A 69481-nucleotide genomic window follows, 5' to 3' on the forward strand; every position below is an offset into this window, starting at 1 on the left:
AGAGAGAATTTCAGGACAGCCAGTGGTTTTGTTTGTTTGTTTGTTTTGTTTTATTTTTTGAGACAGCATTTCTCTGTAGCTTTGGAGCCTGTCATAGAACTAGCTCTTGTAGACCAGGCTGGCCTCGAACTCACAGAGACCTGCTTGCCTCTGTCTCCCGAGCGCTGGGATTAAAGACGTGTGCCACCACTACTAGGCTTCACATATAAGTCTTAAACAAAAAGTTCATAGCTGGCCTCACCTGGCCCCAGCATGCTCCAGCAGGCCAGGAGTCTGATTATAAAATAAATCCAAGGTCTGCCCAGGCTACAGAGTGAATTATGGCCAGCCTGGGCAACTGTCTTAGTCACTGTTCTATTGCTATGAAGAGACAGCATGAATGACTCAAGAATGTGTTTAACTGGGGGTCTGCTTACAGTTTCAGAGCCCATTATTGTTGTGGCAGGGAGCATGGTAGGATGCATGGGGGAGGGAAGGAGGGAGGGAGGGAGGGAGGGAGGGAGGGAGGGAAAGGGAGAGAGGCTAGACCCTGGCTTTTGAAACTTCAAAGTCTACCCTCAGGGGCACACTTCCTTTAGCAAGACCACACCTCCTAGTCATTCTAATCCTTTCAAAGAATTCTACTTCCTGGCATTCAAACATATGAGCCTATGGAAGCCATTCTTACTCAAACATCACAGCACTTAGATCTGTCTCCAAATAAAACAGTGGTCTGGGAAGGTGGCTCAGTAGTAGAGTGGTTGAGAATCAAGGCTCAATCCCCAAACAAAGAAACATCCACAAAAGTCAGGAATGGGTCCCTTGACTAGTTTAGTAGAGTACTTGCCTGCCATGCATAAGGCCCTGGTTTCCTATGCATACATAACATCCACAAATAGAGAAACATGGTATATAAATACAAGCATATTTTAGATGTATACATTGCTTGCATGGACCCCAGGGAAGCCTCCCTCTCTATGTAGAATGGAGTGGCCGTAAATCTCTGATCCTCTTTCCTCTATGTTCTACATGTGTGTTTACATATATGCTACATAGAAATGCAGATAAGTGAACACATGACAAGACATACATACACAGAAATGCACATGTGTATAACACATGCACATACATAGACACTAATACAGAGTCATCTGCACATAATACACACATACACATATAGAAAGAACTACATTTAATCAACAGAGTGGCCAATTGGATAAGGAGATCGATTAAAAAGCGGCATTATACACAAAGGCACATACAAACATCACATAAATGCACAGAAATGTGTAACAGAGCTGTGGGTGTTGCTCAGTGGATAGAGTTTGTTCACTGGCCCTGCACGACCTGGGTATGGTGGTGTACTCGTAATCCCAGCACACCTGAGGTAGAGACAGGAGAAAGATCAGAAATTCAAGGCCATCCTCGGCTACATAGCAAGTTTGATTCAGGTTGGGTTACATGAGCTCCTTTCTCAAATAAAATAAACAAACAGGGCTGAAGGGACAGCTTAGTGATCATGAGGGCACACTGTTCTTACAGAGAACCTGCGTTCAGTTCGCCACCCACATATTCGGTAACAATAACTGCCCGTAGCTTCAACTCAGGGGATTGGATACCCAGTTCTGGCCTCCGAAGACGCCTCCATGCCTGTACACATATCTACAGTATATGTAATTCATTAACATGTAACTAAAAATAAATCTTAAAGCCGGACATGGTGACACATACCTTTAATCCCACCTCGTGGGAGGCAAAGGCAGGCAGAGGCAGGCAGATCTCTGTGAGGTCAAGTCTAGCCTAGTCTACATGGTGAGTTCTCAGAAAGCCAGAGCTACATACTGAGTGACATTCTCAAAGCAAACAAACAGAAATCTTTTATTTATTTATTTATTTATTTTAATTATTTATTAAAGATTTCTGCCTCCTCCCTGCCACCGCCTTCCATTTCCTTCCCCCTCCCCCGGTCAAGTCCCCCTCCCTTGTCAGCCCAAAGAGCAGGGCATGCCCTTTGGGAAGTCCAAGGACCACCCACCTCCATCCAGGTCTAGTAAGGTGAGCATCCAAACTGCCTAGGCTCCCACAAAGCCAGTATGTGCAGTAGGATCAAAACCCATTGCCATTGTTCTTGAGTTCTCAGTAGTCCTCACTGTCCGCTATGTTCAGCGAGTCCGGTTTTATCCCAGGCTTTTTCAGACCCAGGCCAGCTGGCCTTGGTGAGTTCCCAATAGACCATCCCCATTGTCTCAGTGTGTGGGTGCACCCCTCGTGGTCCTGAGTTCCTTGCTCGTGCTCTCTCTCCTTCTGCTCCTGATTTGGACCTTGAGATTTCAGTCTGGTGCTCCAATGTGGGTCTCTGTAACAAACAGAAATCTTAAAATAAATTACAAATCCAAAACAATGAAATACTTACACAGAGTCATACATGAAAAAACCCTATACATGTTTATGTTTCCCTGCACACGTACATAGAGATAACTATATCCATACGCATATAAATACATTACTAATATACTCATATATATGTACCGCACACATAGTATATGGAAAGAGCTACATGTACAAAGAAGTAGACAACACGATGGCCAAGTGCACACATACAGACACACACACAAAACACAAAGAGAGATGGATACAGACTGGGGGTACGTGCTCTCCCAAGCCCAAGTGCACACATACAGACACACACACAAAACACAAAGAGAGATGGATACAGACTGGGGGTACGTGCTCTCCCAAGTGTTCTAAACCACTTGAAGGCATGTCGTACAAAGAATGTGTGCTTCTGCCCTTTGACCTTTGCTAACAACAGGACCGTTCTTAATATGATTATCCTACGGTCAGCAGATGCAGGAAGTGTAGCCCTGACCTAGTCCTGCTATCTAATCTACAGTCCATATTCCATTTTCATCCGTGGTCCAGTCATGAGAAGCCCATCGTCCAAAGCACGAGTCAGATGTTTGGTCCTGCCCTTTGTGCCTCCATTGTCCGTTAAGTGTTGATGGTTTTGGCAGATGCACACCAGTTGTTTGGAGAACAGCTGTTGCTGTACTTATTTTTGATGGCTCTTCCCTTGCATGTTTCCGTGATTAATTTTTGGAAATGATACCACATCCTTCTCAGTGGCTGATATTAGGAGGCGTATGATGACCCTTTGCTCCTATGGACACCTTAAGAATGAACCTTTTATTTTTTCAATATAAAAGTTATGTGTATAGGCTGGGTGGCGGTGGCACATGCTTTTAATCCCAGCACTCGGAGGCAGAGGCGGGAGGATCTCTGTGAGTTCAAGACCAGCCTGGTCTACAAGAGCTAGTTCCAGGGCAGGCTCCAAAAGCTACAGAGAAACCCTGTCTCGAAAAACCAAAACAAACAAACAAACAAAACCCCAACAACAACAACAACAACAAAACTAGCCCACCTGGAAGGTTCCTGGAGAAGAGACCTCCAAGACCGTTGTGCTCCTGAGCGATAGATGAAGGAACTGAGGGAAACAGGTGAACCAGATGCTGTATAACCTTTTGCTGTGAATTGAAAAGTTTCCTCTTGAGGACTAGAGAGATGAATCATTGGTTAAGAGCACTGACTGCTCTTCCAGAGGACCCAGGTTTAATTCCCAGCACCCACATGGCAGCTCACAGCTGTCTGTAACTCTAGTGCCAGGAGATCCAATACAGTCATCTGGCATGGGTGGGCACCTGGCACGCATATGGTACACAGACATACATATAAAATAAATTAAAATTTTAAAAGATTTATTGAAGCTATTGTTTTATTTATTTCATGTCTATAGGTGGTTTAATTTGAATTTTTGAGATAGGATCTCACTGGATCTTAGCTGACCTGAAACTAGCTAAGTAGCTCAGGCTGGCCTTGAATACTGGGACTAAAGCATACCTTACCATGTCTATTATATGGGTGTTTGCCTGCACACATGTATGTGCACCGTGTGCATGCTTTGTGACCACTGAGTCAAGAAGGTGTCAGATCCTAGGACTGAGTTATAAATGGTTGTGAGCTGCTGTGTAGCTGAGGGTAGAACACAGGTCCTCTGGAAGAATAGTCAGTGTCATTAATCACAGAACCCTTAATCCAGGACCCCCTTCAAAGTATTTTTGGTTTTTTTTTTTTTGTTTTTGTTTTTGAGACAGAGTTTCCCAGTAACTTTGGAGCCTGTCCTGGAACTAGCTCTTGTAGACCAGGCTGGCCTTGAACTCCCAGAGATCCGCCTGCCTCTGCCTCCCGAGTGCTGGGATTAAAGGCGTGCACCACCACCGCCTGGCCAAAGTATTTTTTATGTGTAAACACTTTCATTTTAAAGATAGGAAGAAAAATTTAAGAACAGCTTTACTGAAGCATAATATCTATGCCATAACCCGTGGGTGTTTCTAGCTTAGATTTTAGTAAGTGTTGATGCAGTATTCCTTCTGAAATCATCATCATAATTAAGATAATAGATAGATCAGCCACACCCAAAAGTTTTTTTTTGTTGTTGTTGTTGCTTGGGAACCTGCTCCGCCACTGTCTCCTCCCTCTCTGTACTTCAAATGATTGTGTCTCTGTCTCTGTAGTTTGCACTTTCTAGAATGTTCTAGAGGTGAAATCAGGATATGTTCTGGTTTTGGCTTGCTTTTTTCACTCAGCATGATTGTTCTGTGATTCATTCTCGTTGGGAGGTGCATCAATATTTCACTTTTTAAAGCTGCTGATACTGGCCGGGCGGTGGTGGCGCACGCCTTTAATCCCAGCACTCGGGAGGCAGAGGCAGGCGGATCTCTGTGAGTTCGAGACCAGCCTGGTCTACAAGAGCTAGTTCCAGGAGAGGCTCCAAAACCACAGAGAAACCCTGTCTCGAAAAACCAAAAAAAAAAAAAAAAAAAAAAAAAAGCTGCTGATACTGAAAAACAGTTTTGTTTTGTTTTTTGGGGACAGAGTTTCTCTGTGTAGCCCTGGCTGACCTGGGACTCCCTCTGTAGACCAAGCTGGCCCCAGACTCAGAAGTTTGTCTGGAGTTAACTGTAACTGGATTTGTAACTGGATACAGGAAGGCAGTAAGTGCTCAGCAGGTGAAGCAGCTTGTCAGGGCTGTATCTCAGAGTCGGTGGAGAGAGTGACTGGGGATGTGCTGCCACATCTGTAATTCTAGCACTCTGTGGACCAGCAGAGATCCTCCTGCTTCTGCCTCCCGAGTGCTGGGATTAAAAGTGTGCGCCACCACCGCCCGACAGAATTGGTTTTCTTTATCCAACAAGTGGGACCTGGACAATGAAGTCAAAGGGGGTCAGGCCTGGTGACAAGTGCCCTACGCTCTGCCATGATTATCTGCCTCAGTTCCTGCCACGGCTTGTTGAGAGGCTGTGACCTGTAAGGCAAATAAACCCTTTCCTATGTAAGTTACTTTTGGTAGTTTTTTTTATTTATCTATTTATTTATTTATTCATTTATTTATTATGTGTACAATGTTCTGTCTGTATGCCTGCAGGCCAGAAGAGGGCACCAGACCCCATTACAGGTGGTTGTGAGCCACCATGTGGTTGCTGGGAATTGAACTCAGGACCTTTGGAAGAGCAGGCAATGCTCTTAACCTCTGAGCCATCTCTCCAGCCCCACTTTTGGTAATGTTTATCGCAGCAACAAATACCAATCTAGTATGCCCTTTGAGCCATTTTGCTGGCCCACTCTTTTTGTTTGTTTGGGCTTGTTTTGTTTTGGAGACAGGTTTTCTCTGTGTAGCCCTGGCTGTCCCGGAACTCCCTTTGTAGACCAGGCTGGCCTTGAACTCACAGAGTGCTGGGATTAAAGGCGTGCCCCACCACTGCCCTACTTATTTTTTTTTCTTTTGACACAGACTCTCACCACGTGTTTTAGGCTAACCTTGAATTCCAGATCTCCCTGCCTCTGACTTCCAAACGCTGGAATCTCAAACAATGAATAGCCTCTCAATCAAGTCACTAACTTGTGCATATACAGTTATACCTATTCTACCTGTAGGGAAATCTTCAAACTGTCAGGCTGGGTCAAAGGAGACACATGTTTATGGCTCAGGAAGATGATGGCAAACCACTGTCCGTGGGAACCAGGCTATCATATGCCAACACTGATTGTTCATGTGTTCCCCCTGCTACTGTCCACAAGCTATTTCACTAACTTTTGATCATTTGCCAATCTGATAGGTAGAAAATGACATCTCACACAGTTTTCATTTTCATCCAAATGCAAATTATCTTTCCAAATACTTAATAGTCACTTTGTGTGTCCTTCTTACAGTTTTTTCCGTTTCCCCAAAAACAATGTGGCTCAGTGGATGAAGGCTCTTGCTGCCAGTTTGATCATGTGACCCACATGGTAGAAGGGAAGGACTGACTTCCACACGTGCGCCACAGTGCGTGCTCGCTCATTCTCTCTCTCAAGCTCACATGCACGTGCATACACACATACACACACAAAATAAATACAATAATTCTCTTAAAAAGGTTTAATCACTGGCTCTGTGGCCAGTGGATAGCACTCTGGACTACTAAACAACAAAAACATATTTAAGAACATTAAGTTGGAATACAGAAATAATACAAGAACTCAAGTAGCTTCTCTTCGGGCAGTGGTGGTGCACGCTGTTAATCCCAGCACTCGGGAGGCAGAGGCAGGCGGATCTCTGAGTTTGAGGCCAGCATGGTCTACAAGAGCTAGTTCCAGGACAGGCTCCAAAGCTACCAAAGCTACTGAGAAACCCTGTCTCAAACAAACAACAAACAAAGAAACAAACAAAATCCTAAAAAACAGAAAACAAACAAAAAAGACTTCCCATTCGTTCTTTAAAAAGTATTTTTAATTTTTGTGTGTATATGTATGTATATCTGAGTATTCAGGAGTCCACAGGAGTCAGAAGAGGCCATCAGATCAGTGGGTGCTGAGAACCGGGAAGTCTGGTCCTCTGCACAGTGTCAAATGTTCTTAGCTGTTTTTCTAGCCCAAAATAACATAATAACTTGTATACTTTTATTATGTTTTATTTATTTATTGTGTGTGCAGGGTGGGTGGGCATGTGTGTGGCAGTCAGAAGACAACCTGTAGCAATTCTCTCCTTTCACTATGTGGGTCTCTGGACTTGAAAGCAGAGTGTTCAGGCTTGGTAGCCTGCATCTTCTCACGCTGAGCCCTCTCACAGAAACAACAGGGTGCCTTGCAATCCAGACTGGTCCCAGACTCTCTATTCAGCCAAGGATGACTTCGGAGTTTTTTAATTCTCTCTGTGAGTGAGTTATTTCAGAAGTTCAGAAAATGTTTTTACGGAAGTGAAGCAAAGCTGCTGCCTGGGATTTTTACTGTGTTTCTCCTTGGAGGAAAACTTCCTGCCGGTGTTAGGCGGGTCCAAGGTTCTCGAGTTTTTTTTTTTTCCTTAAATATTTATTTATTATGTATACAATATTCTGTCTGTGTGTACGTCTGCAGGTCAGAAGAGGGCACCAGACCTTATTACAGATGGTTGTGAGCCACCATGTGGTTGCTGGGAATTGAACTCAGGACCTTTGGAAGAGCAGGCTCTTAACCACGGAGCCATCTCTCCAGCCCAGGTTCTCGAGGTTTTAACCCAGGTTCTAGCACCCTCTGCTGGCTCATCTGTGAGCAGCCCTTGCTAACTCCAAGAGGAAGGACAGCTAAATGCCCGCTTCAGTCATAAATGCCCAAGGTACTTGGGCAACATGCACGATTAACATGTCCAGAGACTCTGTCAAATAACCAGGGGGTTATGTAAGTGATGAATGTTAAGTTTTTCCTCCCTTACTTTTTTCTTTTCAGATTATTTTATTAATAAATTAACAAATCGAGTATGCACGTGTGTAGGGTGTGTGCATGCGTAGTCAGAGGAGAACTTGTGGAGGCCAGTTCTCACCTTCTGTTGTGTGGGTGCGTGGATTGGAGTTGGGTCCTCAGGCTTGATGGTGATGTGTCCTTACGCACTGAGGGGAGGGGTATTAACCATTTTAAATAGAGTGCCCAGAAATGGTCTCAATGAGAAGAGCAGGGAAGTAAGGAAGTGAAAAGCCAGCCAAGTGGGTTATCTGGTGTAATAACATTCCAGAAAGAGGGAATCGCCAGTGCAAAGGTCCTGAGGCAGGCATGTGTATGTCATTGAGTAATCAGGAAAGAGACCCAGAGGAGTGAGCGGTCGAGAGGGAAAAAGTTACCGGGCAAGATGTTTCAGTGGGTAAAGGCCCTGGCCACCAAGCCTGTGGCCATGGGCTCGATCCGTGGGCCCTGCACAATGGAAGGAGAGAACTGACTTTGGAAGGCCCTCTGTCCTTCATGTGTGTACCCTAGCCCTTGAATCCACAAACACACACAGACTTGCACGCATTAAATTAATAAAGAAAATAAGTTAAACTTTTTAAACTATCTTTTAAAAAATTTATTTATAATGAATATGGTGTTTCGCCTTCACGCCTGCCTGCAGGCCAGAGAAGGGCACCAGGTTCCATTACAGATGGTTATGAGCCACCATGTGCTTGCTGGGAATTGTACTCGGAACCTCTGGAAGAGCAGCTGGTGCTCTTCTGATCCAACTCACCAGCCCAAGTACGTTTCTTTTAAAGAGTGGGGGTGGGGAGACAAAGCAGGAAGACAACAGGGCAGATCCTTAAAAGTCTCTGGAAAAGGACTTGATCTTTCTATTTGTTCTTTTCAAACCAGGGTTTCTCTGTGTAGCTCTTTACTCTCCTCCTCCACAAACTCAGAGATCCGCCTGCCACTGCTTCCCTAGTGCTGGGATTAAAGGGTGCGCGCCACACCCAGCGATGAGACACGACCTTTAATTCATGTTAAGTCCTGTATAGGTCTCTAAGCAAAGAGGTAACAATACCTTGGCTAACAATACCCTAGCCTCCTTCTAACTGGTCTGTGGGCTCACACATAGAATTAAAATGATGAGAGATGAGGACTTCCTTAGCCCAGGCTGGACCAGGATGGAAAACACAATAGTGGTGAGACGTGGCTGGGTTCTGGATACATTTTGAAAATGAAGCATGTATTATTTCCGTATTCATTGGAATAAGAAGTTCGATAATGGTTAGGGCTCTAGCTCAGTTGGTAGTGTGCTTGCTTAGCAAGCATGGAGTCCAGGGTTCCTTCTCCAGCCCCAGATAACCAGATACACACACACACACACACACACACACACACACACACACACACTCAAGATCATCTTTGGTTACTAAAGAGTTCCAGGCTGGTTTGTCTCAAAAACAAACACCAGCCGGGTGGTGGTAGCACACGCCTTTAATCCCAGCACTCTGGAGGCAGAGGCAGGCAGATCTCTGTGAGTTCAAGGCCAATCTGGGCTTCAAAGTGAGTTCCAGGACAGGCTCCAAAGCTACACAGAGAAACCCTGTCTCAAGAAACCAAAAAACAAAGACGCGAACAAACAAAACCCTGAAAAAACCACCATTTGAAATTTGAACAGTGAGAAGGAAAGAGGAGACTTCAGGTGATCTTGCCTTGATGCTGATGGCCTGGATATCAAGGACAGGGTAGCCATTAACTGAGACATTGCCCATTTTAATATTTTATTCTTTTTGAGACAGATCCTCTCTATAGCCCTGGAAATCCTAGACCAGGCTGTTTTTGAACACAGAGATCTCTTTCTGCCTCTTCCTCCCGAGTGCTGGGACTAAAGCTATGACTATGACTGGCTACCCTTTTAATGTTTTAAATTAAATTGCAAAACAACAGGTCCTCTGCTCCTTATAACATTGTTTTTTTTCTAGCTGGTTGTAGTGGCACACACCTTCAGTCCTAATTGCAGCACTTGGGAGGCAGAGGCAGGCGGATCTCTGTCTACAGAGTGAGCTCAGGACAGCTAGAACTGCATACCGAGACGCTGGGCCATCCAGGGCCACTTATGACATTTTCATGTCGCATCTCTCGGTCTCCCTTTGGTTTGGGATATTCCTGCTTCCTTCTCCCCTGCTAAGGACGGAGCCTAGAGTCTGACACGCACTCGGTCTACCTGCCTTCGCTCGGTCTCCCTTTGGTTTGGGACATTCCTGCTTCCTTCTCCCCTGCTAAGGACGGAGCCTGGAGTCTGACACGCACTCCGTCTACCTGCCTTCTCCTTCCTTTATCTTTTATCACACGGAAAATTTTTCTTATTTTTCTATTATATGATTGTGTGTGTGAGCGTGGGTACTTGCACACTATTGTAAGCATGAGGAAATCAGAGGACAGCCTTCTAGAGTCAGCTCCCTCCCTCCCCACGTGGGTCCTGGAGATCTCCTCTGGTCTGTAGGCTTGTGCAGCAAGTCTTCGTGTACTTGCCTTTGCTCACTGAATCAGTGGCCTCCTTTCTCTTTCTTTCTTTGAGACAGGGTTTCTCTGTAGCTTTAGAGCCTGTCCTGGAACTAGTTCTTGTAGACCAGGCTGACCTCAAACTCACAGAGATCCGCCTGCCTCTGCCTCCCCAGTGCTGGGATTAAAGGTGTGCGCCACTACTGCCTGGCCTGTTTTTCTTTTTGAGAAAAGGTCTCCTATAGCCCTCCCATTTCCCTATGTATCTGAGAATAATATTGAACTGATCATCTTTTGTTTTTAAATTACATTTTAATGTGTCTTGAGAAATGGCTCAGCAATCAGGAGCACTGGCTATTCTTTCAGAAGACGTGTGATCCATTTCCAGCTCCCACAAGGTGACTCACAACCCTCTGTAACTCCAGTTCCAGGGGACTGAACCCCATTTTTTGGACAGCTTGGGCACTATGCACATACGCACATACAAAGCACATGTACACATGCAGGCAAAACCCATCACATAAATGTTTTAATTACATATTTATTGATTTGAGCGCATGTGTGTGCCTGTGTTTGAGCTGCGTGCATGCCACAGTGCATGTGTGGACGTAAGAGAACAACTTGAGGAAGTTTTCCTTTTCTCTATTTGAGTCCTGGAGTTTGAACGCAGGTTGTTTCTCCTTGGTGAGGCATCTCACCTGCCTTCCTGCTTTTGGAGCTGAAGTTTTAATAAAGTTTGAAATGAAGGACTATTACCCCCTAGTGGTTATATGGGGAATAGCCTAACTCGTTTTTTTTTCCTAACTCAGTTTTTTTTTGTGTGTGTGTTTCATATCCGTATCTTCCCCCAACCCAACCCCGTCAATCTTGTTATGCAACAGGCGAGACTATGACTTCTGATCCTCTTCCTCCAAGTGCTGAGATGACACCCACATGTGTTTGAAAGCCCTAGACACTTCTTTGTAAGGTGTTTTTTTAAAAAATTATTATTATTTGCAGTTAGGATCATGTGACAAATCTTCACAAATGCCACGATAGTGTGGTTAGTTTCTGTGTTTTACTAATGAGTGTTGCTGCTTCCCTGCATGTGTGCACCATAAGCGTGTACTGGTGTCCAAGAAGGCTGGAGAGGGCATTGGACCCCCTGGAACTGGAATTACAGATAGGTGTGAGCTGCCATGTGGGTGCTGGGAACTGGACAGTGCTCTAACCACTGAGCTAAAGCTCCGGCTCTCCAGCCCACTGGTCGCTTTATCTACAGCCACTTTGTGAAAGGAGATGTCTGTTAGGTGACAGTTTGTAGTTGATGTCAATCTTAAGGGCTCACACAGGAAGGCTATATAAGGGTTCCGTTTCTTCTGGAATCTTCACCCACTTGCTTCACTGTGGGGTCTTTCCTGAAGCAATTACTCAGAACTGGCTTTGTTTGTTGATTGGTTTATAGCTAGGTAGAATCTCTCATTCTAAAACCCTATGATTGGGGGGAGGGGCTGGAGAGATGGCTCAGTGGTTAAGAGCACTGGCTGCTCTTCCAGAGGTCCTGAGTTCCATTCCCAGCAACCACATGGTGGTTCATAAACTGCCTGTAACTCCAGTTTTAGGGTATCTGGCATCCTCACACAGACATGCATGCAGGCAAAACATGAGTGCACATGAAATAATAATAAATAATTTGTATTTTTTTTTTAAAAAAATCATGATAGTTTGGAATTCATCATGTAGCCCAGGTTTGCTTCAAACTCATGATGATCCTCCTGAGTCCTGGATTCCAGGAACCACTGTATCTGGCCAATCGATTGCCTTTAATAGTTTGCTCCTTCCTTCCTTCCTTCCTTCCTTCCTTCCTTCCTTCTTTCCTTCCTTTCTTTCTGTCTTCTTTCCTTCTTTTTTTTCCTTTTTTCTTTTCTTTTCTTTCTTTTTTTTTTATTGAGACAAGATTTCTCTGTGTGACAGTCCTGGCTGTCATGGAACTCACTTTGTAGACCAGGCTGGTCTCAAACTCACAGAAATTCTCCTGCCTCTGCCTCCCAAGTGCTTGCACTACCACCATCCAACTCATTTCCTTGTTTCTTTATTTGGTGTGTCTGTGTGCGTTTGCACAGGCGCGAGTGTGTCGTGAGTGCTTGTGCATGCCTGTGAAGACCAGAGGACAGCCTTGGACGTTGTTCCTCAGGTGTCATTGCTCCTTTTGACTCAGGGTCTCCCAGCGGCCTGAAGCTGGCCAAGATGGCTGACCAGAGAGCCCCAGAGAACTCCCTGTGTCTCTTTTCTCAGTGCTGGGACTGCAACCACTTGCCACCATATCCATTTAGAAAAAAAGAGCTTTGAAGAATGGAACTCAGGTCCTGCATCACTCTGGTACTCCTCTTCCATTATGTGGATTTCAGGGGTCAAACTCAAGTCGCCAGGCTTGACAGCAAATGCCCTCATCCACTGAGCCATCTTGACATTCCAGTATTTTTCTCTTCAGCATTTACTTTTTTCTTTTTTTCTTTTTTGTTTTTTTGAGACAGGGTTTCTCTGTAGTTGAAGCCTGTCCTGGAACTCGCTCTTGTAGACCAGGCTGGCCTCGAACTCAGAGAGATTTGCCTGCCTCTGCCTTCCGAGCGCTGGGATTAAAGGTGTGTGCCACCATCGCCCGGCTTCTCTTAAGCACTTACTATTAAACCTATAATAAAACTCCTGTCTGAAGCCATCCTGCTGTATGTAAAATTTCATTCTTTGAATTCATGAGACAAGAACCTGGCTGCCACTAATTCAGTGGAAATTTTGTGTGATCATGAAAGTCCATCACCCTAACTCCTGACTGAAAGTGCACAGGGGCTAGGAATTTCTCTCAAACTCAAGGACATCTTACTTTCCCAAATCATTAAGATATGAGAAACCCTTCTGTGCAATAACTGACCTTGCTCAAAGCCAGGGAGGGCAGCAGGGGGCAGTGGGGATGACACATGTGTTAGGAATGATGTGTGCCTCCATCCCCATAGGTAGGAGAGGGATAAATTCCAGAACTCTCTGGGGGAGGAAAACAGCTAAGTGTGGGCCACCTGCCTTTACCTAGGGAGGAGAGGGGTGCAGGATAAAGTAAAGGCTGAACTGGTGGCCATGTCCTTTGAAAGCCCCATCTGTGAGGTCGGGCGGTGGTGGCGCACACCTTTAATACTTGCACTCGGGAGGCAGAGGCAGGCAGATCTCTGTGAGTTCGAGGCCAGCCTGGTCTACAAGAGCTAGTTCCAGGACAGGCTCCAAAGCTACAGAGAAACCCTGTCTCGAAAAACCAAAAACAAACAAAAAGAAAAAAGAAAGCCCCACCTGCATCCGCAGCCCAGAGTCTGGGGTGTTTATCTTGAGAGTCAGTCACAGCCCCCATAGGGCTGCTGCATCCCTGACATGGTAGAGAACACTCTGGCATACATCTAGAGGTCCTTGAAATGGCAAAGGAGCCCAAAGTGGCTTCCAAGGGCTTCATGTGCACTCCGGAGTGGTTGAAGTTGGCTTCTCCCCACCCCTGCCCTGCTTCTCTCTGGAGACTCTATTGTTGATCTGAGATAGCTTGGGACAGAATAGGGTCACATTTTCTACCATGGACATGAAGGGTGTTAGCAGTGGGGTATATGGGAGGGGTTGTGACCTCTAAGATTATTGCAGTTTTCTCAAAAGGCTGCTTTTTCAGTTTTTAAATTAGACTTAATAATTTTATTTTGTATTTTTTTGTGCATGTTTGTGTGGGCACCACATGCATAGTTGGTACTTGAAGAGGTCAAAAGAGGGTATGGGATCCTCTGGAACTAGAGTTACAGATGGTAATGAACTACCATGTGGGTGTTTGGAACAGGAACCTGGTCCCCTACAAGAGCAGCAGGGGCACTTAACAGTCATCCTTCTGATCCCCCTCTTTATCAGCTTCTTTTTTTAAAAAAAAAGTTTTAATTAAGATTCTTTCTCTCTCTCTCTCTCTCTCTCTCTCTCTCCACGCTCGCTCTGTGTGTGTGTTCACATGTGTGCATGTACGTGTAAGAGAGTGCATGTTGAGTGGGCACATACTCAGCACATGCATGGAGGTAAGAGAACAGCCTGTCATACAGCCAGCTCTTTCCTTTCACTGTGACGGTTCTGGGGACCAAATGCAGGTCTTCTGATCAGGCAGTAAGTGCCCTACCCCTGAGCCACCATCTTGTAGGTTTGTGCCCTGTCTCTCTCTCTCTCTCTCTCTCTCTCTCTCTCTCTCTCTCTCTCTCTCTCTCTGACATGGTCTCTGTGTAGGCCCGTCTGTCTGTCCTGGAACTCTTACCCTTTCCCAAGACGTGTATTTCATCACTGTGTAGCCAAGGATGACCTAGAACTCCCATTCTCCTGCCTCTACTCTCCAATGCTGGGATGGAAGGCATGTGCCGCTGTTGTAGTAATAAGAGCGGCGGGCTGTGTCCCCGGCACTCGGCTGCCCCCACGGCTAGCTTTACCTGAAATAATTACACGGAAACTGTATTCTTTTAAACACCGCTTGGCCCATTTCTATCTAGCCTCTTCTAGGCTAGCTCTCGCACCTGGACTAGCCATTTCTAATAATCTGCTGTAGTCCACGAGCTGGCTTACCAGGAATGATCTTAACCTGTGTCTGCCTGGAGTGGGAGAATCATGGCAACTCCTTGACTCAGTTTCTTTCTCCCAGCATTCTGTTCTGTTTACTCCGCCTACCTATGTTTTAACCTATGAGGGCCAGCCAAGCAGTTTCTTTTTTTTTTTTTTTTTTTTTTTTTTTTTTTGGTTTTTCGAGACAGGGTTTCTCTGTGGTTTTGGAGCCTGTCCTGGAACTAGCTCTTGTAGACCAGGCTGGTCTCGAACTCACAGAGATCCGCCTGCCTCTGCCTCCTGAGTGCTGGGATTAAAGGCGTGCGCCACCACCGCCTGGCTCAAGCAGTTTCTTTATTACTTAACCAATGAAATCAACAGATTGATATATGACACTCCCACATCATGCCGCCATACTAGGAGTAAAGCCAGGGCTCTGTGCATGTGAACCAGCACTGTACCAGTTGGGGTCCATCCTTAGCTTCCCACTTTCACACAAAGGTCCTTGTTCATGTTCTGTTTCCCGATAATCGGGTCGGCTGGGATCTTTCTCGTTCTTACATAGTGGGGCATCAAACCCAGGACCTTTTCCATGCCAGGCACATGGCATTCCATCTAGGCTATGTCTCTGGCCATTTTAAAATATTTTTTCATAACTCTATACATAAGTGCTCCACATCATTTTACCTGTCCCTCCCCCTAAACTCCCTTCATGCCCTCTCCCAAATTCATGGTGTTTTCTTTAATTATTATTGAAATGTATATACTTATGCACTTAGAATATATATATATATTCTAATTTATAGATATATAAAACCTACTAAGTTATTAGCATTGTTTGTAAGTATATGTGTCCATGGCTGCTTGCTTGGGATTAGACATCTTGTTAGGATGCTCATCCCCTTGAGAAAACGGACTCTCCCTCTTTTAGCAGTCCTTGGCCACTCACAGCTCTTCATCTTGCAGGGGACCCGTAGAATTTCCTCCGTCTATATTGGCATGTCAACTGGTGTCACTATGCTTGTCCTGGAAGGACTGGCTCACACAGCATCTGGAGGTAGGTGCTATGTAAGGTGGTAAGGCAGAGGAGCAACTGACAGTCCTACTCCTCTGTAAATGTCATGAAATACAACGACTGTACCGGCAAAGATATCTTGGTAAGTTTGAGGCCTGGCTGGGTCGTCTGAGACCCAATGACAGAACAAAAGAAACAGGTGGTGGGTGGGGCTGGGGAGGAGATGGAGAGAGAGAATACATATGACAACAAAACAACACACATACACATGCCTACAAACAGACTGTTTAAGAACATGTCTGTTAAGTTTTACTTTTGTTTGCTGTCAGTTTGAGACAAGGTCTCACGTTGTCCCAGACTAGCTTCTAACTCATTGTGTTTGTTGCCCATGATGAATCTGATGCTGCCATCCCAGCATCCAGCAGGTGGAGACAGAAGGATCGGGAGTTTAAGATGTGATGCTAGTCTGGGCTACATGAGATCTTATCCCAGAAACAAAACAAGGGCAGGGTGGACAAGGCGACTTAGCAGGTTAAGGTCCTAGCTTGGTAGCTTGATTTTCTGAGTTCGGTTCCTGGAACCTACATGGTGGAAAGAGAGAAGCAATGGTTCTAAGTTGTCCTCTGATCTCCACGGGCGCGCCTTGGCGTGCGTGTGTGTCCTGCTTCTATTAGATAAACGTGAGACAAACAAATGAAACCCAATACCAGTTCTAAACCTTAAATAAACAAACAAAAATTAAACAACAAAACAATCAAAACCAAACATCTACAAACTAAAACACCTTCAAATCACATCACTGGTCACCTGGGGCGTATGGGGTCTGCTGAGTTTGGGATATCTTATTATTGAGGATGTGGCTATAATGGTAGCTGCTTTATAGCTAGGTATCTTGGCCTGAGATCGTGTATAATGGCTTTCTTTTGGGCCACCAACCAGCTTCCAAATTACGACACAGAGACTTCTTATTTTATTTTATTTTATTTTTGGTTTTTCGAGATAGGATTTCTCTATAGCTTTGGAGCCTGAACTGGAACTATCTCTTTTTTTTTAAATTAATTTTTTATTATGTATACAATAGTCTGTCTGCGTGTATGCCTGAAGGCCAGAAGAGGGCACCAGACCTCACTACAGATGGCTGTGAGCCACCATGTGGCTGCCGGGAATTGAACTCAAGACCCTTGGAAGAGCAGGCAATGCTCTTAACCGCTAAGCCATCTCTCCAGCCCTGGAACTATCTCTTGTAGACCAAGTTGGCCTCAAACTCACAGAGATCCGCCTACCTCTGCCTCCTGAGTGCTGGGATTAAAGGAGTGCACCACCATGCCCGTAAACTTATTTTTTTATAATTAAATTTTTTCATTCATTTTACATCCGACCACAGTTTCCCTTTCCTTCTCCCCCCCTGTTTCTTCCCCCTCCTCCCTTTGCCCACCTTCCCCGTTTCTGTTCAGAGAGGGGCAGGCCTCCCACGGTGTCCACAGAGCACGGCATATCGAGTTGAGGTAGGACTAAGCTCCTGACATGGAGACTTCTTATTAATTATGAATGCCCGGCCTTATCTTATGCTTGTCCCACTAGTTCTTATAACTTAAATTACCCTGTTTCTCTTCACCCATGTTTTGTATTTTTTACCCTTTCTTTCACTCTGTGCGCCCTGCTTTGTGGCTGGCAGGTGGCTGCTGGCCCTGGCATGTCTCTCTTTCTCCTGCATTCTCTTCTCACACTCCCCCTCTCGCCTAGACCCCTCCTCCTACTGATTCTTTCTGCCCACCAGTCCCAACTATCCCTCTACTGCCTAGCTATTGGCTGTTCAGTTTTTTTTATTGGACCAATCAGGTATCTTAGGCAGGCAAGGTGAAACAGCAAGACATCTTAACATAATTAAAGAAATGTAGCATAAGCTAATATAACAGACCACTAGTTAAAGTAATATTCCACAACATAAACAAATGTAACACATATTTACATAGTTAAAGTAGTATTCCATAAAAATGGTGGCACATGTCTTCAATCCCAGCTCTTGGGAGGCAGAGGCAGGCAGATCTTCATAAGTTTGAGGCCAGCCTGGTCAATATGGCAAGTTCTAGGACAGCAGGTATGCTGTATTGTAAGATCTTGTTTCAAAAACAATAATAAAAACAACAAAAAATATAGCTATGCTTTTTCCATAACAGAAAACAGAGACAAATCTGCGGTGGGAGGACAGAGAGACAGCAAGCGTCCTCCTCGTCGCTCCTATCTTGTTTTTTGAGACAGTGTCTGTTGTTGAACCAGGCACCTGCTGATTTGGCTAAGCTTGTTTCCAGGAATCCTCCTGTTTCTGCTCCCTAGTGTTTGGACTGTAAATGTGTCTCACCCAATGCTCGTGTGGGATCCAAATTCAGGTCCTTGAGCTTGCAGAACAAGCACTTTTCAAGAGAACCATCTCCCAAGCCCCCACACTGGAGATTTCTTACAATCAGCATGGTTCCAGTTCTGGTTAGTTTGTTCTTGGTTCTGGGAGAGCTGCCTTGCGCAATGTAGAATGTCATTTCTGAACCTCTGGGTTCTGCTCAAAAAATGGCCAAAATACACTGTGGCGGTTTGAATGAGGCCACTAGATCTGCGGGCTTAGTTCCCAGTTGGCGTCCTGTCTGGGAAGGATTTGGTGTGTGGCCTTGCTGGAGGAGGTGTATCACCGTGGGAGGGGTGTATCACCGTGGGAGGGGTGTATCACTGTGGGAGGGGGAGCTTTGAGGTCTCACAAGCCCTGATCAGTCCTAGTGTCTCTCTGTTTCTCGCCATGATTGCCTGTTTCCCACCATGATGATCATGGACTAACCATCTGATACTGTAAGCAAGCCCCCAATTAAATACTTGTTTTAAATAATAAAGAATTGCCTTGGTCGTGTGTTAACTGAGGTTTCTGTCCTGCCTGGTTCCCACAGTCGCTAAGTCCCAAAGAAATCACACAGAAGTCTATATTAATCATAACCTGATTGGCCCATTAGCTCGGGCTTCTTATTATCTCTTATAACTTACATTAGCCCATTATTCTTATCTGTGTTAGCTACATGGCTCAGTACCTTTTTCAGCAGCGTAGTAACATCTTGCTTCTTCTGTGTCTGGGCAGGACTGCAGAGGAGCTTCTCTCTTTCCAGAATTCTCCTGTTCTCATTGACCCGCCTCTACTTCCTGCCTGGCTACTGGCCAATCAGCATTTATTTAAAACATAACTGACAGAATATAGACAGTTGTCCCGCCCCAGTCGTGGTGTCCCTTTGTAACAACAGAACAGTGCCTGAGACACACTTCCCTAAGTCACAACACTCAAAGCTACTTTTAGGCCCTCCCAAGCCTTCGGCAGGAGAATCATCACACATTTTAAGTCATAGTGAGACCATGTCTCTAAAACAGCCACAGAAAAATGCTTCCTGGACTGGGGATTGGCTCACTGTGTTCTACCATTTGTGGAGCACAGGTGAAGCTTGTGATTCCCTTCCCCACCACTAAGGGAGTTACACATTTGTCTTTCTGATCTGGTTCTCTCTGTCTCTCTCGTGCATCATTCCAATTTACAGTTACACATTTTTGGTTTTGACTTCGGAGATTGAACCAGGCTTTGTACGTGTTAGACACATGCTCTACTTATTATGCAATAAAAATATTTTTACAACTCCAAAATTTCCATGGCAAACTGGGCATGTTTCTTCAGCCAATCAACCAATGAAAACAGAGCAAGCATTTTATAAACGGAAAAAATTAGGGTTTGGGAATATAGCCAGGCATGGCGGCATGTGGTTGTAGCCTTAGCCTTGGGTAAGAAATAGGGTGACAGAGACAGGTGGGCCTGAAGATCATTAGCCAAACTGGTGAGCTTCTCAAAAACATAACAATGGGGGCTGGAGAGATGGCTCAGTGGTTAAGAGCATTGCCTGCCCTTCCAAAGGTCCTGAGTTCAATTCCCAGCAACCACATGGTGGCTCACAACCATCTGTAATGAGGTCTGGCGCCCTCTTCTGGCCTGTAGGCATACAGACAGAACATTGTATACTAAATAAATAAATATTAATAAAAAAAAAACATAACAATGGAGGGAGAGCCCTCGGAGTAAAAGAAGACCTGACACCACCCCAGCTTCTACATGGACTATCACCTCCACGCACATGTTCACACTACAAACATACAAACAACACACACATACACAATATTGTATAAATATGTTACTGCACAATCTGACTGTTATAGCTTCTGTAATGAAAAGGAAGAGACTGGGAAAGATCGAAGGATCTACCTATCTATCTATCTATCATCTATCTATCATCAATCTATCATCTATCTATCTACCTATCTATCATCTATCTATCATCAATCTATCATCTATCATCTATCTACCTATCTATCTATCATCTATCTATCTATCATCTATCTATTAGATAGATTGATGATAGATAGATGATAGATAGATAGGTAGATAGATGATAGATAGATAGATAGGTAGATAGATGATAGATAGATAGATGATAGATAGATAGGTAGATAGATGATAGATTGATGATAGATGATAGATAGATGATAGATAAGATAGGTAGATAGATGATAGATTGATGATAGATGATAGATAGATAGATGATAGATAGATAGATGATAGGTAGATGATAGATAGATAGGTAGATAGATGATAGATTGATGATAGATGATAGATAGATAGATGATAGATAGATGATAGATAAATAGATAGATGATAGATAGATGATAGATAAATAGATAGATGATAGACAGATAGATAGATGATAGATAGATGATAGATGATAGATAGATGATAAATAGATAGATGATAGATAGATAGATGATAGATAAATAGATAGATGATAGATAGATAGATAGATAGATAGACAGATAGATAGATGCACCTGGAAGTAGGGAAAGGTATGGCATGTAGAGAATAGTTCTAGAAAGTGGCACACTATGTTCAAAGGTTCTGCGTGGGTCTTAGGACTTCATATCCTAGTCGCATTTAAATTTGTCGCATAAATTCCACAGAAATAGTTTGTTTAGATTCCTCCTATAGACCCCGGTGTGCTGTGAATGAAACCCCACCTTCTTAAGTCCTGGACCAGGCAGGATTCTGCTGTGGCTGGGGCACCTCTGCTCTTATCTTGGCAGATCACTACTGTAGGCCCCGCCCCCTGGCGCGTCCCCACCTCCGCCCCCGCCCAGACGACCCACTCTGCCATACTATTGGGTAGTTCTGTCAAATTCGAGTTCTGGTTGGCTGAAATGGCCATCAGTTAGGGGTGAAAGCCTTGATAACCCGGCCCGAGCTTCGAAGGGGCGGGCTCGGGTGCTGTGCGGACGCGGCCGGGGCTGCGGATTCAGGTAACGTCCAAACTTGCCGGGATCCCTATGGGGGTCCTAGAGGGGAAATTCAGGACACAAGTGTCTGGGGGGAGGGAGGGGACGCGGTTCACTCAGCCCCTTCTATGGGCTCTGTGCTCTGCGATGGGGTGGGCGCCCCGTCCTGTAATGGTGATTCTTCGGACACTGGGAGCCCCAGGTAGATGAAAGCCTAGCCCGGGAGGGGAGCGCTATATTGAGCAGATCGCTGCCACGTAGCCATCCAGGACCCAACGGGGGAGCTTGTGCTCACCGGAATCTCCCAGATGCCTAAGGGACCCTTCCCCAGAGTTGGTTTGAGGACTTGGGACTGGCTTGTTCGGGATGTGCTTCTTGCAGGGGGGTGGAGGGGGCGGGTGATACGGAAACGGTGTTGGAGGGAGGCACGGATGGCCCCCCGGACCCATAGACAATAGTAGCGGATGGAACCGCCCAGCGGCTTTTCCTGTAGGAAACTGCCCTGTCTTTTCTAATCTGACCTGGTTGTGTATGTTTGGGGAGGGGTGTGTGTGATGAACCAAGGATCCCTGTTCTACCATGATCTACCCGCACCCCACGTCATGAATCTGAGAATCCAGGCCCAACATTAACCGGGTGCCATCATCAGAGTCTTAGATCAGGAAGACATACCCTCTTCAGGACCTCGGGTGCGCACTGCGTGCTCTCCCAACCTTCAGGTTTCCTGATAAGAGCTCTGTATTTCGAAATAGCTCCAGGGGCGGGTGTGGGGGCGTGTGGCGGGGCGCGTGGCTTTGGCTCTGATGTCCTAATGAGGGGGTCCTCAGGCAGGGGATCTGGATTTAGCTTTGACAGCCAGGCGGTGTGGGAGAGAAGAGGGCAGCTACACGCCCCACTCCGGGAGGCACTGGCTGTGGAGCAGTCTAGGTGGGGGCTAGCACCAGCGCACTCGCTATTCCCCAATCAAGGACTGTGCTGCGCTGACTGGAGCTTGCTGGGAGGGTGAGCAGTAAGTGGCTCAGGTTCCCTGCCATTTCTGGGAAGGGGAAGGGAATCTTTCCAAAAGTGCCTATAACCCCAGTTTCAGGAGAGGTCAAGGTGGGAGGATTGAAAGGTAAGTCCTGCCTGGGAACTACAGAGTGAACTCAGGGCAACTTAGTAGAGAGTCTTAGGGATCAGCAAGATGGATTGGCCAGTCATGGTGCTTGATGTCATCCCTAGCATTCCTGAGTTGTGTCCGTGGGATCTATTTGGTGACAGGAGAGAAGTAACTCCACAGAACTGCCATCTAACCTCCACTCTCACCCCGTGACATATCTGCACCCACTCACCTCCCACAAAAAATAAATAAAGTGTAATTAAAGAGAAAAGGGCTGGTGTGGCTCAGTGGGAGACAACTCACTTAGCATGCTTGAACCTTAAATTTCATTCTCAGCATGGGAAGGAGGGACTGGGGGACCGGGAGAGACTGGGGGCCTGGGAGGGATGGAGAAAGGAAAAACAGGCATTCCTTTGGGTGTGGCCATGCATGCCTGAAATCCTGGCATGTGGGAGGCTGAAGCAGGAAAATTTGAGTCGGAATGAATAGATAAACAGGCCCCCAGCATGGTGTGGTGAATGCCTGAAATCGCCAGTACTCCAGAAGCAGAGGCAGGAGAATTTCTGTTAGTTTGAGGCCATCCTGGTTTACATAGCAAGTTTCAGGTGAGCTAGCACTGTATAGTAAGATCCTGTCTTAAATAAATATATAAAATAAGATAAAATAAACAAAAAGCAAACAGAACAATATTCAGCAATGACAGGACAAATTCTGTAAGTTCAGGGCCAGCCTGGTCTGGCTACATAGACCTTGTTTCAAACACAAAACAGAACAAAAAAGTCCAAAACCCTAGCAACCACAAAACCCGCAAGCTTCCAAAACAAGCAAACAAGACATAGAACGAAATAAAATGGGTTGGTGAGATGACAGTTGCCTGTAAGTTTGAGTTCAGGCCTCGGTACCCACATGGTCAAGAGCACTGACTCACAGTTGCTCTCCAGCCTTCATATGTGTGTTGAGGTATACGTGTGCCCTCCCCCACCCCCAGAAAACAGTCAAGTGTAGTCGCTAATACAGAGATCTGAACAAGCTACACGGATTCAACCCTGCATGCCCATGCATGCCTTTTGGGATACAGCTTATAGCTTCATTGCTCTGACCTCTGTTTCTCCATCTGTACGGTGGGGAGGGATTAGCGATAACCTCAGGACCAACTGTAGAAGGCGCAGGCAGATGTGCATAGACTACTGAGGGAAAAAGAGGAAAGAAATGAGGCTGTGGCTATGGTTCAGTCACTTGAGTGTTTGCTTAGCATGCACAAAGCCGTGTGCTCCATCTCCAGGACTGCTCAACCAGGCGTGGTGAAGCACATTCTAGCACTCAGGAGGCCGAGGTAGGAGGGTCGAGTTCACAGTCACCCTTAGCAAACACAGGAGGCTTCTGGAGACCCTGTCTCAAAAACCAAACAAAACCAAACAAAAAACCAGTGGTGCTGGAGCAATGGCTCTGTAGTTAAGAGCTAGTACTACTCTTGCAGTTTGATTGCTACTGAGCATCTATGTTGGTCAGCTCACAGTTTGACTTCAGCTTCAGGGGATCTATAACTTTTGGCCTCCATGGACAAATACTCACACACGGACACACAGACAAACATTTTTAAAAGTCTTAAAAAAAACCCAAATTGCAAACAATCAGCAATAATCCTACTGTTGTGTACCGCCCTACTAATATCCACCCAGCCCTCAGTGCAGCCCCTGGGCCTGGCTGTTCCAGCTGGCCTGGGTCTTAGAAATGACCTGCAGCTGTTTTCTGATTTGGATATGGCCTGGTCACTGGAGGAGGGGCCGGCTGTACAGAATCACACTCCAACTGTGTGAAAGGCAGTTCCAGACCCCTGAGCACTGCTCCAGGCTTTTTCCAAAAACCGGTTCTTCCCTGGCAATTTCCTGAAAACAAAGCCACGAGAGGCACTGGCTGTCCTCCACGGCGACCTGCCAGCCTGCCCCTTGCAGCCGGTGTGAGGGGACAGGAAGCAGCTGCTTGGGGTGGGGAGGAGGACTTCAGAGCCTCAGATTGGGGGGAGGATGGGGACAGGGGGCTCAGAGAGCAAAAGGGGATGCTTGAAGTACTGGACAGGGGGATGTGTTAGGCATGCCGATGGGTGCTGAACAGTTAGTAATGTCTGGCACACAGTGGCCATGCGGAATACCAGAAGCTGAGAAGAGTGGCTGGATTCTTGGTTGGAGCAAAGGGGTGGTGAGCCAGAAGGTGGCTTGGATCTACCTACTGGAAGGCTTCCAAGTCAACAGCTTGACTGGCAATACAACTAAGGGGTCCCCACAAAGTGGACAGAGCCTAATCCGAAACGTTTTTTTTCCCCCCACAGGCAATGGACTTAATTGCTTTGTTAAATGTTTTCTTGCCTTTTTGTTTGTTTGCAAGGACAGGGTTTCTTTGTGTGGCTTGGCTGTCCCGAAACTAGCTCTGTAGACCAGGCTGGCCTTGAACTCAAAGAGATCTGCCTGGCTGCTCTGTAAAACATGAACAATAATATATGTTGCAGAATTCTTTTGGGATTAATCAGGGAGAGTATACATCAGGCAGTCAATTTGAGCCACTTTCTGGCTCCGTGGAGGCTTTTCATAAGCGTTCTCTTAAGTTCCATTATCCCATCATTCTGTTCTCTCTCTCTCTCTCTCTGTGTGTGTGTGTGTGTGTGTGTGTGTGAGAGAGAGAGAGAGAGAGAGAGAGAGACAGAGACAGACAGAGAGACACTGAGGATTGAGCTCAGGTCCTCATGCATGCTAGACCAGTGCAGTGTCTTGAAGCCACACCCTTCCCTAAACTGTTTTTTTTTTTTTCAAGACTCTAGTTGTTCTGAAATTCACAGATATCCTTTTTTTTTTTTTTTTTTTTTCCCGAGACAGGGTTTCTCTGTAGCTTTGGTGCCTATCCCGGAACTAGCTCTTGTAGACCAGGCTGGTCTCAAACTCCCAGAGATCCGCCTGCCTCTGCCTTCCGAGTGTTGGGATTAAAGGCGTGTGCCACCACCGCCTGGCTACAGATATCCTCTTGCTCTGGCTTCTGAGTGTTGGGATTTTCTTTTCTTTTCTTCCTTGTTGCTCCCTTCCTTAAAATTTTATTTTATGTCTAGGAGTGTTTGCCTGTATTTACATAGTTCATGTATGTGCTGATGCCTGATGAGGCGAGAAGAGGGCATTGCATTGACTGGAACTGGAGTTATAGGAAGTTAGGAGCTGGGCTGGAGAGATGGCTCAGCGGTTAAGAGCACTGCCTGCTCTTCCAAAGGTCCTGAATTCAATTCCCAGCAACCACATGGTGGCTCACAACCATCTGTAATGAGGTCTGGTGCTCTCTTCTAGCCTTCAGGCATACACACAGACAGAATATTGTATACATAATAAATAAATAAATATTTTTTTTTTAAAAAAGGAAGTTGGGAGCTACCATGTGAGTGCTGGAACCAAACTTGGGTCCCCTAGAAGAGTAGCAATCACTCTGAACTCTTTAGCCCCTTTCTATCTTCCTTTATCCATGTTTTGTTATATGTATAAATACCTGAGTGTACATATGTGAACCATGAGTATATACATGTCCTCAGTGGCCACTGTTGGATCCCCTGGAACTGGAACTACAGGTGGTTGTGAGCTCTCCAGTGCTGGGAACTGAACATGGTTCAGTTGGAAGAATAGCAAGTGGTCCGAACAGCTGAACCATCTCTCCAACCCACTTTTCTGAGATAGGGTCTCATGCATTCCAGTCTGGCCTCAAGTTCTCTGTAACTGAGGATGATCTGAACTCCAGATCCTTCTGCTTCTCCCTCCGAAGTGCTCCGGTGACAGGCATGCACCATGAGTCAGTAACCAGGGCTTCAAGCACGCTAGACAAGCATTCTACCAAGTGAACTATATCTCCAGCCCAGGATTCATTCATTCATGTTTTTGGTGGTGCTGTGATCCAATTCATGTCCTTGTGTATGCTAGGCAAGTGCTATACACCACTGAGCCAAACCCCGGCTTCTAGACCCTCACCTACTAACCTCCATTGTCACCCGAAGAATCACACTCTCTGGACTCCTTGTCTTCTTAGGGGTTTGTGTTTCCATTATAAAGCCCCACAAGCCAAGAACGGAGCCTTGGAGCACTGTACTGGGCACATTCCTTCCTCGGTTGCATCATTGAGCTATCTAGACTTACACTTTCTGTCCATCATTTATTGAAGGGGTTTGCAAGGAACCTTGCTTAACATTCCAATGCCCACTTACATCTTATCATTTCTCTAAGAAAAATGTAAGAAATGAGTGTGTGTTACTGGGGACTGAACCTACTACCTGGAGAACGCTAGGTGAGCACTGGCCATTGAGCTACACCCTCAGTTCTGTCTTCACTGTTTGAGACAGCATCTGTCTAAACGACAGACAGCATCTGTCTAGGACATTGACCTTGTACGTGTTTTTTTTTTTTTTATTTTTTTTCCCTTTAAAGACAGGTCACACTATGTAGTTCTGGCTGTCCTGGAACTCACTTTGCAGACCAGGCTGGCCTTGAACTCACGAGATCCACCTGCTGAGTGCTGGGATTAAAGATGTGCGCCATTGTGCGTTATGCTTGGCTTGTACTTGTGATCCTCTATTCCAGCTTTCTAAAGCGCTAGATTTTAAGCCTGAAATACTTCCGCTTTTTTTTTTTTTCAAGATAAAGTTTCTCTGTAGCTTTGGTGCCTGTCCTGAACTCGCACTGTAGACCAGGCTGGCCTCAAACTCACAGAGATCCGCCTGCCTCTGTCTCCCGAGTGCTGGGATTAAAGGCGTGTGCCACCACTACCTGGCTAACTTCCACTTTCTTACTTTTCTCTGTTTGATGTCTTTCTTGTTTCCGCCTTCCTAGACTTGCAACTTGGGTGTTCCTACTTTGTTCACTTCAAATTTCAGCTACACATGGTGGCACAGACTTGTCATTCCAGAACTTGGGAGGCAGAGGCAGGATTATGATTTTGAGGTCAGCTTTAGCAAAAGCAGTAGAGCATCTACGTGGCCTGCACCAGGTCTTGGGCTCCGTCAGTGGCACTGACATTTCCAAGGGTCTTGAAGGGAGGAGGAGAGCCTGGGAGTGGGTGCGGTGGAAGTCTTGGGTCTGTGTGCTCAAAGTTTCAATGGTGTTGGAGCGAACACAGATTCAAACCAAGGGACAAGGCTGGATTTCCACCCTTACTTCTCTGGGGGACATTTTTCAGGCTGTCTGGTGGCTACTCCAGGAAACATGGCCAAGTTTGTCCTGAATCAGAACCCGCCTGGTGAGTGTACAGAATGATCCCAGATCCCCACTGGGTGCTTTTGTGTATATATGGACATGGTCAGCAGTTCCCTTTTATTATTAACACCGTGGCCACACGGCCTTTCCCAGAATCCTATTAGCCAATGTCATGACTTTATTTAAAACCCACTCATGACATGCCCCATTTATAATGCCCACCCCCATGGTGGTCTAGTCTAGAGGACCCTCTGCCCCTCCCGCCCTCTTTTTGCCATCCTGGAGTCACCTGACTTCCATCCAACTGTCACTCTTCAGCACCCCCTCCCTCGAGTGTCTTCCATGGGCCATTTTTCTTCTTGGAATCTTCTGTCCTTGCAGCTGCTTCCTCCTTGTTATGAAGGGCTCACTCTTTTAAGTGCCTGTCACAGGAACTCTTTCCTGACATAAGAGCCAAAGTTGGCTCCTGCAGTGGTTCTGTATTTCATAGTGTATTATCGTCTTGAAACTCATTTGAAATGATTGTCTATTTACGGCTAACAAGAGGGCCCGGATATTGTCTTCTTTACTATCCCAAGTTTATAAGTTTTGGCACCTAGTGGGTGTGCTCAATATACATGACTGCATGCCCATCCGAGTGCAGATGTGCCTGCAAGCCTCGGGGGTGCTCAAAGGCAACTGTACAGGTGCCTCACTGGGGCAAGGGGGCAGGGAACACATTTGTTCACTCTCTTGGGGTGCTTTTCAGTTTGACCCCTCTTCCCTTTCCCTGTCCTCAGACCTGGGCGGCTCTCGCCTGTACCCAGGCTCCACTGGGAGTGCTCGCAGCCCTAGCTCTCCCTACTCGGTGGAGACACCCTATGGCTTCCACCTGGACTTGGACTTCCTCAAGTATGTGGAAGAACTCGAGCGCGGTCCTGCCTCCCGCCGAACTCCAGGCCCCCCGCACACACGCCGCCCACAGGCCCCCCGAACTGGCCTTGCGGGGGCGCGGAGCCCAGGCGCCTGGACCTCCAGCGAATCCCTGGCCAGTGACGACGGCGGGGCGTCGGGCGCACTCTCTCCTGGGGCGTTCTCGGGGCTCCTGCTACCTCCGCTGTCACCCCGCTCCTTCTCGCGCAATCCGCGTGTGGAGCACACGCTCCTGGAGACCAGCCGACGACTGGAGCAGGCACAGGCACGGGAGCGCGCGCTCAGCCCGGCCCGTGCGGTCACGCGTAGCCCGCGTGGGTCGGGCCGCAGCAGCCCCGCCCCCAACCCCGCCCTTGCCTCACCCGGCCCCGCCCAGCTGCAGCTGGTGAGGGAGCAGATGGCCGCGGCTCTCCGGCGCCTGCGCGAGCTGGAGGACCAGGCACGCGCTCTGCCCGAGCTGCAGGAGCAGGTGCGCGTGCTGCGCGCCGAGAAGGCGCGGCTACTGGCCGGGCGCGTGCAGCCGGAGCAAGAAGTGGAGGCCGAGGCGCGCCCAGACAAGCTCTCCCAGCTCCGGCGCCTGACCGAACGTCTGGCCACCTCAGATCGCGGAGTCCGCTCCAGGGCCAGCCCCCGGGCTGACGATCCCGACGGGTTGGCTGCCAGGCGCAGCGAAGGCGCTCTGCAGGTCCTCGACCCGGTGTCTAGGATACCCGATGGGGAACCCCAGACTCGGGAGGCGAGCACCGAAGTCGTGCCCGAGACCCGAGAGGCGGATGCCCAGGCAGTTCCTGAGACAGGGGAGGCTGGAGTGGAGGTGGTCCCTGACACTGTTGAGGTGGACACGTGGGTGACCGAGGAGCTGCTGGGGCTACCTGAGGCTGCAGAGCGTGAGCTGGAGCTGCTCCATACCAGCTTGGAGCATCAGCGCGGGGTGAGCGAACTCTTGCGGGGTCGATTGAGGGAGCTGGAGGGGGCCTACGAGGCTGCAGTGGCCAGGCCTCAATCTCGAGAGGTGGCCACCCAGACCCAGTTGGGTTGCACTGAGAAGACCACGCAGACTGAGCTCTCAGTGGAGAACCAGCCCAGACCAATGGCTGGAGACAAGGAGTTGGCCCCTGCTGGTGAGTTTCCTTTGACTCCTGGTTGAGCCCTGGACTGCCAGGTCGCTGAAGTCAAACTCAGTGGTGCCCTTATGTGATTCCCTGCCAGGCATCCTCAAATCCATCATGAAGAAAAAAGACGGTACTCCAGGTGCCCAGTCCAGTCAGGGACCCAAGAGCCTGCAGTTCGTTGGGGTCCTCAATGGAGAGTGAGCGCAAACCCTTTCCCAGGATAGCAGCCACAGGGACACAGGCTCATCCCAGCTCTGCCCCTCTGCTCACAGCCCTCTTGAATGATTCAGCGGGCTCAGCAGATGCCTCCCATCCTGTTCCCAGGTATGAGAGCTCCTCCAGCGAGGATGCCAGTGACAGTGAGAATGAAGATGGCGTTGCTGAACTCCCCAGGAGTAGCTCTTCTGGGTCAGGCGATGAAAGTGGGGGTTCTGACTCTGGAACTCCTGGCCGCCACAAGGACCAAGACGCAGAACCTGAGGCACAGCTAGAGCCGAAAGCAGGGTCAGAAGGGAGGTGAGCCTTCTTCGAAGGTCTGCATTGCAGAGACCCTCTCCTGGTCACCGTAGTCCAGGATCCTGAGTCTAGACTGGCCTCCCTGGCAGGTGTGAACTGAGCCCGCGTTTGAGGGAGGCATGCATTGCTCTGAATCGACAGCTCATCAGGCCTCGTGGAGTTGCCAGGGATGGCGTGAGTGTGGGCCCTACCTCTCCTCCCTGACATCCTTCATGAGGAGTATAGGGTTTCCTAGAGCTCTTGCCTAGATACTTACCTTCTAGGACAGCTCTGACCTTTTCTTGGACTGCCCACCACAGCCCTAAGTAAAGATCAGAGCTCCGGACCTATTCCACGAAACTTAAAAGAGCAAGTGGGTACCACTGCTACACTCAAGTAGTCCTCTATTTCCCCAGAATGTAACCTTTTTGAGTCTAGGAACCTCACTGACTATATTTCCTTCTTGAAGAGGGTGTGGTCCAACCCCTCTCTACTTAGAAAGCATTGGTCTTGTTTTGCTTGCCAAGGTCACCACAGGGGTCTGTCTCTCACACACACACCCTTCTTTGCCCCTGCCCTACCAGAGTGCAGCACGCCTTGTGGCCCAGGAATGGTTTCGAGTGTCCAGCCAAAAGTGCTCTCAGGCTGAACCTGTGGCAGGGGTGCTTCGAGGGGTGAAGAGCCTGGGGCCTGAGCTGCTGGCTCATGTGGTGAACCTGGCTGATGGCAATGGAAACACAGCCCTGCATTACAGCGTGTCTCACAGGAATTTGGCCATTTCCAGCCTGCTACTGGATACAGGTCAGGGAATTTGTGAAGAGGGCCGGGGTGGGTGAAGGCTAGTGTTGTTGATGGGCACAGAAAAATGCTGAGTGGCTACATTGCTGTTCACTTGGCCAGAAGCCAACATTAGGTGTTTTCTGAAAAAACTTCCCATTGAACCTGAAGCTGTCTAGCAAATCCCACCTGTTTCCATCTCCCCAGCCTTGGGGGTTACAGACATGTGCCACAGTGCTCAGCTTTATGAGGGTACTGGGGATATTTAGTGCTCTAACCCCTCTGAACACCCAGACCTAAGTTTTTGTTGTATGACCCCTGGCTGGCCTCAAATTTGTGCCTTTGCCTTGGTCTCCTCACTTTATCTTCTTCAGCTGTCAACTCCCCTACCCCCGAAAAAAATGGCACCCAGGTTCGAGATCAGAGATTTCAACTTAGCACCCCCTCCCAGGGTATACTGTATTCCTCAATCTCCAGGTCTGGAACTTTTTTCTTGAGACAGGGTTTATGTAGCTCTGGCTGGCCTGAACTCACCAAAGGTTCACCTGTTTCTGCTAGGATTAAAGACATGCGCCACCATGCCTGACTGCTTCCTGAGTTCTTGGGTCCCACTGTTTATCCCCAAGGTGGGGGGGGGAAGTTACTCACTGCTTAGGTTTCTGACTATCACTTGCCTCATCTCACCCCCCATGGTAGCAAACACACACCTGAAGAGGTGTGACTGCTCTGGTTGCTCAGTTGTCGTCTCGTTTCACCTTCACATCAGTGAGACAGGGTTTCTCTGTAGCTTTGGAGCCTGTCCTGGAACTAGCTCTTGTAGACCAGGCTGGCCTCACATTCATAGAGATCCTCCTGCCTCTGCCTCCCCAGTGCTGGGATTAAAGGTGCGCACCACCACCCCCTTAGCCAGTGAATTAAAAAAAAAAATCTGATTTTTGAGACAAGGCACAGCGTGTAGGGCTGGGTCTCTGTAGCTCAGCTGGTAGTTCTGCCCAGCAGTCTCAGTGCTCCAGAGGTGGAAGCCTAGGCTATGAGATGCTCACCCACCATCTGTGATGCAGGGGACCAAACTGCCCCATCTCCCCAACCAATCAGCATCTGATGCTTGAAGTGACAGACCTCTCTTCTTCGTAGGAGCCTGTGATGTCAATCATCAGAATAGAGCCGGCTATTCTGCACTCATGTTGGCTGCCCTCACTTCTCTAGGGCAAGAGGAGGAAGACATGGCTGTGGTCAAGAGACTTTTCAGCATGGGTGATGTCAATGCCAAGGCTAGTCAGGTGCATACAACACTTCCACTTACAATGGGTGGATAAAATGGTGTTACTTCCTACCTTCAAACCTCTTTCCCTTGTTTTCCAGACTGGGCAGACAGCCCTCATGCTAGCCATCAGCCACGGCCATCAGGACATGGTAGCTGCCTTGCTGGAATGTGGGGCTGATGTCAACGTACAAGATGCTGATGGCGCTACAGCACTGATGTGTGCCAGCGAGTACGGGCGCCTTGATACAGTTCAGCTGTTGTTGGCCCAGCCAGGCTGTGACCTAACCATCTTAGACAATGTAAGCCACCAATGAGGGCCTGAGTAGTGGTGCTGTGTTCCACTATAGACCAGGGAGTTAATATCATATATTTCCCAGGAGGGAACAAGTGCCCTGGCCATTGCACTGGAGGCTGAACAGGATGAGGTGGCTGCACTGCTCCATGCTCACCTGACATCAAACCATGGCTTTCAGGTAAGTGTGGTCCCCAAGAAATACAGATGCCAATGATGTTCAGAAGCTTTTCCTAAAGAACAAAGACTGAGAACCTCTGCCTGCATTGTACCAAAGCTCCGACTGTTTGATGTTCAACAAAACTGAGGCACACACAACTTTAGGTTAGGACCACACACATGAAAGGGATAGCCTAGCTTCCTGTTTTGGGAAAAGGAGCCCTTTGCTGTAGGGAGAAGAGGCTTGGTGACAAGGAAGTGTGCCTAGAACACACCCTATGGGTAGAGCATCGGACAGCAAGTGCTGGGTCATCCCTGGCATTTTTATGACTACTTACCTAGCTGGGCCCACCCCACTCTTACCCTGACATAAAATGGGATGTTTCCTGTTTTTACATCCTTTACCCCCCTTCCCCATGACTGAAACTCCTGTCTACAGAACCTCTTTCTTTGCTCTAGGGCCAGCCTCCCCCAGCTAAGGGATGCAGTGACAAATGAACCAACCTCTTTTGAGCAGCTGCTACCCTCTACCTGGACGTAGGAGACACTTTCCTCTTATGTCTGAGCTTCTGAATCACAGGAGGGTACCTTGTGCAGATGCCGGAGTGATGATACAGCTCTCTACCCACTCCATAAAACATCGTTCACAATAAAGCATTTCTACTGAACTTGTACTTTGTGTGGGTGACAGTCTACCCCATCTGCAAGGCACCTATGATAGGGGCTTTCAGAGTGCACAAAGAGTGAATGGTCCAAAGACACTGCCCTGAAAAAACACATTCAGAAGGATTCCAAGTTCTATACCAGCCTAGGTACAAGAGGGGGAATAAATTAAAAAAAACAAAAAAAAAACCTAACAGGACAACCCAGACAAGAGTTAAAACAATACAAATGTTTTATTTAATAGTCGCAGGTCATCATGGGCCAAGTGGTGTATACTCAGGACCCTGTAAACAGACCCAAGCATTAGACAGAGAACCTTTCCTGACACCTCCCAGCAAGGAGCAGTCATTCCCAAGGGTTGCCATGTACCCACCAGCAGGAAGGTCAGTCAGCGCAACCTCCGAGCCTCTCTTTCTGACTCCAATAGGGTGAGCACGTCTCCCTCTCGAACGGGACCTTTGACATTTCGGATGATGGAACGGCTGGTGTCATCCATGAATTCCACACGGACCTATGGACCCAATCAGAAGAGTTAGGTGCTGCTAGTTACTAGTGGGGTGGAAAGGTGATAAGGGCAGGTGAGATGGCTCAGCAGTCATGAGCATTTGTCACCTTTCCAGAGGACCTGGCTTCATTCCCCAGCACCCACACAGCTGGCTCCCCAGTTCCAGGGGAGTCTGACCCGCCCATCTCTGAACTCTATCCCCCACCACCAAGAGCCTGGGACATTAAAGGGCTTACATTGGAACCTAAGGAAACAAGCTGCACATCCAGGGTGTTGAAGGTCTGCGAGCTCCTGGGTAACCCAGAGCACAAAAGGGGCGTGCCTTTTTTCTTCTCCAAAGTGGGGGCTGTTAAATTTCTGACTGACCTTGAACGCCTGCCTCCGTCTCAGCTGCTAGGACGAGAGGTGGGCATCTCACTCTGTAAGCCTTGGCTAGTCTTTAGCTCAGTCTGTCTTTTTGCTGAGATAACACAGCCCCTTCCCACCTCCAGTGTTTAGGATTATATCTTTGGGCCTGCCACTTAGACTATGTCGGGCTGGCCCAGAAATAGGTACCTCAGTCTCTTCAGGACTAGGATGGGAATCCTGGATATAAACCAATCTTTCTCCCCAGGAAAGTAGTCAAGGCATCTCTAGCCCAGGATGGCCTCTCCACCGTTTCTGGTTTATGTGGTGCAGGGGACCCAAGCCTTCCTTGAACGCTAGCCAAGTGCTCTACCAACCGTGTCCCAGCTTTGAGGGGGACTAGATCTCACCTATTCTGTAGCCTAAGCCTGCCTGGAACTCCTAGGGAGCTTCCTGTCTTATGACCCCTGGAATTCCTGGCATGGGTTATCGCTCTAGTTTTTGGTTAGGTGCAGTACTCAGTCTGTGGGTATTGCGTATGTTAAGCAAGTCTACTACTGACACAATAGTTCCCGCCCACTCCATCTCTTTAAAAATAAAACTTTCAAAGACAGTTTCACTGGCGTATCCAGGGTGGCCACCAAGTTCTATCTTCAGTGAGCCTATTAGGATTAAAAGTCACCAAGTCCAGCAGTAAACTGAGCATTGAGGAGGATTCAGACCCCAGGAAGTTGCCGGGTGTCCCCATGCGCTCACCTGCGTGCACTGTCCCTGCGAACCGGTCCTGCCCAGCACTTTGGTTACCTGCAGGAAATCAGAGGCCGTTAGACCGACAGACCTAGCTTCCTTCCTTCGCCTTCATCCAGGCTTCTAAACACCCGCAGTCGCCTCTTACCCTAGCGAGCTTGATGGGCTGCACGCGACTCGTGTCCATGATGGCGGCGATCAGGCGGAGAGGGGTCACGTGAACAGGGGAGCGATTTTATAACACGCTCTCGACCCCGCCCTACTCCCGCTCTCGCGAGGCCGCACGCGCAACCCAGCAGTCCTGGGGCAGAGTCGTCACCAGCGTCCTTCGGAGCGGAAGGAACATGGCGTCTGCTACTCGCATCATCCAGAAGCTGCGGAACTGGGCGTCGGGGGTGCGTGTTCCTGTCCGATTGGGGCCAGAAAGGATTGGGTTCTGTGTTCCCCCGAGTCCTCTCCTGTTTCACATCTCCTTAGCTCAGTGGGGGAGTCCAGGAACCCTCAATTTGTGACTCCACTAGTCCGGGACTCACGGTCCTGTCCCTGGGATTCCCTTTCCCCATACCTTGGCTTCAGATTGCCTGGCTTCAGCTTCCTGCTGCCCCTCCTTTTCCGCCCGCCTCTCTTGTCTCCCACGTCTCACTCAGTCCCGGAGTTTTCTCTTCCCCGTATCATAGCTTTTTGAGTCTTGTGGCCGTAGCTTTTTCTTATTTTGAAAAGTCGAGGACGAGTTTTTAGGTTTCGGAAGAAAACGAAAAGGTCAGGGAAGCTGTAGATTTCGGCAGCTCCTGGGAGACAGGAGATTGGAGGCGGGGAGGTAGCTACGTTAGGGTCCAAGAAAGGAGGCGTTATTCAGCACTGCAGGTCTGCAAGCGACTATTTAGGCGTGTGGCTCTTCAGAGAAAGTGAGATTTCCCATAATGTTTAGTATATTGACCCATATATAAAGTAAATAAAAGGAGAAGAAAAGGCTTTTTTTGTTTTTGGTTTGTTTTTTGTTGGGTTTCTTTCGAGACAGGGTTTCTCTAGCTTTGAAGCCTGTCCTGAAACTGTGTCTCGTCACACAGGCTGACCTCGAGCTCACAGATCCGCCCAACTCTGCCTCCGGAGTGCTGGAATTTAAGGCGTGCACTACTACCGCCCAGCAAGAAGGAGGCTTTTTTTTTTTTTCTTTCTTTTCTTTTTTTTTGAGGCAGGGTTTCTCTGAAGTTTTGGAGCCTTTCCTGGAACTAGATCTTGTAGACCAGACTGGTCTCAAAAGGAGGAGGCTTTTAAAGTTAGATCTTGGAAAGACTTGGAAACTTAGCAGTAAAGTTCTGTAAGCCACTGCCCCAGCTTTCTTTTCATCTGCAGGGCCTGTATCCAATCCTGACTGGCCACCCCTGTTCACTACCCCAATCCTGAGCTTCTCAGCAGCCTGACTTCTCTCCTTTTCCCACAGCAAGACCTGCAGGCGAAGCTGCAGTTGCGCTACCAGGAGATCGCCAAGCGGTGAGCAGACCCTGCTTGCTGCCAGCCTCACCCACCCCTCATCATGTCGTTCTTCCACCAAACCTAAATCTGAGGCTGGTCGTGGTTGTCCAACCTTTAAGCTCAGCACTCACGAGACAGAGGCAGTCTGATTACTCTTGATTTATGTGGTGAGTTCCAGGCCAGCCAGGGCTACATAGTGACACCCTGTCTGAAAAACAAACACGTGAAAAAACAGCTTCAAATTTATTATTCTGAACTTCCCTTGGAGCATTGGGCAGAGAGCCTTCTTGCCACCCTGTGGAAGCAGAAATTTACTTTTAACTTCACGGGGTTGCCTTGAAATAGGAGATAGATTACGTTATTTGTTGTTATCTTGGGCAGATTTGCAATCTTCATTGTGACCCTGCACTTAATATGTTATGTTCTCAAGCTGCTAATGAGGAAATGAGGAAATGAGACCCAGGTGGGCTAAGTCACTGAGTGACTAGTCTTGATTTTTGAACACATTTGTATTGATGAGTCTTTGCCGTGTCCTCAGACTTTTGGATGCCAGTGTAAACAAGAAAGTTCTTGGTTTGTGAGGTTGGTGGCTTTAGCACTCACAGGCCCCCACCTCAGTTTGCTGGCTTCAGAATGAGCCCCTCTGAAAACCCAGCAGAAGCCTAGGGGATCTTCTGAAACAGAGCACTCAGCCTGGCCTCAGAGTTGTCAAGTAGCCCAGAGTGTGCCCTACACTCACGACCCTGCTTCTGTCTCAAGTGCGGGCATTTCAGGCATGTGCCACCACACCAGTGTGATGTGGGCTGGGGCAGCTTCATGCATGCCAAATACTTTATCAACTGGACTATCACTTAAATTCTTATCCTCATCTTTTTTCCTTAAAAATAGTTTAGATTTATTTTTATATGTGTGCATGTATGTGTGGTTTAAGTGTTGTGCCTGCTTGAATTTATGTGTATCATATGTGTGCCTGGTACCTATGGAATTCCGAAGAAAGCATGAGATCATTTGGAACAGAGAGATGGTCGTGAGTTGCCTTGTGGGACTCAAATCCTGGTTTTCTGCAAGAGCAACGGTGCTCTATCCAACGACCCATCTCAGTAGTCTCCTATCTTTATTATGTGGGTATTGTGTGGGCGGGAGAAACATTGCAGGGAAGTAAATACAGGATACACCGTATCTATTTTTTATTAATTAATTTATATTTTAATTGAGACAGGTCTTTATATGTTAGCCTGAGCTGGTCTCTGACTCTGATCTCCTGCCTGCCACATGCTGGGTTCACTGGATTTGTGTGACTACGCCTGTCCAGCAGCAGGGTCTTACACTGTAGTCCTGGTTGGCTTGGAACACGCTATAACCCAGGCTGGGAGATGGTTCAGCAGGTACCAGGATTACAGTCCAGGAACTGACAGCGTCTCCAGGATAAGGGTGCCCTCTAGTGATTCATTTGGGTCTTGGCATTAGACAACTGGTTCTTTTTACTTTGCTGTATGTACACAGATGATAAAGCTATGGTTTAGCATATATGTTCTTCAGGCAAATTATAAATTTCACATTTGTTTGTCCTTTTAGAATTTTAAAATTGTCATTTTTTTTTTATTTTTAGATTTATTTATTTATTATGTATACAACTTTCTGCCTCCATGTATACCCACACGCCAGAGGAGGGCGCCAGATCTCATTACAGATGGTTTGGAGCCACCATGTGGTTGCTGGGAATTGAACTCAGGACCTCTGGAAGAGCAGACAGAGCTCTTAACCACTGAGCCATCTCTCCAGCCCTAAAATTGTCATTTTTTTCTTCCTTTTAAAATTCATTTATTTTGTGTGTGGGTCAGAGGAAAAGGTGTTTTTTTTTTTTTTTTGGTAGGGTTTGTTTGTAGCTTTGGAGCTTGTCCTGGAACTAGCTCTTGTAGACCAGGCTGGCCTTGAACTCACAGAGATCCACCAGCCTCTGCCTTCTGAGTGTTGGGATTAAAGGCGTGCGCCACCACTGCCCAGGCAAAGGAGAACTTGTGGGAGTAGTTTTTTCCCCTGCCATTTTTGGGTTCTGGAGATTGAATTTAGGTGGTCAGGCTTGGCCATTGCTTTATTTTTCTTTAAAAGATTTCTTTTTTAAGTATTATTTTGTGTGTGGGTGTTTTATGTGCATGTATGGCTGTGAACCACATGCATACAATATCTTGGAAGCTAGAAGGCGTTGAGATCCCCTGGAACTGGAGTTGCGAATGAGCCACTGTATGGGTGCTAGGAATTGAACCGTGGACTCCTACAAGAACAAGTGCTAACCATTGTGCCATCTCTCCAGCCCCCGTTGTTCTCTTCAGAAGACAGGGTATTAGGATGTAGCTTAGTCTGTCCTGGAACTGATTTGGCTAGGCTACTCTTGAGCTCTGGACCTTTCTCCTATTTTGGTCTTTTGAGACTACAGTGATACACCCAGTGTCCAGCTATATTTCTCATTTTATCTTACATTTTCTATTTTAATTTTAAGAATATTTTTGGCTGGGCAGTGGTGACACACCTTTAATTCCATCACTCAGGAGGCAGGGACAGGCAAATCTCTTGAGTTCGAGTTCAGCCTGGTCTACATAGTGAGTTTTAGGACATCTAGGACTGTTACATAGAGAAACCCCGCCTTGAGAAACAAAAACAAACAAAAAAACAACAAAAAAAAGTTTTGTTTTTGTGACAGGGTTTCTATGTGTAGCCCTGGGTATCCTAAGAACTCAGAGATCTGCCTTACTCTGCCTCCCAAGTACTGGGATAGTAGGCATATAATACCATGCCCAGCCAATCTTAGGAAATTTTTTTAAAAATTATTTTTTATTTTATGTGTATTGCCTGCATGTGTGTCCGATTTTGGATTTGTAGACAGTTGTGAGCTGCCATATGGGTGCTGGGGGAATTGAACCCAGGACCTTTGGAAGAACAGTCAGTGTTCTTAACCACTGAGCTATCTCTCCAACCCCTAATCTTAGGAAATTTTAAGCTAGACATAGTGATGTAGGCCTTTAATCCTAGGACTGAGATGCAGATGCAGGGGGATCTCACAATTTGAGGCCAGCAGTCTTGGTCTACATAGAATTCCAGGACAGCCAGAGAGCCTGTCAAAAAAAACAAATAAGCCTGGCGATGGTGGCACACACCTTTAATCCCAGCACTTGGGAGGCAGAGGCAGGCGGATCTCTGTGAGTTTGAGACCAGCCTGGTCAGAGCTAGTTCCAGGACAAGCTCCAAAGCCACAGAGAAACCCTGTCTCGAAAAACCAACCAAACAAGCAAACAAATAAACAAAAAAACCAATGAAATTTTTTTTTTTTTTTTTTTTTTTTTGGTTTTTTGAGACAGGGTTTCTCTGTGGCTTTGGAGCCTGTCCTGGAACTAGCTCTTGTAGACCAGACTGGTCTCGAACTCACAGAGATCCACCTGCCTCTGCCTCCCGAGTGTTGGAATTAAAGGCGTGCGCCACCATCGCCCGGCCACCAACGAAAATCTTTAAAAAGATTTTATTTTACGTGTGCATGTGTCCGGACATGTGTAAGGGGATGTGCCTGTATGCATGCAGAGGCCAGGAGAAGGCATTGGGCTGCTGGGTTTGTGGGATGCTCTGCTTGTTATGTGTGTGCTGGGATCTGCACTCTGCTCCTTAGGATTGGATAGCAGTCTCTTCACAGCTGAGCCACTCTTTAGGACAGTCTCATGAAGCCCATGCTGACTTGGAACTCATGTTGTGTAGAATTACCTGTAACTGATTCTCTTGCTTCCAACTCTCAAGTACACTGACATGTTTCTTATTTAAAAAATAAAATGACTTTCAAATTTTTAAGAACTTAAAATTGCCAGGTAAAAATGCTGTTTGACAATATGGCCAAATAAATTAAGCTCAAAACTTTTTATGATCATCCACTCTTTGTCCCAAGAAATTCCTCTGTTTGAAGCTCCGTGTTTCCTTTCAAGGCTTTAGCTTTCTCCGTAAGCCCAGAGTTTAACTCGAGGCCGAACTGTGCTTTGTTCCACATAGCCCTCCACTTCCCTCTGCAGGGAATGTTGGCTGCAGACTACACAGTGGCAGGAAGTGCAGGGACTTGGACAGGTTCCCAGGGCAAGGTGTTCTTTGAGCAGTAAGCCTTAATCCCAGCAGGACTCTTCAAAGGGTTCCTGCGATAATAGGAAACTTACAAGGTCTATAACCTGGCCTTTGGGTATGGGAGCTCAGGGAAGTCACTTCAATCGGGTATTCTGGGACTGTAGCTCAGTGTTATGAACTGTAATTGCTGGAAAGGGGGGTTGCTCTCTTCTGATTTCCTGAGCACCTTTAGGTGGAGGAAAGGTCGCTGCTAAGCTTTGTGTTGAGGATAGGAGCACGTCTAGGACTCTGTCTTGGGAATGTCAGTAAGGGCCCTTTATAGAGACTTAGGGCTGGAACACCTTCCTTAGCCTGTGGGAAGACTTTTCTTATTTTCATATAGTGTACCAAGACATGCTCTGGCCTGCAGCCTTCTTTGTAGCTCCTGACTCGTCTTGTAAGTGAGTTACGGCAGTGAGAGCAACGGAAGGTTTGTTTCAATCCAGCATCTTTTTCCTCAGGACCCAGCCACCTCCTAAGCTCCCTGTGGGCCCCAGTCACAAGCTGTCTAACAATTACTACTGCACTCGTGATGGCCGGCGGGAAGTTGTGCCTCCCTCAGTCATCATGTCTTCACAGAAGGCTCTGGTGTCGGGCAAAACAGCTGAGAGGTAAGGCCCCTCAGTGCTCCCTGCCCAGGACTCTGCAACATTCCCTTCTGCCACTGCCCTTCCTTCCCCTGCAGTGGAAAGGTGCTTTGCACAATCCCATTTTATCACCTAGGTGTGGTCGGAAAGGCCTGTGATCCCTGTATTCAGGAGACTGGCAAGAAAATCAGGAGTTCAGGCCAGGGCTGAGGATACAGCTCACTTAGTGAGCTACTTGCCTCGTAAGTACTGAGACCATCCCCAGAACCCACATTAAAGAGTCAGACCTGGTAGTATGCTTTTAATCCCAGTGTTGGGGAGGTGAAGACAGGAAGTTTACAAATTCCAGGTCAATCTGGGTGTTATAGTTAGGGGCAGGTCAGATGTGTGAGTGGGTAAGATACTTGATGACTTGAGATTGATCCCCAGGATCCATGTGCTGGAAGCAGAAACTTGGTGCCTGCAGATTGTCTTCCGACTTGTACACATGTGCGATGGCATGCTCCTCACCTCAGTAAATTAATCCAGAAATGATGGTGATAAAAGAACCTCAAAGGAACCCAAGAGAAAAAAAACTATTTGGACCCTGTCTTCAGGTATCTTTTATTAAAAGAGAATGACAGTGGTTTTACATGAGGTTCATAGGAAGCCGTAGTCTGGAATGAGTTTCTGCACTAGATCCAGCAGGCCAAGACAGAGCAGACATTTATGTGAGGCTTAGTTGTTTAACTAGCCTTCTGAGAAACAGGTGAAAGATCACAGCCAGTTCCCAGGCAAACCAGTTTTAGCTGCCACGATAAAGAAGTCCCTTCAGGTGTAGCCTTTTTAAGGAAGGCGACTTGGAACGGACCAGTCTTTTTGTTTGGCTTCTGCTCCCTTCATCCCTTTCCTGCTTCTTCTGCTCTGTTTATCAATTTTTGTTTTGTTTTATAGAATGAGGCATGGGGGCTGACGATATTGCAGCACTGAAGAGTGCTTGTTGATCTTGAAGAGGACATGGGTAGAGTTCCCAGAGCAGCTTATAACTTCCCTTAACTCCAGTTTCAGGGTATCTGGTGCCCTATTCTGGCTCCCCAGGTACCAGCCACGCAAGTGGTACACATACATACACATATACATGTAGGCAGATATACCCATACACATAGAAAAAAATAGGATGAGGTGTTGAGGCCTGATGCCGTGGCACACACCTTGCATCCCAGTACTCAATAGGCAGAGCTTGAGGATGGCTACAAGTTGGAGGCCAGCCTGGAGTACGTTTTGTGTTCTAGACCATCTAGGACTACATAGTAAGACCCTGTCTCAAGCAAGCAAGCAAGCAGACCGACAGACCCAACGAAAAGGGCTGGAGAGATGGTCTAGTGGTTAAGATTTTATAATACTCTTGCAGAGGAACAGAAGGTACAGAGTTCTGTTCTCTGTAGCCATGTAGATGGGCTTACAACCTGTAACTCCAGTTTCAGGGGATTCAGTGCCCTCTACTGGATTCCATAAGTATATGTACTGACCTGTACCCCTCCCCACACTCCTAAAATGTTATTTTTTTAAAAAAAGATGCTGAGCCCAGTGGCGGTGGTGCACGCCTTTAATCCCAGCACTCTGGAAGCAGAGGCAGGCGGATCTCTGTGAGTTTGAAGCCAGCCTGGTCTACAGAGCAAGTTCCAGAACAGGCTCCAGAGAAACCCTGTTTTGAAAAACAAAACAACAAAAAAAGATGGTGAGGTAATGGCTCAATTGGTAAAGTTCTTGCAGAACCTGGTTTTGGTCCCCAGAATCGATGGGGAAAAAGACGATGATTATAAGATGTACATTTGTAATCTCAGCACTGTGGTGGCAGAAATAGGTCGATCCCTGGGTCTGTTGGCCATTGTGCCGAGGAGAGTTCCAGACCACACAAGGGAAAGGTGGGATGCTGCTTGAGGAATGGCAGGTGAGATTCCACGTGCGTGTGCACGCACACACATTGACACAGCCACACACAGCGAGATACTGGTTCTGAGATCACAAAGGGAAGTTGACTAAAGATAGAGGATGCGCGTTATACTCGGTCTCTTGACCATCGCTTTTCCTTAATGAGCCATACTTGATTCCTGATAACGTCGCAGAGCTGGGAAATAATGCCCAGCAAGGTCAGCAGCCTGGTTCATACATACACCCCGAGGTCCTACGACACTCCCCAGCCTTTTCTCTTTATTTAAGGTTTTTTTGCCTGTTGTGGTGGAGGTGGAGACAGACAGATCTCTTGAGTTTCAGGCCAGTCTGGTCTAGAGGGCAAATTCCAGAACAGCCAGGCCTATACAGAAAAGCCCTGTCTCAAACAAAAATATTGATTACTTTATAAGAAAAGAAACTATTTGCTTTTATGTGTATGGATATTTTGTCTGCAAATAGGTCTTTGCCTCATGTGCATGTCTGGCAACTGCAGAGGCCAAAAGAGGGGATCTGGTTCCCTGGAACTGGAATGGAATTAGAGTCAGTTGTAAGCTGCCTTGTGAGTGGTGAAAACCAAACCTGGGTCTTCTGGAAGAACAGCCTGTGCTCCAGCCCCAAGACCTATTTTTATTATTTTAAATTACATGTGTGTAGTTCAGTGCATGTGAGTGCATATGCCCCCAGAGGCCAGAGCATCAGCTCTCCCTATAGAGGATCAGGTTCTTGTGAGCCACCTATTGTGTGTGTTAGGACCTGAACTCGAGTTCTCTCTGTAAGGACAGTAAGCTGTCTTACTGCTGAGCCACCTCTCCAGCCCTAAATTAAAAAAAGAAAAAAAGTTGGCCGGTTATGGTGGTGCACACTTTTAATCCCAGTACTTGGGAGGCAGAGGCAGACAAGTCTGTGAGTTCCAGGCCAGGCTGGTCTACAGAGCGAGTTCCAGGACAGACAGAGCTACACAGAAAAACTCTGTCTCAAAATCAAACAAACAAAGTTTACTTAGTGTGTGGTGCATGTATGTGTATGAGGGGGAGAAGAAGAGGAGACAGCAGTAGATGAACAGGTGCATCCATTACAGAGCGTGTGGGAGTCAGAGCAGTTTTTGGGAGTTGGTTCTCTCCTTTTACTTTGTTCAGGCAAGGTTTTGTTTGTTTCTCCTGCTGTGCCGTGTTGTGTGCTGAAGGCTAGTTGACCCATGAGCTGGCTCTGCCTCCCATCTCTCTGTAGGAGTGTTGGGGTTACAGATGCATACCGCTGTGTACATCTTTTATGTGGGTTCTAGGGCTCAAGATTGTCAGCCTTACACAGCAAGCACTTTTACCTACTAAGCCGTCTTCTCAGCTATCAGCCTCTTTTTTATTTTATTTTACTTTTTTAGACAGAGTTTCATGTAGTCCAGGTTGCCTTTCTGTTTATTATGTAGCTGAGAACTTGAAATCATAATTTCCCTACCTCCACTCCCAAGTGCTGGCAGGGATATGCTGCTGCTCTTGTTCATGTGATGCTGGGGGCTGCAACACTGTAGCTGTTCAGTCCATGAGGCTGGCTGTCTCAGCTGGTCTTCAAAAGAGATCAGAATCCTGACAGAGGCTCTAACACCAGATTTGCTAATGAGAGCAAGCAGGTGGAGAGAGAGCTTCCTTCTTCCGTGTCCTTATATAAATTGCCAGCCAAAGGTGTGTTCCAGACTAAAGGTAGATTGTCCCATCTCCAAAGATCTGCATTGAAAGTTTATCTTCCCACCTCAGAGACCCAGGTTAGAAGTGGGTCTTCTGTCTTCAAATGATTTAATCAAGAAAAATCCCTCCCAGGTGTGCCCAGTCGTTTGGATTTTAGTTAATTCCAGATATAGTCAAGTTGACAATCAAGAATTGCCATCATAGCATGAGTCTCCATGCCCAGCTTGTGTTTCTATTTTTTTTTTTTGGTCTCTCTTTTATATTTTTAAGAGCTAGATAATATTTAGCCGGGCAGTGGTGGCGCACGCCTTTAATCCCAGCACTCGGGAGGCAGAGGCAGGTGGATCTCTGTGAGTTCGAGACCAGCCTGGTCTACAAGAGCTAGTTCCAGGACAGGCTCCAAAACCACAGAGAAACCCTGTCTCGAAAAACCACAAAAAAAAAAAAAAAAAAAGAGCTAGATAATAGTAATTACACATTACTATTTTGTCTTAACTGTCCTTGAACTCTTGGACTCAAGAGATCTAGTTGCGCCGGGCGGTGGTGGCGCACGCCTTTAATCCCAGCACTCGGGACGCAGAGGCAGGCGGATCTCTGAGTTCGAGACCAGCCTGGTCTACAAGAGCTAGTTCCAGGACAGGCTCCAAAAACCACAGAGAAACCCTGTCTCGAAAAACCAAAAAAAAAAAAAAAAAAAAAAAAAAAGAGATCTAGTTGCTTGCTTTAGACTCTTTTTAAATAGCTGGTATATAGAGGTTCATGCCACTCTGTGTAGCCCAGTCTGGTTGTCTGTTTACATTTCATACTCTGCTCCACCAGCTCAAGGGCTGGCCTTATGTCACTAGTAAGTTCTGTGCCTGTGTGGTAAGAACAGTGGACAAGCATTCTGTGGTGAATGAAGATGAGGACGTATGGTTGAGGAGGAGGTTTTCATTGTAGATGTGAAGGAGGATTCAGCCAGAGGCATCTGGGAAGGTACAGAACTAGAGTAGACTGAGCCATGAGAGGAGAGAGAGGAGAAAAAAAGGGACCAGGAGAGGGAGGAAAACCCAGAGTGTGGAGCCAAGAGTGCTTGGCAGAAATGACTGGGCCATATAGGAAAGGAAGGAAGTGAAGCTCGGGCTGGAGAGGTTTAGGGTAGAGATGCTGAGAGGAGCCCAGAAAGCCTGGCTCCAACGTGGGCTTTATATGTTAGTTACTAGGAGCTTCAGCTGTTCATCCTAGGTTTCTGCTCTTGAGTCTGTCCATACTGGGGTACCAGTAGGAAGGGAGATTTGAGCTAGTCAAGGCTGGGTTCTGGGCTGGCAGTCAGGGTAGGCTGACTGAAGCTCTTTTTCATGGCCCCTGCCAGCTCCCAGCAGGCATCTGATGATCCTCTGAGGGATTTCATTGGGCGGGGGGGGGGGGGCAAGATTGGGCATTCTTTGCTCTCTGGCTCCATGTCCAGAAAGCTCAGTCGGTGTGTTAGTACCGGGGTGGGCATGACCACCTTTACAAAGGGAATTACCACAATCAGACAGTGCAGAGAGGAACACTCAGCCCTATATGGGATGCCTTCTTCAAATATCTCCCCCAAGGCTCAGGGAACTGTGCAGAAGGGAAGGCTGAAAGACTGAGGGAGCCAGTGGCCATGCAGGACACCAAAGAAACAGTGCTTAATAGACAGAGCAGGACTGGCATACATAGGACCCCACAGAGACAGGCAGCATGTGGCCTGCACAGGTTCAGACCAGAGGAGGTCCCACATGAGATGGGAAATGGACACAGCCCCCATTCTTAACCTAGAACTTGTCTCCAGTTGACAACTGCTTGCAAAGGAAGGGTAGTCCCCGTACACAGAGTAGATGGCAAACACAAAACAAACTTAGTGGTATTTTTGGAGATTGTCTCATAATACTTTGGGCATTTTTTTTTTTTTTGCTTATATAGTTTGGTTTTTGATTTTGTGTTTTATGTGTGTTTCTGTGTGTGCCTGTGTACATGTGTTTTTCTTTTCCTTCCTTTCATTGTTTTTCTTTATTTGCCAGCTTGTTTTATAAAGAGAGGAAAGAAGGCATGGATGGGGGAGGTGGAGAGAATCTAGGAGGAGATGAGAGAGGAAGCTGTTGTATATTGTATAGAAAAAAAATACATTTTCAATAAAAAATTAAAATTAAGAAAAAACCCAACAAATAAACGAAAAATACTTCTCCAACAAATAAACAAAAAATACTTCCTCCAGTGTTCTTTGCAGACCCAGCTCTAACTGGAGTTTTGTTTTTTTTTCTTAAAGCTCAGCTGTGGCAGCCACTGAGAAGAAGGCAGTGACGCCTGCTCCTCCGATGAAGAGGTGGGAGCTGTCCAAGGACCAGCCGTACCTGTGACACTGCCCAAGGCTACTTTGTCTGGTCCCCCAGGGCCACCCGACTGCTTTTCCGCCTTGGATTTCCTCTGGAAAGAGTGTGACCTAATTTATAACAAATACAGAGTTCACATTATTGCCATTCTGTCTTTTCTTAGTACTTATTGATTTGATCTGTTATTACTGTCTGTGGAGGGTGTGTGAATACATGCCGCAGCCTGTATGGAGGTGGGAGGGCAACTTTGGGAATTGGTTTTCTTCTGCTTTGTTGCATCAGGGTTTTGTTTTTATCATGCTGTGTTCTTCAGGCTAGCTGGCCGCAGAGTTTCTGGGCAGTGCTGCTGTCTGTTCCTCCCACCCTGCTGTAGGAGTGATGGGATTATAGACTTGAGCTACTGTATGTCTTTTTTTGGGTTATGGGGATGGAACTCAGGTGTCAACCTTTTGAAGTGAGCACTTTTACCTGTGAGCCTACCTTTTTAAGATGAGGTCTTAGTGGGTATTGTTGGTCTATGCCTATAATCTTTGTACTCAGTAAGCTAGTAGATGAATATCACTGTTGTCCTGTGGAATGACCCTGTAACTCTTAAGTAGGTCTGTAGGTCCTGAAGATAGAGCTATGAAAATGTGTGACTGAATTGAGTGTGGTGGTGCGTGACTCTAACCCCAGTACTTAGGAGGCTGAGGTAGCTTGGGTTATAGGTTGGGAACCTGTTTCAGACTAACAGACAGATACTGTCACCACAAGAAAGGGCGGTGATAGAGTGTTGAAACTGCAGCCCTATAGAAGCTGAGAGCAAGGGGAGCAAGGGGTGTCAGTGCTCCAGAGTGAGTTACAGACTCTACAGCTGCAGGCTTCATTGTAGGTGATAGAGTTGGTTGGGGAAAAGGACAAGCTAGATTCAGAAAGAAGATGAAAAGGGAGAGGAACAGTGGTCACAATGTCAGACATCACTGGGAAGGCAACCAGAGGACGTCTAAAGGCCCCAGGCAATATGTGGATTGAGAATTACTGTGTAATTTCGTTTATGAGTTCTGTGAGAAAGAGGTCTAGGTTCTTTCTGGGGCTAGGAACTGTCTTGAATGCTTTATGCTCATTCCTGGACCAGGGGCCTTCCTTCCTTTCCTCTTCTCTTCTCTTCTCTTCTCTTCTCTTCTCTTCTCTTCTCTTCTCTTCTCCTCTCCCCTCCCCTCCCCTCCCCTCCCCTCTCCCCTCCCCTCCCCTCCCCTCCCCTCCCCTCTCCCCTCCCCTCCCCTCCCCTCTCCTCTCCTCTCTCTATTTATTTTATTTTTCAAGACAGTTTTCCTGCATAGTCCTGGCTGCCCTGTAACTCATTTACTTTTTTTTTTTTTTTTTTTTTTTTTTTTGAGACAGGGTCTCATGTAGCCCAAGCTGGCCTCAAGTTCTCTGTATTTGAGGAGAGCCTTGGGACTTTAGGACCTCCTGCCTCTGCCCCTTCAGTGCTAGGATTACTAGTATGTGCCCTCACCCCTGGTTTATAGGATGCTGGGAAGGGAGGCAGGAGGTTGGTGCATGCTTGCCATATACTCTGTCACTGAGCTCCATCTTTAGTCCCCACTTGGAACTTACCAAGTAGCCTAGGGTGTCTTTGAAGTTACTGATGTTCTGCCTCTGTCTCTGCTCTCCCATATGGCCTCACCTCTTCATCTCGGTTTTGGCTGGTTCTTGAGTGGTTCTGGGAGGTCGTCTTGGAGAGACTAAGCACTCTGTTAGGCTCATTGAGAACTGGCCGTGAATTATAGGCAGTATTCCGTGCAAATCCAAGATCTCGCATGATGCTCCCCTCCTTTTCCTGGGCTGCCCTATTTATCCTCTTTGTATCATTCTACATTGGAACACCATTGCATATTATTTCCTCTTCCTGCAGAAATTGGTGAGACAGTGCACACCAAAAGCAGTTATAACCTCTTATGTTATACAGTGGTGAGACAGGCTGTCTATCTGCAAATAGAACCTTTGTGTGAAAGTCTGGACTTGAAGGCTACATTTTGGAAAACTTGCCCACTCAGGGACAGAGACTTGTCCCCAGCCCCGCTGGGAGGTAGAACTGTGGGAGACATAATGTGAAGAAGAAAATACTAAGCTACGTGTGGCTGTACAATACACATGAGATCCATGACTATTCCAGATACTTAGGAGGCCAAGGCAGGAGGATCACCAGTTTCAGGCCAGCCAGCATTATGCATTGAGAACCTATCTCAGATAACAGAACACTACCACCACAGAAGCCATACTGGATAACAGACAATGCACCCGCCGTATGCAAGTGGGTTGAGAAAAACCCTCTATCCATCCCCTACTGCCCAAGGACGAGGGTGGCAGATTAAAGTGTCTCCTTCTTAAGTGAAAACTGGAGGTAATGAATGAGGCTGGGATGGAAGGAATCCAAGTGGATGGGAGCCAGGGACTGCGTTCATTTGTTCATTCCTTCCCTCCATGTGCCAGACATCAAGTGGATGGGACAGCTCAGGGTGGGAGCCAGGGACTGCGTTAATTTGTTCATTCCTTCCCTTCGTGTGCCAGACATCAAGGGCACACCAGTCAGCAAGCCCACAGCCTGAACTACCTGCGGCTGGCGTTCTAGTGGGTAATTAGACAATAAAGGAAATAAAGTAAATAATAAAACCCAGAGGTGGTACCAAAGCAGCTGGAGGAGGGCCCTGCTGGGGAGTGTCCACAGGGTGTGGCTGCCATGTTCATTAGGACCATTGGGCAGTTAAATTTGCAGTAGTTTGCGTGTGAAGTTTAGGTCAAAATTGGTGAGTTCATTTTTGACTCTGGAAATTTATTTCAAGTTGATGTTATTTTCTTAGTCCTCGGGATTAAACCCAGAGCCTACCGATTACTTAGGCAAGTGCTCTACCATTTGACTATTCCCCAGTTTCTGACCTGCTTTGGTTGATTTTTATTCCAAGATAGGGGCTCCTTTAATTGCCTAGGTTGGCATTATTTTGTGAGCCTCTTCCTTAGCCTGTAGAGTAGCTGGGAGTACAGATCCAGGTGTCTAAACCCATCAGACTCTGCTGCTGGGAAAAAGCCAGGAAGAGCCGTATTTCTTGGTTACTTTTTATTATGGTACTTACGGTCCAGGCTCGCAGGTGCCACGCCCCCTGCCTTTATGCGCGCGTGCGCAAGAGTCAGAGCTCGTCCCTCAGACTGCGAGCGGCTGTTGCTGGAGCGGTACGGCTAGCGGTTGGATGGCGCGGGGCGGAGTGGGGCGGGCAGCGGCCCTGTGCCTGGCGCTGCGGCTACTGCTGGGTCTTGGACTAGGCCTAGAGGCCGCCCCGGCCCCGGCCCCGGCCCCGACCCAAGTCCGCGTCTCGGGTGAGTGACCCCAGTCCCTACACCGCTTTCGCCCCGCCCCCGCGCGCTGGCATCGCTTCACGATTGGCTGTGTCGCTCATCCGTCTCACACTCCTCCAGCACGCGGGATTGGATTTAGCGTGGGGAGAACCAGTCCTGATGTGTCTGCACGTGGGTGTCTCCTGTCTTCTGATATTTCGTGCCCAGCGTACCCTTTCTCCCCTCTGTCCCCATGTCACCTCCAAGTCGTCCTTCAGCCCAGCTTGGGCTGAAAGATTTAGGTTTCTGATTTTGTTTGACCTCTTACCACGCAGGGCTAGTCACCTGACGCCTTCCTGCAGCAGCATGCCTTCGTGAAACGCTCTACCCTGAGCCTCAAGTTCTGTGGCTGTTCTTTGAGCACCCAGACCTTCTGTTTCTCCTTGGATTCTGCCTCAGGATGGAAGAAAGGGTCCTGGAGTGTATTTCATTTATGATCCCCAAACGTGATCAGGCAGCTGGCCTGGGCTGGAACAGGGTGTTCGGGCTATAGGACCTAGGAAAAACAGGTCTTACTGTTTCGAGTGTAGTTTTCTTTAGGTTTTTATTATGTTGTTTTGGGTTTTTTGAGACAAAGTCTCACCTTGTAGCTCTGGCTGACTTGGAACTCGCCTTGTAGACCAGGCTGGACTTTAACTCCAGAGATCCACTTGACTCTGCCTCCAGAGTGCTGGGATTAAAAGCAGGCATTGGCTGTCGCTTTTGAGACAGGGTGTCACTGTGTAACAAGCTGGACTGCAGCCTGGGCCTTCTGCCTTAGTCTCCCCAGCACAAAGATTATAGGAGTGGGCCACTTCATCTGGCAGAGCTGTATGGGTCTAAAAAGGACCACCCCTCCTCCCACTTTTGGTTGGTCTGTATCTCAAGCCGTCCTCTTGTCCCAGCTTCTCAAGAGCAGGGGTTACAGGTGAGCACCATTATGCCTGGCCTTAGTGTTCCCCTTTCACAGATGAGGGAACAGACTGGGAGGAAAAACCATGGGTCATCCCGACTTTTGTCTGATAAATCGCCCACTCCAAGGAAACCCAGAAAGCCAAGGGGAGGAGGTCTGACTTGTCAGGGCTGTGAGTTGTTAGGTACGGAGAGAATGCTGTGCCTGCGGCAGGAAAGGAAGGTGGACACCAGTGCTTGTCTCAGTTCTTGAGCGAGGATAATTGTTTTTGACTGCAGGGAAAGGATAGGAGGGGTCTTGGAAGCCCTGGCCCTGTATATGAGGTGGGAAGCTCTGAAAGGCCCCTCCTTCCTTCCTTCCTTCCTTCCTGCTGGTTCAAGTCCCTTCACTGCCTGCCCCTCTAGATCAGCAAACAGCCCTAACCTCCCGTTCAGAGTCCAGGAAAGGCTTATAGTTCATCTGGACTCTTTGTGGACCCTCACATGACCTATTGTCCACACACTGTCAGCCGCTGACCTGGGTAGGATCATGAGGCCGTGTCTCTGACCTAGTCAACAGGAGGATGGATGTTAGTAGTTAGGGGCTTTTGTTATTTGTGAGAGGCAGAGCTTCCTGAGGTGCATGAGACACTACCCAAGATGTAAGCAGACATCTGAAGGCTTCAGAAGACTCTCAGGTGTGGAGTGGAAGGATGGGGTCAGGAGTAGCTGGGATGATAGAGCTCAGTGGTCGAATGTTTGCCTGACATGAAAAGGGTCTCGATATCCCCTTCCTTAATACAGAGTGGAAGAAAGGGAAGAAAGAGCCGTTATGCGGAGGGAGACACATGCAAAGGCCCTGTGATGAATTAGCCAAGTCTTTTAGATGAACTGAGGAGGAGGCCAGGATGGAGAGGGAAGGGATTTAGCTATGGTTGTGAGAGGGCCAGGGTGCCAGGGGTGCTGGGTGATAAGAGTGGGCACCTGAGAGTACTCCAGTGTTCTATCCTAGTGGAATTAGGTACTAGGGGTCCAGTTGAGCAGTGGCATGTTTGGGTCAGGCAGTGTTTTCACCTGGGAAGAACTTAGGAGATGAGGCAATAGGACTTGGTGACTAGGCATGTTGTCTTGTTTTAAGGCAGGATCTTCCTGTGTGACCCTGGCTGTCCTCGAACTCAGGATCCTCCTGTTTCCAAACTCCTGAGTGCTGAGATTACAGGCATACACTTCCACACCTGGCTTTTGAGCAGGTGTTCTACCCATGGTCTCAGTCTCCCCTTGGCTAAGCAGGTGGGTTAGAACAGGTCCCACTGATCTGAATCCTGAGCCTCTTGCAGAGTATGTTGGGGAACGGCTCCTCTCTCGCGTGTTTAAACATGAGTTTGGAGATCTCCTGTGTAGACTGGCCATTTGGAACCTAGCAAAGTCTCAAGGGTCAGTGAGACCAGGGTTTGAGTCCTGACTTGTCACCAGCTCTGTGTACCCATAGACTTTTGATAGACTGTCTACCTAGCAGCATACACGAACTTCCCGGGGCCAAACACTTAATACACGGTGCTCTGCAGAGGTTGACTGCCAATACAGTTTTTGAACTCTGGGACATGGCTTGTCTCCAGCTGATTGCAGCTCTATCCATTCTCTCGGAGGGTGTTCTAGATTTGGAATCCCATTTATCTTCATCTCTCAGGCTCCAGAGCTGACTCGTGCCCGACAGACAACTTCCAGTGTATTACCAGTGGCTACTGTGTTCCCCTCTCCTGGCGCTGCGACGGGGACCCAGACTGCTCTGATGGCAGTGATGAGGAGGAGTGTAGTAAGTGGTCTTCCCTGGAAAGTTTGGACTGGTGCCAGTTATGGGGGTAGGGATTATGAAACGGCTATGGTTATAGGACTGGGTGAGTGGGACTGGCCAAGCAGGGCAAAGTGGAGTCTACAGGTCTAGACTGGAGGTAGAGGCAGGTAGGTGTCTGTAAGTTTGAGGCCAGCTGTTGCACAGAGAGTTCCAGGACAACCAGAGCTACTTAGTGAGACCTTGTCTGAAATTAAAAATAAAAACAACAATAACAACAACAAAAGAGCTGGGGTTTAAGGCAAGCGTGGAGGGAGACTGAGCAAAGAAGGGAGGAAACTAGGAAGACGAGGTATTGGAAGGTGAGGTTGATACGGGCAGCAGGCAGAGACTTTACATAGGTCACATGGTCCTCTGTACACAGGATCAGCTGGTTTTTACTTTGTGTGTGTCTGGCACATGTGTGTGCAGGTGTGTTTGCCAGTGTGTTGTGTGTGTGTGGAGCATGTGTGTGCAGGTGTGTTTGCCAGTGTGTTGTGTGTGTGTGGAGCATGTGTGTGCAGGTGTGTTTGCCAGTGTGTTGTGTGTGTGTGGAGCATGTGTGTGCAGGTGTGTTTGCCAGTGTGTTGTGTGTGTGGAGCAGAGATTGACATTGGGTGTCTTCCTCTGTTGCTCTCCACCTTACTCTTTGAGACCATCTTTTACTAAAATTGGGACTTCTGGTTTCAGCTGGACTGAATGGCTCAAGTACCCAGAATCCACCTGTCTCTGCCCTCTTTGCATTATGATTAGGGATGGACCCTGATGAGGGCTGGGGTCAAACTCAGCCCACATGCTTGTGCAGTGAGCACTTACCCCCTGAGTTATATACTCAGCCCTGAGGAAACATTATTTTATTTTATATCTCCCTGGCTGGCCTGATATTCTTTATGTAGACCAGGCTGGCTTTAAACTCCTAAGAGATCCACCTGCTCTGTCTCCTGATACAGTGGTGAGACACCATTCCCAGCTCAGTCAGCCACTTTACAAGCTGAGATTTAGAATGAATTGGGCAACTGAAGTACCATGCTTCCTTTTTGTTGTTGTTGTTGTGTGTGTGGCGCGGTTTCTCTACATGGTCCTGATTGTCCTAGATTTCACTAGGTAGATTAGACTGGCCTTAGACTCAGACAGAGACTTACCTTCCTCTGCCTCCTGTGTTCTGGGATTAAAGGTTTGTGCCACCATGCCTGTTATACCGGGCTTTCTTGCATGGATGTTTGGAACCTGATTGACTGTATGTTTCAGGGATTGAGCCGTGTGCTCAGAAAGGGCAGTGCCAACCACTGGCTACCCGTCCTTGCTCCTGTGATGACATCAGTGGTTGCGCTGCTGACTCTGACAAGAATCTTCTCAACTGCACCCTCCAGCCCTGTCAGGAGGGCAAGCTGCGTTGCATTCTGGGTGATGTCTGTATCCCACACACATGGCGCTGTGATGGACACCCGGACTGTCCTGACTCCAGTGATGAGCTCAGCTGTGGTATGTGCCCTGGGTCTCGGTGTGTCTGTGTGGGTGGGGAGGGCTGGCAGTGACTGAGGGCGTTTGGTACCTCCGCATGTGTGACTAGACTGAGGATGTGAACACATGCATCCTCCAGGACCTCATGCTTGTGGCGGAGGAGTAGTGCTTCCCTGCCAGCTCTGCTCAGTCTTCCATCAGGATGAGTTCTAAGAGTTGGCACCTGGAACCCTAATGTACCCCCCACCGCTAAGCCTCTCAACTACCGATGCCTGGGCGTATTGCAGACACCAACACAGAACCTGACAAGATCTCCCTGGAGGATAACACCACAGCTACAAGGACTCCTATGACCCCGGAGAATGAGACCTCTCTCAGGAATGCAACAGTTGCCTCTGCTGGGAACCCTTCCCGAAACCCAAATGCCTATGGGGTTATTGCAGCTGCTGGTAAGATAGGCCTTCCCACGTGAGGAACTTGGGATGATTGGAGGGGGCACACAGTATACTGCCCATGGATTAGCGTTGATAGCTTCTACCCTCTTTGCCCCACCTCTGACCATCTGTCTGTCCCCCACAGGGGTGTTGAGTGCCGTCCTGGTTTCTGCCACCCTCCTCATATTGTTACGACTCCGAGGTCAGGGTTGCCTGGCCCCGCCAGGGCTGTTGGTGGCTGTGAAGGAGTCTCTGCTGCTGTCAGAAAGGAAAACCTCACTGATCTGAGGACACGTGGTCACCACCTGGCCCTGAGTGCAGTCAGACTGGGGAAAGCCACAGTGGGACACGCAGGCAGCTGCTGGCTTCTCGAGACCTGGGCTCTTGGCCACAGAGAACTTTGGTTTTAAGCTCCTACACACATGGTTCTAGAGACTTGGGTCCTCAGGTATTCCACTTGTATGTGGGGCGCTTGGATGTAGAATTGCCATAGCCAGGACTGAGGGCCGGCCCCAGGATGCTCCCAAGAAGTGGGGCCACCCTGGCTTAGACACTCCTGCTGCTCACGTTGATGGGTGGTGATTAAAGTTTCTTTACCTCCTCTACTTGCCTCTAGCCTCTATTTCCCTTGGCCTGGGCAGTCTGGGGTCTCTTTGGGATCCCCGTTTACCAAGAGGGAGCCTTCAGCCAAGAGAACATGGGGCTGTGTTCTAGACATGCCCTCTACTACTCTGCCTCCTGCATAAAGTGGGTGCTGAGCCCCCCCTGTTAACAGTAGGCTTAATGGAAGAAGAGGAGAGCCGAGGTAGTCTCATCTCTGTCATGGCTGCCTCTCCTGTGACGTGGAAGCTGGGCAATCCTGGTTTGAACTTGGCCGTTTCCTGGTTTTGTAAGACCACAATCCAGGCACTTGGGCAGGGGAGGTAGGAGAATTAGATGTAATAGGCTTGATGGTCCATACCTGTAATCCTAGCTCTGGGGAGGTTAAGGTGTGCAGATGTGGAGTTCAAGGAATGTTTGGGCTACACAGGGAGGCTTTGTTTCCTCTCTTCCTCAGATTCCAGATGCCTGAGCATGAACAAACAGAAAACAAGAAAATGGAATTCACATACAACTTGACTTCTTAACAAGGCATAGCTCTTCTCAGACTCTTAGCTCTTAAATTCCTGGTGAAATGGTGGGGACTGTTGGAGTCCCCCTACTGGCAGAGGAGCTACCTCTCTGGTATATTTGGTGGCTCTTTTTTTTTTTTTTTTTTTTTTTTGATGCTTTAGTTTTAAGTTTATTTGATTTGAATTACAAGAATAAAATGCTCACATAGTATAATGTTATTAATTTCTGCCTATAAGCACAGGGCTGGAGAAGGATATCTCTGTCTCAAAGAAGGATGACTCATGATGGGTGTCAGAGCTCTGAGGCTGTGCAAGCAGGAGCACCTGAGTTCAGATCCCCAATACCTATGTAGAAAGCTGGGTTTGCCTGTGATCTTATTGCTGAAGGTGGGTATGAGGATAGGAGGACGCCAGAGACTTGCTGGCCAGACAGTTCACCCTGAGAGCTTGTGTTCAGTGAGAAACCCTGTTTGAAAGATTAGGGGGAGAGGCTTAGGATAGGCCTCAGTGTTTAAAGATTGGGGGAGAGGCTTAGGGTAGGCCTTAGTGTTTAAAGATTGGGGGAGAGGCTTAGGGTAGGCCTCAGTGTTTAAAGATTGGGGGAGAGGCTTAGGGTAGGCCTCAGTGTTTAAAGATTGGGGGAGAGGCTTAGGGTAGGCCTCAGTGTTTAAAGATTGGGGGAGAGGCTTAGGGTAGGCCTCAGTGTTTAAAGCACTTGTTGCGCGAGCGTGGAAACATAGTTTGGATCCTGAAATCATATAAATGATGGGTGAGTGTTTGCCCTGCCTGTAATTTTAGCCCCACGAGGCCGGGGCAGGATCTCCAGAGCAAGCAGGCTAGTAGATCCTGCCTCATTGACTGTGATAGAAGAATAATCTAGTAGATCCTGCCTCATTGACTGTGATAGAAGAATAATCTAGTAGATCCTGCCTCATTGACTGTGATAGAAGAATAATCTAGTAGATCCTGCCTCATTGACTGTGATAGAAGAATAATCTAGTAGATCCTGCCTCATTGACTATGGTAGAAGAATAATCTAGTAGATCCTGCCTCATTGACTATGGTAGAAGAATAATCTAGTAGATCCTGCCTCATTGACTGTGATAGAAGAATAATCCAGGGTGATTCCTGTCATCAACCTCAGATGTCCACATGCACATGCATGCATAAACGTGCATGTGGACTCCCCGTGTGTGCCCACACACAGACATACATGCACATTCCCCATTCACAAACTTCTTTAACCTCAGATGTCCACATGCACATGCATGCATAAACGTGCATGTGGACTCCCCGTGTGTGCCCACACACAGACATACATGCACACTCCCCATTCACAAACTCTAACCTCAGGCTTCAGTGTACGTGTGTATGCATTTACACTTGCACATATGCACCTGCACATACAGTTACACTCCCTGCCTCTGTCCCTCTGTTCCTCTCTCTCTTTCCCTCTTGAGTTCCCACCCAGCCCAGCACATGCATACAAATCTCAATGAAAAGAACTGGAGCTCTGGTGCCTGGTGCCTGGGTGCAGAGGGAGGGGGTGTGAGTGTGCACCAGGAAGGCGGAAGGTAGGAACTGCTTTGGCTCTGAGACTCTGCTCTCCCAGTCCTTTACAGGGGAAGGAGGAGGAAGCAGAGTCTGGATCTGGGCAGAGGGTTGGGACTGTGTGTTTGAAAGAGCAGTTGGTGCTTCAGCCAGGATGGGGTGCACTGACTGACGGCAGAGCCTCTTGGAGGGAGGTGGGAGAGCTTTTTTTGCCCCTGCAGACTAACACTTGAGTCCCCTAGTTTTACCAACTGAGTGTTGGAGAGAGAGAGAGGAGAGAGAGAGAGCGCGAGCCCGCCACAGTAGGCCCTTTCTAGCCAGGAGAAAAGCACTTCTGTAACTTCAGGTTTCAGGCAGGAATAATTTGAACTTCAGGCCAGCTTGAACCACATAGTTAGATCCTGTTATCATCCATCTGTCTGTCTGTCTATTTCTGTCTGATATTAGAAGATGATTTTTTTACTTTTAGGCTAGTTAAGGGAGAGAGAATTTCTTTTTACCTTTTGCTATGCGCTGTGCCTGTCAGCCACAGGTCACAGTTGGCCAGCATGGTGTCAGGGACCATGCATTGCTATACAGTCTCCTGACCTGTGCAGACATGTGGGATATAGAGTTATCTAGAGTATTTGGGTTCTCGTTGAAGCAAACCCCCTGATACTTGGTGGTTCCAAACAACCTGCTATGGTATTTGTGTATTTCATTTGAATAGAGTGTCTCTGTGTAGTAAAGGCTAGCCTCAAACTCCGACCGATGTGGCTCAGTTTCCCCAGTGTTAGGGTTACTGTTGTGATCCACCACATCTGGCCCAGCATGGTGTTCTGACTCTGTGGTTTCGCAATATGTGGGTGTCCCAGGTGACTTCAGCTGCCATCCTCTGGGCTAGGCTGGCTTTGTGTTATGTCCCCATGTGGGGACATCTTTTGTCTGTATGTGAGAGTCGGGCCCCTTCATGTGCCTGCTGAACTGAACTGCTCAGACCGTGTGTGAGAAGATGTAAAGCAGAGGCTGTCCAGTTAGGGCATCTCACTTTGTCACAGGGTCTCTCGTAAGCCGTGCTGGTCTTGAACTTTAAACTATTGTTTCTGCTTGCCTCCCTTTCCCCCGTGCTAGGATTATAGACATGTACTACCATTCCTTGATTTTTATTGCTAACGGAACCCAAGGCTTTGTGTATGCCAGGTGTACGCATCACTCATTCTTGTAATGCCAGGTATTATAAATGGTGAGATTACAAGAGTGAGTTGAGGCAGAGGGATTACCTCAGGTTCCAATACAGACTACATTTTCTTTATGCAGACTCTCCTAACTGAGCCACGTCTCCAGCCACATTTCCCCCCTTTACTCTGACTGTTGTATTTAGGGGAAAGGGTGGCCCTGCTTTGATATGATACATGGGAAGGGTTTCCAGGCAACTGGAGTGCCATTCCCACCCCAGTCATGGACTTGGACATGGGGTGGGAATCTTCAGGGATGTTGTATAGACACATGATGTCTGTGTGGGCACGGGTTCGGGCATGTGGTCAGTGAAGACTTAGTACACCCTAAGTGGTGTCAAGGTAGCTAGTAAGTGGTGTGCCAGGGCCTTGTGTGGGAAAATGGTGAGGATAGGGGAGGGCAGGGAAGGCTGTTGAGTATCCTTGTCCAATCCTGACCACTTTTTCCTTCTCTCTGACAAAGAGGAAAATTCACATAACTAAAAATTAACCATTAACCATCTCAAAGCTCACAGTCCAGTGGCCTTTGGCATAGTCACAGTGTTGTGTGGTCTAGTTCGGAGAGACTTTCATCACCCCAAGGAAACCCCAATCCCATGGGACTTGGTGGTACATTCATGTAGATCCCAGCAAAGGGGAAGATGAGGCTGGAGAATCGCAGCTATGAGTTTAGCCTAGGGTTTATACATCATGCCTCTCAACAACACAACAGCCACCACCACCACCAAAGTGTAAGTTAAGAAATCCTGTACCCATTGACAGTTTCTCCCACTCCTCCCGTCCTCCTCCCAGCAGCAGCTAATCACGTTCTGTCTCCGTGGATCTCTGTGATCTGGGGTTCTCACACAAATACATGAGCCAGCCGCCCACCTGCCCCAGGTGTTTCTCTGCCTATTCATTTCTTACGTTTGTTTATTGTGCATTTGTGTGTGTGTGTGTGTGTGTGTGTGTGTGTGTGTGTGTTTGCTTCATGCCATGATAGCTGTTTGGACATCAAAGGACAGTTTGCAAGAGTTGGTTTTCCTTTTCCACTATTTGGATCCTAAGAGTCAAACTCAGGTTTCCAGGCTTGGAGGCAAGCACCTTCCCTGATGAACCATATTTCTGGTTCTAATAGTTTTTTTTTTTTTAAAAAAAACTTAACTTCTTTTTTTTAAATATTTATTTATTATGTATACAATATTCTGTCTGTGTGTATGTCTGCAGGCCAGAAGAGGGCACCAGACCTCATTACAGATGGTTGTGAGCCACCATGTGGTTGCTGGGAATTGAACTCAGAACCTTTGGAAGAGCAGGCAATGCTCTTAACCTCTGAGCCATCTCTCCAGCCCTCTAATAGTTTTTGAAAGGATTTCATATCACAGGCCAGCTTTGAATCACTGTGTAGCTGAGGGTTACTTAAACTCCTGATTCCTCTTCTGTCTCCCGAGTGCTGGGATTAAAGACATGTAGAACCGTGATGTTTTGCTTTTTCGTTTTCTCTTTAGATACAGTTACACACTGTATGTCCAAGTGGTTTGGACTCACTGTAATCTGTGCTTGGAAAGCTGGAGAAGTCCCCTTTTCTTCAGCTTTCCAAGTTCTGGGAATATCAGAGTGAGGGGCTGCAGGTGGCTGTATAGTTGATATTTGTGGTTGGCCTTTTCTTGAACACAGTGTTTTCCATGGTCATTGAGCTACAGTGTGTGCCACTGCTTTGTTCTGTTTTATAGCTCAGCAATAGCCCATTGTGTGGGCTAACCACCTCTTGTTTATTCATTTCCCAGTTGCTAGGCAGTAGGGCTATTTCCATTGGCTGTGTTCATTTTTACAGGTGGTAGAAGTTAAGCTACATAGACCACATATCTGAGCTGAGATCTATCTATCTATATCTAGAGCTCTCTTTTTTTTTGATTCAGAATATCATTCCATAGCCCGTGTGGACCCAGAATTCACTGTTTAGTCTGTGCTGGCCTTGAACTCTCTCAATAGGCCTCCTTAATGTCTCAGTTCTGGGATTCTAGGCCTGTCACGGGTGTTAACTAATTTGCGTGTGTGCTGGAATGGAGGCCAGAGGACAACTTCGGGTGTGGTGTCGTTCCTCAGATGTACTGAGGCCTGAACTCAAGTGTCTGGGATGACAAATGTGCTATCATGCCTGGCTTTTTTTTACGTGCGTTCTAGGGATGGAACTCAGGACTGCAGGCTAATAAATATTTCAACTGAGTTGTCTTCCAGACATCTTTTAGAAACATTTATATGTATTCGTGTTTTGTGTACGTGTATGTCTGTGTACCATATGAATGCTTGGTTCTCATGGAGGCCAGAAGATGGTATCAGATCTCCTGGGGCTGGAGTTACAAATGGTTGTGAACTACCACATGGGTGCTAGGAATCGAATCAAATGTGGGTCTCTTCTGGAAGGTCACCTAGTGTTCTAGTCCATTTTGTTTGACTGAGTCTTTTGCTATAACCTGCATTGGCCTGGAACTTGTGATTCTCCTACTTCAGCTTCCCAAGTGAAAGGATTTCAGGCATTTGCTATCACACTGGGGTTTGAATTTGAGTAGTCTGCTCATGGCAATCTGGACAACTGTACCCTTGTAAGGCTGGACAGAATGCTCAAAACCCACAATACCCATTGTTGGCCCAGAGCCCTTGTGTCTTAGGTAGTGGTCAGGTTGAGGCAGAATGTCCTTTGACCTTGTTGATGCAAAGTCTTATAGCAGAGTATAACCTTGAGCTCCTGATTCTCCTGTCTCAACTTCTCCAGTGCTGAGATTGCCGAGTGCACCTCCACCCTTGGTTTATATGGTGCTGGGGACAGAGCTCAGAACTCTGGGCATTACTGGCCAAATGCTTTACTGCAGCTTTGGTTAGTATGCCCCAGTTTTTCTTGATGCATAGCTTTGCTGTGAGTGATTTTCATTGTTCAATATTAAATTGTAACTTTAACTCAGATCTCCAGGATGGGTATGGCCATCTTAGTACATTCAGTGTTGTCAAAATAAAATAAACATTTAATAACAAGGAATTACGTTTGCTCATTAACCACAGTCAATGCATACATTTTGTATAGTGAGGCTGAAATAGGGCCCTGTTCTCACTGAGATGCAATAATGAAACTTATCTATAATTAAATCATTAAAATTCTTTTTTAAATTTTTTTTAAAAATTTAATATTTTTGGGTTTAACAATTTAAAATAGCATAGTTTCATTTTGCCATTTCAAACAGAATGTGTTTGTTTCTGCTCAGCTCCCTTCTGTCGTTGCCCCAAGCCCGGAATGCGCCCTCTCCCCCCATGGCCATCTTTCTGCTGTTGCGCCACAGGTGGCCTCTGCCCTCCCTGCTGGGATCTCTTTTCTAGTGTCATAGCCTCTGTGCACACGGAGCCTCACTAGCGCACACACGGAGAGGCTTGGCTCTGTGCGCGGCACAAGTGAATTTTGTTGTTTAATTTTGTCTGGAGTGATAGTGACTTTTCTGCACATTTCCTGAGTTCCTTTTTCTTTACAGCTGAGTAAAATCTGTTGTGTGTTTCATGCTGCTGATTTATTCTTTTATTATTTATTTATTTGCTTTTTTGATACAGGGTTTCACTTTATATCCCTTGTCCTGGAACTTGCTAGGTAGACCAAAGTGGCCTTGAACTCACAGAGATCTGCCTCTTTCAGCCTCCGTAGTGCTAGAATTAAAGGCTTTGCCACCATGTTGCACCTTATTTTTATTGTCCTTTCCGCAGTTGATGGACATCTACACCAGTTCCGTTCCCTTGCTGTTGTGAATTATGTCACTTTGTTAAATTTTAAGCTTAGATTTTATTACAGTGTGAATTTCAGTTGAAATTCAGATGTGAGGTTGGAAGTTGGATCTTCACATGTGTGTGTGATGGGGGAGAGTCTTCTGTTTTGTGTTGATTTCATTGGTTAAATAAAGAGACTGCCCTGGCCCTTTAATAGGACAGAAAATTAGGTAGGCGGAGTAAACTGAACAAAATGCTGGGAGAAAGAAGCAGATTGAGGAGTCGCCATGATTCTCCTACCGGACACAGACGCAGGTTAAGATCTTCCCTGGTAAGACACCTCGTGGTGTTACAGGGATATTAAAAATGGGTTAGGTCAATATGTAAGAGCTAGCCAATAATGGAACTAATGGGCCAGGCAGTATTTAAAAGAATACAGTTTTCGTGTAATTATTTTGGGGCATAAGCTAGCCATGCGGGCGGCCGGGTGCCGGGGACGCAGCCTCACCGCTATTACTACAACATGTGCTGATGGCAGCCATCTAGAAGAGAGGCAAGAATTGTTTCTCCTTGCCTAAGCAAGGTAGAAGCTGGAGGAGGAGGTTTAGTCTTGTGTGGATAGAAGGATAACCTTGAAACTGAATAATCCTGCTTTGTTTGAAATGTGAACTTAAGCTCAATGTATAGACGTCCATCAACAGATGAGTGGATAGTCAAGAGGACATGCATATACATGGAGCTTTCTTCATGTGTTAAGAACAATGGAACTGTGGGAATTTCTACAGCTGCCACTAAAAGTCCTACTAGCATGACCCATAGTTGAGGAACAATTGGTTTCCATAGTAGCAGAAGGAGAGAGTCACCTGTGGGCCACACCATCCCCAGTTGGACTGTTGGTGGTGGCAACTGAAAGATTCTTTTCTGATGTCTGTTTGCTCTACAGCACTGCCTGATCTGCCACAGGCATGGCGGGCAAATGAGGATGCTGTCAGTATTATCAGGAGAGAGCAGTGGGGGCAGCCCCCCCACTCCTTAGAAACACAGTGGAATGCGGCACTCTGTACCCTTGACTGACTCCTCTAGGGTGCCACTGCCCTTTGGGTTCAGTTTGTCCACTTGGCCTATTTGACCACCCTTCTCTCCCTCAGCTTCATGCATTTGTTGATTTAACCCTTTTCCACCAGTTTCTGACAAGATTTTTCAGTTTTGTGTTCCTTTTATTGTAGAATATATATATATATATATATATATACATACACACACACATTATATATATAAGTTTTCTGCAGTCATGTACTGTATAGGGACATTGTGTTCTTTTTTTCCAATTAACCAAAATATGTTATTTTATTTTTTTTAAAAAAAATTTTTAAAAAAATCTTTTACTATTTTACATACATAGCAATCCAAGTTTCTTCTCCCTCTCCTCCTCCAGCTCCCTCCACTTTCCCCCACCCCACCCCATCCATTCCTCAAAGAGAATGATCTTCGCTTGGAGAGTCAGCAAATTCTTTCACATCACTTACGTACAAAAGTCCTCCTCCCGTGTATGTAGGCTGAGCAAGGTTTCCCTCCATATGGAATGGGCTCCAGAAAGCCAGTTTACCACCAGTGGCTCCACAGATTCCCCAAGCCACACAACTGTCACCCACATTCAGAGGTCCTAGGTCGATCCTATGCAGGTTCCCCAGCTGTCAGTCCAGAGTCAGTGAACACCCATTATTGTGGGTCAGCTGTTTCTGTGGGTGTCCCCATCATGGTCTTGACCCCTTTGCTCACATTATTACTCCTCTCTTTCTACTACTGGACTCCAGAAGCTGGGCCCAGTGCTGTGGATCTCTGCGTCTGCTTCTCTCAGTTGCTGGATGAAGGTTCTAAGGTGACAATTAAGGTAGTCATCAATCTGATTACAGGGCAAGGCCAGGTCATGCACCCTCTCCACTATGGCATAGATTCTTAGCTGGGGTCATCTTTGTGAATTCCTGGGAACTTCCCTAGTGCCAGGTTTCTCACAAATCCCATAATGGTGCCCTCTATCAAGGTACCTTTTCCCTTGGTCTCCCTCTCAACTTTCCCTTTCCCTCATGTTCTCCTCCCCTCTTCCCTCATCCTTTCTCCACTCCCCTTCCACCTTCACCCATGATCCCAGTTTATTCAGGGGATCTTGTCTACTTCCCCTTCCCATGCAAATTAGACATCTTGAAATTTGCAGGCAAATCTAGAAAACATCATACTGAGTGTGGTAACCTAGACTCAGAATGACAAATATCATATGTACTCACTCATAAGTGGCTTATAGACATAAAGCAAAGAAAAACCTGCCTACAGTCCACAATCCCAGAGAACCTAGACAACAAACAGGACCCTAAGAGAGACATACATGGAGCTAATCTACATGGAAAGTAGAAAAAGACAAGATCTCCTGAGTAAACTGTGAACGTGGGGACCATGGGAGAGGGTGGAAGGGGAGGGGAGAGAAGAGAAACATACAGCTCAATGAAAACAATTTAAAATAAGAATGGGCAGCAGTGTTTATTCCCAGGTGTGTCAAAATTTAAGTGATGTTTTTGCTGATTAAGCATTAAGATAACAAATAGTAATGAAAAGAGGAAACTGCAGCAAACGAGCTTCCTGGCTTTGAATTTCCAGTATAACCAGCTTTTACAATAAGCCAATGTATGACTTCGCTCCTATGTTATATAGTATTCCAAGAAAACAATAGACATGTGTTTATTATGTCTGTTTTGATTATAATTTGTTGAAAAGGTCAAAGGCGACCATGTGGCACAGTATCTATCATAAATGTTGGAAGCAGTGAGGTTATAGGATAGTAAGTCTGTCTGTTTTGCTATGTGTCTTTGTCTGCATGCTCCAGGCCAGTTGAATCACAATAAAGCTGCATGCCTGGTGAAACTGTTAAAGATCTCTGTAAATTATTCCTCTTCCTTCTCCATGTGATGTTTTCCAGGCTGTTCAATAAGTACAGAGAAAACTCTTTGTCAGGACTGCAGGCAGAAACACAGCATCCAGACAGACAGCATTCGGACTGACACAGAGTCATTAATAGATTAAAGGTAGGTCAGTCACTGTGAGGTACAGAGAGGCGGAAGACATAGACAGGGAAGTTGAGAATTCAAATGTCGGCTCAACATTGGTCAAAGTAACCCAAGAGTAAAACTGTGCACTGACACATTTTGGTGTCCCGGAGGCTGTCATTGCATCTAGCAGATGCTACTGTATATAAATTATGATGACACAAATATCGGATGAAAGAGTAACACTGCCCTCACTATAGAGACACTAGCTGGTCTAAGTTCATGCTTCTTGTCCATCAGGTCAGTATCCGCCTAAGACTAAAGCTCTTTCTCCAGCATGAGGGACACTTTTGTTACTGTGAAAGCTTGACAGCAAGGCAGAAGATTCCTAACCATGTGCAGCTTGAATTTTCTTTGTCTTATACATGGGAGGTCTTCACCAATAGAGTCTTACCTTCTACTTCTGGTAGGAAACGAAGAGAAATGGCATTTGCCTGTATTGTTATAGGGACCTGTGTGATGTCCCTGATCAGCAACAATGGTAGATGTCTTATATCTGGTACTGAGAATTTCATTCAACCACCTGCAGTTTCTGATGGCAGCATTACCTAGCATTGCACGACAGTTGATTTGACAATAAAATGTTACATTTATTAGTTATACAGTTCTCCGTTTCTATATGGCTTTGTAGTACGTCCTTAGTTCTGGTCAAGCTTCTCCACTCCCTTTATTGTCTCAACTGATAGAACATCTGTGTTAACTTGCATGGGTCTGTATTCTCACCTAATTGGGAGGCTGAAGCTGGATTTTTCACTGGGAAATATAATGGAGCAATGTCTCTGAAAAGGACATCAACCTTAACAGGTTTGCCAGCTGTGACCTCTGAAAACTGCAGGCAGTAATGACCAGTATGTGAAGCTATGCCCATGGCTACAGTAGTGGCAATATTGTGTAGCCAGTGGCTACATTCCGAATGGTTTAAGGCCCACTCCACAGGGGAAAACCAATTTCTGGCACTAAAAATATGTCCAAAACTCCTAACTTGGGAAGCTCATAGGTCCCAGTGGTGAATCTACTACTACTTTGGGTTTGTGTGTGTGTGTGTGTTTACTGGCTATTTTTTTTGTTTATTTTTTTATTTTTCCACTAAAAAATTTACACTTCCCTTCCTCCCAATCCCCTCCCAATCTCCCACTCCCCCTCCTCCCTCCCCCTCCCTGCTTGAGAGAGGGCAGGGAACCCTGCCCTGTGGGAAGTCCAAGGCCCTCCCCACTACATTCAGGCCTAGGGAGCTGTGCATCCAAATAGACTAGGGTCCCAAAAAGCTAGAACATGCCGTAAAAACAAGTCCCAGTGCCTTTATCAATGGCTTCTCAGTCAGCCCCCATTGTTAGCCACAATCAGAGAGTCCGGTTTGATCACATGCTCATTCAGTCCCGGGTCCAGCTGGATTTGGTGAGCTCCCATTAGAATAGGCATACTGTGCTGTGTGGAGAAACCAGCGTGGAGCTTCAGCCGAGGGACTTCAGTCAACGGAATTGCTCATTTGGGGAAAAAAAAATTAAAAAAAAAAGATAAAAATAGAATAGGCATACTGTCTCAGTCGGTGGACCAACCCCTCGCCGTCCTGACTTCCTTGCTTGTCTTCTCCCTCCTTCTGCACTTCAACTGGACCTGGGAGCTCAGTCCATTGCTCTGATGAGGGACTTTGTCTCTATCTCCATCAGTCATTGGACAAAGATTCTATGGTGATATTAGAGATAATCATCACTGTGATAGTGGGGCAAGGACAATTCAGGCACCCTCTCCTCTGCTGCCCAAGGACCTAGCTGAGGACATCCCCATAGACACCTGGGATCCCCTCTAGAGCCAAATCTCTTGCCAACCCTAAAATGGCTCCCTTAATGTAGATATCTTCTTCCCTGCTCCTATCCTATCCGCCCTTCCTCCATCTTTGCCCTCCCACTCCCCCAAGTTCTTTCCCTTCTCCTTTCCCTCTCCCCCTCTCCCGCTTTCCCCTTCTCCCCCTCTCCCCTTCCCCCAACCTCACCCCCACCCCTATCCCCATCCTCATGCTCCCAACTTTTGCCAGGCAATCTTGTTTGCTTCCAATTTCCAGGAGGATCTTTATATGTTTTTCTTTGAGATCACCTTGTTATTTGGCTCTTCTAGGCTTGTGAACTATAGGCTTAATGTCCTTGGTTTATGGCTAGAGTCCACTAATGAGTGAGTACATACCATATTCATCGTTTTGGGTCTGGGTTATCTTACTCAGGATAGTGTTTTCTATTTCCATCCATTTGCATGCAAAATGGGCACAGTATCTGATTACTGCCTATATTTCTATCTCTTTACCTATAGATTAATACAACACTCAGACCTCAGAAGATGTGTTTCTTTATGTAGTAGATGGTGGTTATTGTTTCAAATCCCTACCGGTATAAGCAAAACAAACAAGAGACTGAAGACTTTTTTTTTTTTTAAAAACCTGTTGTAATAGGAGCGGCGGGGCTGCGTCCCCTGTACCCCGGCCACCTGGCTAGCTTATGCCCCGAAATAACAACACACAAATTGTATTCTTTTAAACACTGCTTGGCCCATTATATCTAGCCTCTTCTCGGCTAACTCTCACACCTGGACTAGCCCATTTCTAATAATCTGTGTAGCCCACGAGGTGGCTTACCAGGGGGATTCTAGCCTACGTCCATCCTGGGTCAGAGCTTCATCGCGTCTGCCCGGGAGAGGGGAGCATGGCGTCTGCTCCAGAGAGCAGAGCTGTCAAGTCTGAGCTCACTTCCTCTTCCTCCCAGCATTCTGTTCTGTTTACTCCACCCACCTATGTTTTAACCTATGAGAGCCAAGCAGTTTCTTTATTATAATTAACCAATGACCTTCCTCCATCAAAAACCAAAACTTTATTTAACTTTATTTCATGTACATTGGTATAATGATGTCAGATTTTCTGGAACTGGAGTTACAGACAGCCGTGAGCTGCCATGTGGGTGCTGGGAATTGAACCAGGATCCTCTGGAAGAACAGTCAGTACTCCTAACCACTGAGCCATCTCTCTAGCCCCCTGAAGACTTTTTTTAATTTTAAATTTTTATTTATTTTACATACCAACCACAGTTCCCTCCCCTCTCCTCCCATTCCCTGCACCTCCTCTCTAACTGCCCACACACTCCAGCCAGGGCCAGGCCTCCCCTGGAGAGTCAACAAAGCCAGGCATATCAAGTTGAGTCAGGACCGAGCTGCTGCCTGACTGAGCAAGGCGTCCTGCCATGAGAAAGGGGTTCTGAAAATACAGCTCATGAGCTAGGAACAGATTGTGGTCTGATCGCTAGGGGTCCCACAAACAAACTACACAACTGCCACTCACATGGAGAGGGAGGGCCTAGGTCAGTGCCATACAGGCTCCCCAGCTGCCTGTTTAGAGTCTGTGAGCTCCCTGAGCCATTCTGACAGGTGTAAGATGGAATCTCAGAGTCATTTTGATTTGCATTTCCCTGATGACTAAGGATGCTGAACAATTCTTTAAATGTCTTTTGGCCATTTGAGATTCTTCTGTTGACAATTCTTTGTTTACATCTGAACACTATTTTTTAATTGGATTATTTGATGTGTGTTGATGTCTCTAGTTTTTTGCGTTTTCTTTTCTTTTCTTTTCTTTTTCTTTTTTTGGCTTTTCAAGACAGGGTTTCTCTGTGTAACAGTCCTAGCTGTCCTGGAACTAGCTCTTGTAGATCAGGTTGGCCTCAAGATCACGGAGATCCGCCTGCCTCTGCCTCCCAAGTGCTGGGATTAAAGGCGTGCGCCACCACTGCCTGGCCTTGAGTTCTTTATATATTTTGAAGATCAGCCCTCTGTCAGAACTTGGTGAAGGTATTTTCCTATGCTATAGGCTGCTGTCTTATTGCGTTCGTTGCCTTACAGAAGATTTCCAGTTCCAGGAGGTCCCATTTATAAACTGTTGCTCTCAGTTTCT

General features: G+C 47.1%; 4 protein-coding genes across 5 annotated transcripts; 3 read left to right on the forward strand and 1 right to left on the reverse strand.

Annotated features, from left to right (window-relative positions):
- Window positions 1-21168: 21168 nt before the first annotated feature.
- Window positions 21169-33163, forward strand: Kank3 (KN motif and ankyrin repeat domains 3). 2 transcript variants are annotated; one of them, XM_041669218.1, is made up of 11 exons: window positions 21169-21205; window positions 27474-27533; window positions 28270-29523; window positions 29612-29711; window positions 29839-30030; window positions 30120-30204; window positions 30594-30810; window positions 31921-32066; window positions 32149-32349; window positions 32428-32523; window positions 32961-33163. In XM_041669218.1, the coding sequence occupies exons 2-11, from the start codon at window positions 27500-27502 to the stop codon at window positions 32997-32999; spliced, it is 2364 nt and encodes a 787-aa protein (XP_041525152.1). In that variant the 5' UTR covers window positions 21169-21205; window positions 27474-27499; the 3' UTR covers window positions 33000-33163. The 2 variants fall into 2 exon arrangements, with proteins under 2 accessions (XP_041525152.1, XP_041525154.1); XM_041669220.1 differs by having other exon boundaries at window positions 31993-32066.
- Window positions 33164-33378: 215 nt separating this feature from the next.
- On the reverse strand, window positions 33379-35016 carry Rps28 (ribosomal protein S28). Its single transcript, XM_041668712.1, has 4 exons — window positions 34910-35016; window positions 34771-34818; window positions 33538-33675; window positions 33379-33448 (listed from the first exon to the last, which is right to left on the reverse strand). Exons 1-3 carry the CDS (start codon window positions 34946-34948, stop codon window positions 33553-33555), a joined length of 210 nt encoding a protein of 69 aa, XP_041524646.1. The 5' UTR covers window positions 34949-35016; the 3' UTR covers window positions 33379-33448; window positions 33538-33552.
- Window positions 35017-35048: 32 nt separating this feature from the next.
- Ndufa7 (NADH:ubiquinone oxidoreductase subunit A7) lies at window positions 35049-47046 on the forward strand. Its single transcript, XM_041668711.1, has 4 exons — window positions 35049-35156; window positions 36203-36252; window positions 40827-40976; window positions 46836-47046. The coding sequence occupies exons 1-4, from the start codon at window positions 35106-35108 to the stop codon at window positions 46924-46926; spliced, it is 342 nt and encodes a 113-aa protein (XP_041524645.1). The 5' UTR covers window positions 35049-35105; the 3' UTR covers window positions 46927-47046.
- A 3009-nt stretch (window positions 47047-50055) lies between these two features.
- Cd320 (CD320 molecule) lies at window positions 50056-55485 on the forward strand. The gene is made up of 5 exons (XM_041669532.1): window positions 50056-50250; window positions 52826-52951; window positions 54215-54448; window positions 54715-54876; window positions 55007-55485. Exons 1-5 carry the CDS (start codon window positions 50124-50126, stop codon window positions 55147-55149), a joined length of 792 nt encoding a protein of 263 aa, XP_041525466.1. The 5' UTR covers window positions 50056-50123; the 3' UTR covers window positions 55150-55485.
- Window positions 55486-69481: the final 13996 nt, after the last annotated feature.

The sequence above is a fragment of the Microtus oregoni genome, unplaced genomic scaffold (assembly GCF_018167655.1).
Source record: "Microtus oregoni isolate MIOR12 unplaced genomic scaffold, Mior012 000019F_ref0000042, whole genome shotgun sequence".
In the NCBI taxonomy this organism is placed as follows: Eukaryota; Metazoa; Chordata; class Mammalia; order Rodentia; family Cricetidae; genus Microtus; species Microtus oregoni.

What these genes read in the sequence shown, in the direction of transcription:
- Kank3 (XM_041669218.1), top strand. Translation starts at nt 27,500, where the DNA reads ATGGCCAAGTTTGTCCTGAATCAGAACCCGCCTG. An exon ending in ACCTAACCATCTTAGACAAT is followed by an intron (nt 32,350 to 32,427) that starts GTAAGCCACCAA and finishes TATATTTCCCAG; the next exon opens with GAGGGAACAAGTGCCCTGGC. An exon ending in CATCAAACCATGGCTTTCAG is followed by an intron (nt 32,524 to 32,960) that starts GTAAGTGTGGTC and finishes TCTTTGCTCTAG; the next exon opens with GGCCAGCCTCCCCCAGCTAA.
- Rps28 (XM_041668712.1), bottom strand. Translation starts at nt 34,948, where the DNA reads ATGGACACGAGTCGCGTGCAGCCCATCAAGCTCGCTAGG. An exon ending in AGCCCATCAAGCTCGCTAGG is followed by an intron (nt 34,819 to 34,909) that starts GTAAGAGGCGAC and finishes GATTTCCTGCAG; the next exon opens with GTAACCAAAGTGCTGGGCAG. An exon ending in CGCAGGGACAGTGCACGCAG is followed by an intron (nt 33,676 to 34,770) that starts GTGAGCGCATGG and finishes TTGGGTCCATAG; the next exon opens with GTCCGTGTGGAATTCATGGA.
- Ndufa7 (XM_041668711.1), top strand. Translation starts at nt 35,106, where the DNA reads ATGGCGTCTGCTACTCGCATCATCCAGAAGCTGCGGAACTGGGCGTCG. An exon ending in TGCGGAACTGGGCGTCGGGG is followed by an intron (nt 35,157 to 36,202) that starts GTGCGTGTTCCT and finishes CTTTTCCCACAG; the next exon opens with CAAGACCTGCAGGCGAAGCT. An exon ending in TACCAGGAGATCGCCAAGCG is followed by an intron (nt 36,253 to 40,826) that starts GTGAGCAGACCC and finishes CTTTTTCCTCAG; the next exon opens with GACCCAGCCACCTCCTAAGC.
- Cd320 (XM_041669532.1), top strand. Translation starts at nt 50,124, where the DNA reads ATGGCGCGGGGCGGAGTGGGGCGGGCAGCGGCCCTGTGCCTGGCGCTG. An exon ending in CAGTGATGAGGAGGAGTGTA is followed by an intron (nt 52,952 to 54,214) that starts GTAAGTGGTCTT and finishes TGTATGTTTCAG; the next exon opens with GGATTGAGCCGTGTGCTCAG. An exon ending in CAGTGATGAGCTCAGCTGTG is followed by an intron (nt 54,449 to 54,714) that starts GTATGTGCCCTG and finishes GGCGTATTGCAG; the next exon opens with ACACCAACACAGAACCTGAC.